Source organism: Schistocerca piceifrons, chromosome 1, assembly GCF_021461385.2.
Source record: "Schistocerca piceifrons isolate TAMUIC-IGC-003096 chromosome 1, iqSchPice1.1, whole genome shotgun sequence".
In the NCBI taxonomy this organism is placed as follows: Eukaryota; Metazoa; Arthropoda; class Insecta; order Orthoptera; family Acrididae; genus Schistocerca; species Schistocerca piceifrons.
Genome location: NC_060138.1, coordinates 997,691,658 through 997,763,746, shown reverse-complemented (window position 1 = coordinate 997,763,746; position 72,089 = coordinate 997,691,658).

Below are 72,089 nucleotides of genomic sequence, written 5' to 3'. Positions count from 1 at the left end.
CTTTTGGTCAGGTGAATACAGGGTTATAAATACAAAATAAAATAGGGGTAATGCATGAGTAGGTTTAATAATGAATAAACGAAATAGGAGTATGGGTAAGCTACTACAAACAGCATGATGAACGCATTATTGTGGCCAAGATAGACACGAAGCCCACGCCTACTACAGTAGTACAAGTTTATATGCCAACTAACTCAGAGGATCACGAAGAAATTGATGAAATGTGTGATGAGATAAAAGAAATTATTCAGGTAGTGAAGGGAGATGAAAATTTAATAGTCATGGGAGACTGGAATTCAGGAGTAGGAAAAGGGAGAGAAGGAAACATAGTAGGTGAATATGGATTGGGGCTAAGAAATGAAAGAGGAAGCCGCCTGGTAGAATTTTGCACAGAGCACAACATAATCATAGCTAACACTTGGTTTAAGAATCATGAAAGAAGGTTGTATTCATGGAAGAACCCTGGAGATACTAAAAGGTATCAGATAGATTATATAATGGTAAGATAGAGATTTAGGAACTAGGTTTTAAATTGTAAGACATTTCCAGGGGCAGATGTGGACTCTGACCGCAATCTATTGGTTATGAGCTGTAGATTAAAACTGAAGAAACTGCAAAAAGGTGGGAATTTAAGGAGATGGGACCTGGATAAACTGAAAGAACCAGTGGTTGTACAGAGTTTCAGGGAGAGCATAAGGGAACAATTGACAGGAATGGAGGAAAGAAATACAGTAGAAGAAGAATGGGTAGCTTTGAGGGATGCAATAGGGAAGGCAGCAGAGGAGTAAATAGGTAAAAAGACGAGGGCTAGTAGAAACCCTTGAGTAACAGAAGAAATATTGAATTTAATTGATGAAAGGAGAAAATATAAAAATTCAGTAAATGAAGCAGGCAAAAAGGAATACAAACGTCTCACAAATGAGACTGACAGGAAGTGCAAAATGGCTAAGCAGGCATCGCTAGAGGACAAATGTAAGGATGCAGAGGCTTCTCTCACTAGGGATAAGATAAATACTGCCTACAGGAAAATTAAAGAGACCTTTGGAGAAAAGAGAACCACTTGCATGAATATCAAGAGCTTTGATGGAAACGCAGTTCTAAGCAACGAAAGGAAAGCACGAAGGTGGAAGGAGTATATAGAGGGTCTATACAAGGGCGATGTGCTTGAGGACAATATTATGGAAATGGAAGAGGATGTTGATGAAGATGAATTGGGAGATATGATACTGCGTGAAGAGTTTAACAATGCACTGAAAGGCTTGAGTTGAAACAAGGCCCCCGCAGTAGACAACATTCCATTAGAACTACTGACAGCCTTGGAGGAGCCAGTCCTGACAAAACTCTACTATCTGGTGAGCAAGAAGTATGAGACAGGCGAAATACCCTCAGACTTCATGAAGAATATAATAATTCCAATCCCAAAGAAAGCAGGTGTTGACAGATGTGAAAATTACCGAACTACAGTTTAATAAGTCACAGCTGCAAAATACTAACGCAAATTCTTTACAGACGAATGGAAAAACTGATAGAAGCCAACCTCGGGGAAGATCAGTTTGGATTCCGTAGAAATGTTGGAACACGTGAGGCAATACTGACCCTACGACTTATCTTAGAAGAAAGATTAAGGAATGGCAAACCTATGTTTCTAGCATTTGTAGACTTAGAGAAAGCTTTTGAAAATGTTGATTGGAATACTCTCTTTCAAATTCTGAAGGTGGCAGGGGTAAAATACAGGGAGCGAAAGGCTATTCACAATTTGTACAGAAACCAGATGGCTGTCATATGGGTCGAGGGGTATGAAAGGGAAGCAGTGGTTGGGAAGGGAGTGAGACAGGGTTGTAGCCTATCCCCGATATTATTCAATCTGTTTATTGAGCAAGCAATAAAGGAAACAAAGGAAAAGTTCGGAGTTGGTGTTAAAATCCATGGAGAAGAAATAAAAACTTTGAGGTTCGCCGATGACATTGTAATTCTGTCAGAGGCAGCAAAGGACTTGAAATAGCAGTTGAACGGAATGGACAGTGTCATGAAAAGAGGGTATAAGATGAACATCAACAAAAGCAAAACGAGGATAATGGAATGTAGTCGAATTAAGTCGGGTGATGCAGAGGGAATTAGGTTAGGAAATGAGACACTTAAAGTAGTAAAGGAGTTTTGCTATTTGGGGAGCAAAATAACTGATGATGGTCGAAGTAGAGAGGATATAAAATGTAGACTGGTAATGGCAAGGAAAGCGTTTCTGAAGAAAAATTTGTTAACATCAAGTATAGATTTAAGTGTCAGGAAGTCGTTTCTGAAAGTATCTGTATGGAGTGTAGCCAGGTATGGAAGTGAAACGTGGACGATAAATAGTTTAGACAAGAAGAGAATAGAAGCTTTCGAAATATGGTGCTACAGAAGAATGCTGAAGATTAGATGGGTAGATCACATAACTAATGAGGAGGTATTGAATAGAATTGGGGAGAACAGGAGCTTGTGGCACAACTTGACTAGAAGAAGGGATCGGTCGGCAGGACATGTTCTGAGACATCGAGGGATCACCAGTTTAGTATTGGAGGGCAGCGTGGAGGGTAAAAATCGTAGAGGGAGACCAAGAGATGAATACACTAAGCAGATTCAGAAGGATGTACGCTGCAGTAGGTACTGGGAGATGAAGAAGCTTGCACAGGATAGAGTACTATGGAGAGCTGCATCAAACCAGTCTCAGGACTGAAGACCACAACAACAACAACCAGGTATGGAATCTGACAAAGTTAGTGAAGGCACAAACAGTATCAGCAAACAAGAAGTCATTGAGTAAGACAAAACAAAAAGGTAAAGACCTTCAACTAAGAAAGAATAATGAAGACAGACTTTTAATGTAGGTAGAAACAAGTGGAAAAAACATCATTTCCAAAGACTTACACTCTTGCATACTCACAGTCTGCAGATTTGGCTTTACAACCACAGTGCTAATTGAAATAATGATAACAATGAATGCACATGTCGAGTCCATAACATCTAGATGGTGACATTATCAAAGTTGTGAGAACTGGAAGGAGAATCAGCATTGGTCGTATTTTTTTGTTTTATTATCTGCAAAATCGATTTTCGGTCACTTAGTGACCATCCTCAGTGCTGTAATATACAATTAAAATTGGTAGGCTCTGGTATCAACAAGCTTAGAGCGATCACATGTGATGGCACCTCCCTGTTCATACCCCGATATCCACTGCGAGGAATGACTGGGATCACCCGCCAAAAACCAGAGACGATGCACGCCCGCATCGAGAAAGATCTTCTAGAGCAGTATGATGATCTTCTGGGGGTGGTTGGTCCACTGACATCGATTTGGGCAGCTGAGTGGGAACCAATGTTGGTGATGTCAGTGGCAATGGTGGTGGTGCATCCATCTCTGTGGGCACCACAGGGACGACACTGGCTTCAACTGGAGGAGAGATGGCTGCAACTGCAGGTGTAGGCTCCGCTGATGTGCTGGGTCTGTGGACAAACATTCTGTGGCAGAATCACTAAGATACTCAATGCATGGCATAGCTGGTTTTGGTGGTGCTGCAGTGGGCCAACAGAACTGTGGCGAACATAAGACAGAAGCCTGATTGCTTTGTTAATGACTCCACACTCCCAGTGCTGTTGCTTGCCAAAGACTTTGCAAAAGACAGCTGAAACTCTGTCCAAACTCGTAGAATGAATTGATTCTGTGATGACCGGAGAAGATTTGCCATGCCTCGGGCCATGTAACAATTCTGCCAGCATCTTCCCCTAACATGGCAAGGAGTGGTAGGAGGACAACAAAATTTTCGATGTCACGGTGTATGCCACTGGTGGCACAAAACTGCTGGAAAGCATCTAACATGAATTGTATGTCATTGTCCAAGAAAATGACCTCAGGAAGACCTTCAAGACAAAATCAGAAAACAAAGTCGATACCGTACTTGCAGTTGTGGTGGATGTCATGGGTGCAACAAGAGGAAACTTACTGTAAGTTCACATGTCCCAGGACGGACTCAGAAAACCAATATGCATGCGCCGTCACAATCTGGATGGATGTGTCCATTCAAAAAACCGTTGTGACGGCACTGACTGATTTTCTGCGCAAACTTTGGAATTTATGGTTATTTGATCATCTGAGAGTACAAGTCCTGCCAAGTACAATGATGGTGGGCAAGTTGCTTTGTGCAGACTACACCCAAATGACTGTGGTGTAATATAAACAGAACTTCTCGCTGTAGGGATTGAGAAACCACAAATCATGCATCATCATTCTGTGTGAAGACGTAATCGTACAGACAGTGTGTGGCACAGCAATAAAATAGTGTCGCGATATTGGGTGGGGAATTTCTGTCACACTGCATGACCATCTATGGAGCACATAATGTAAAACAGTCTGCAGAGCATCAGAAGCAGTTGCAGTACAACACACTGAAAGTCGAGAGGAAAATTCCGAAGACTTGCAAAATCCTGAGAACCAATTAGAAAACATGATTCCTCATATGGCACCAACCAGTAACCGAGATAATATGTCAGCATTCGAATGTTTGGCAGTGGGCCTAATCTTGCAACATTTACATTGTCCGAGGTGTGACAGATTAGCCAGGATTAAACACGGCTGTCAAAGACCAATGATCTGTCAGCAAGTAGAACTTCTGACTGTACAAATACTGGTGGAGTTTCGTAACACCACAGACGATGGCAAGCGTCTCTTTCTCAAGCAGACTGTAGTTACACTTTGCTTTGTTATGAGTTCACAAGGCAAAAGCAATAGGTCTGGCAAACAAACCAATGTTATGAGAGAGCACCACTCCAATCCTGTAAGAAGATGTATCCACAGCTAACATGTGTTCAGTATAGAGAAGCGTATTGTCGTGAGTGCCCTAGGGAAGTTCGATGGGACCGTTTTTATTCTCTACATACATAAATGACCTCAAGGACATGGTGAGCAGCAGTTTACAGGTGTTTGCTGATGATTCTGTGGTGTCGTAGTAGAGTGACTGTAGGGATATACACGATGAGTTATAAGGAGAACAAGGCAAGTGTCATAAAACGATTTCCCAGAAACTTCACTCAGTGGATAAACCTATTTCCCAGAAACTTCATTCAGTGGAAGAAGGAAGCGAACACATGTCTCGGCTTATCCGTAGATATTCGACCGTTTCTGAGAAAAGGACAGTCAAAAGTTCTCTAGGTACTGTATGAACCTCTTAGCGAACAAACAGTTCAACCGAAGCGGTGGCACAGTGACTAGCGTCCCGGATTTACAGTTTTGCATCCCATGTTGGAGACGCGATTATTACTTTTATTTTTATTTTTGTTTTTCATTTATCTGTCCATGTTCGTAGGACGCTGCTACATGAATGTTGTCCAGCGTATACTGAAATAAAGTTGTCTTTATTCGTCTACTAATTGTACGTTTGGTGAATTTACTAACAAAAATAAATGAATTGAAAAATTATTTGAAATTTTTCCGGTGAAATTTCTGTAGTGTATTTCGATCTATAATCAATTATAAGGGTCAGTTTTTGGAAAAGTGATCCGTTATGCCTGATTTGCAGTGAAATTATCGCCAATGTGTGAAATGTACAGAAATGTTAAGAAAGTTTCTCTCCCGAGTGAGATTCATACGAAAAATGTCGCTGTGGCAAACCTGCCTTTACGCGATGATCGTGGTGTTCGGAAGTTCTATGTTTCGAATGTTTCTACGACCGGTATGACCCAAGAGAATGCATCAATAACGTCCCTGTATTTCCTAACTTGATTAGACACATTCATGTAGTAACGTTCTACAGGCATGGGTGGATAATGAAAACATAAATACATAAAATAAAAAACCATCGGGTTTCGAACACGGGACGTGAAAGTAAGAGACCACAACGCTAGCCAGTACGCCAACAATTGGAATGAGCTATCGCGCACTAAAAGGCTTCTAAAGTACGACGAAAACTTTGGTCATATTCTCAGAAACGGTCGAGTGTCTACGGGTACGCCGTGACACATGTTCACTTATTTTGGCTCTTCTCCCACTGGGCGAAATTTCTGGGAAATCGGTTTATGGCACTTGCCGTGTTCTCCTCGTTTGACAAAATTTCTAATTGGTGTGATGAATGGCAGCTTGCTCTAAATTTAGAAAAATGTAAGTTAATGCGGATGAGTACGAAAAACAGTACTGTAACGTTCGATTACAGCAGTAGTAGGGTGCAACTTAACACAGTAACTTGGATGAAATATTTAAGCTAAACCTTTCAAAGCGATATGAAATGGGATGAGAATGTCAGATTGGTAGTAAGGAAGACGAATTTCGTTTTATTGGGAGAATTTTGGGAAAGTGTAGCTCATCCATGAACGGAACAGCGGTATGGAACGCTAGGGTGACCCATTCTTGGGTGCTGTTCGAGAGTTTCGGATCCCCACAGGTCTCATTACAGGAAGACGTCAAAGCAATGCAGGGGCCTGCTGCTAGATTTGTCACCGGTGAGTTCGATCAGCACGTAAGTATTAGATTATGTTTCGTGAATTGCAATGCTAGATCCCTGGAGGAATTTGAGGCCGCCTGCACAATAATTCTTCGGCCGCCAACATACAGTTCGCGTTAGGGGCCATGAAGATAAGATGCGAGAAATTAGGGCTCGTGCGGAGATTTTTAGACGGTTGTTTCTTCCGCGTTCGATTTCTGAGTGGAACAGAAAAGGAAACAGTAGTGGTACAAAGTACGCTCTGCCATGCACCGTACGCTCGTTTACGAAGTATGTATGTAGATGCAGACATGTTTCTCAGTAACGAAGTTTGTATGTTTTTTAGAATCCCCTTATGATTTACAAACCTGTCCTTCAGCTAGTTGATGAAATAGTCTATGAAAGGAAGAAAAACTGAAAGCCTGAAATACTATTCAGGTCTCTGTGTCCCGAAGTTGGGGCGCTGTGTTTGTTTCCCGGTGATTCTTGAAATTTGTAGCGTAATTCCAATAAGTTCTGCCACACTTTCTACCTCCTTATCACTCGATGGAAACGTGATCGAAAAATCTTCAATTTCCTTTTCTAGATTCTCACATCAACACATATGCACACTGACACAAAAAAGGCCCAGGATAAAGGAACTATCTTAATGGGTCAGAAATTGGTAGATGTGATTTACATGTACAGACAGACAAATCGTTACAGTTTCAGAAAAACTGATTGGTTTATTCAAGAGAAAGAGCTTCACAAATTGAATAAGTCAATAACGCATTGGTCCATATCTGGCTCTTACACAAGCAGTTAATCAGCTTGGCATTCATTGGTACAGTTGTTATATGTCCTCTGCAGGGATATCACATAAAATTCTGTCCAACTGGGGCATGGATCGCCAAAATCCCAAGATGGTTGGAGGGCCCTGTCCATAACGTTCTCAATAGGAGAGATCCAGCGACCTAGCTGGAGTAGAAACTCTCGCCGTGGTTGGTATCCTACTCCAGTCCAGGGCGTCTCCAGACACATTTTCGGTCTGGAATCTCACTGACTGGGGTAGAATTCTCTTCAGTGGTGGGTCCCGCTTCGAATTAAGTGCCAATGACCAGCGAATAAGTGTCTAGAGACGCCCCAGACAACTGTTGGACCCCAACCTAACTGTCGCCCGCAATATAGCCTGCCAACCAGGAGTGATAGTCTGGTGTGCCATTTTCTTTCATAGCAGGACGCCTTTGGTTGTCATCCGCAGCACCCTTACAGCACAGCGGTACGTCGACATTTTCAACGGCCCATTTTGTTGCGCTTCACGGTAAGCCATCCTCAGCTTACATTTCAGCAAGATAATGCCCACCCACACACGGCTAGAGTTTCTGCTACTTGTCATCGTGCTTCCCAAACCCTACCTTGCCCAGCAAGGTCGCCATATCTCTCCCCAACTGAGAACGTTTGGAGCACTATAGGCACGGCCCTCCAATTAGCTCGGGGTTACGAAGTTCTAACGCTTCAGTTGGACAGAATTTGGCACGATCTCCCTCGCGAGAACACTAACAACTCTATCAATCAACGCCAAGCCGAATATCTGCTTGCATTTTCACCTATTGATAGTTGTCAATAATCCCTGTGTCCTCTCAATGGTAATCCCTCTCGTCCGCAAAACAAAGCAATATTAACAATACGGAACATCTATGCTCTGCTTTCACTTGTCACTGTGTTCAGTTGACTGTTAATGTTCCATGATCTCGTCCGCAATTGGTCAATTTGTGAAACTCTTTCTCTTGAATAAATCATCCATTTTTTTCTGAAACTGTAATCTTTTTTTTTTTCTCCTTGGAGTGTATTAATGTCTGTCTATTTTGACTGTAGTGAACTGGCAAACGTGAACAGCTACAACCATTAACACCAAGAATGTCGGTTCCTGCATTGCTGCCTAAAATGAAAATGCCTGGCTTGAAGTTTGTGTATCTGGGAATTCTTGTATTTCGGACAAAGACTCAGTGACAAAAGGAAAAATTTCAACAAACATGGAAATTGTATCCAGCCTTTCTACCCACTGAGTCTCGCAGAATTTCATAAGCCTTGTTCTTGCTTTCGGCATGAACCTGTAATACGTCAGTATTTTCCCCTCTTAAGGGACGATCTGAATAACGCGATGATTTTGTTTATGCCACCTAAAGACTTCTTGACTGCAGAAACGGTACATGAGTGGCTAAGAGCTAAATTTAATGAATGGTTAGCACAGTGAACGTAAATTGCTTTTGGACAGGACTCTTGGAATTTTTGCAGTCATTCATTGAAAACACCGCTGATATTTTCTTGTTTTCTTTTAAAGCATCAGCCAGAGCCAGTCACGGAGATCATAAACAAGAACAAATCTGACGAAATCTTCAAGAATTATTAAAGCATTTTCGTCTTTATCATCATATCGAGCACGAAGCGCAAACTGTTCTGTCCCACAAATACAGCAATTCCATCTGTCACCACACCGAAAAAATTACATTGATAATTTTCTCAACATGTTGTTTACACAGCAAATCATCGGCAGTGCCAACAATTTCGTTCCGAATGCCTTTGCTCAGATAATGTCGCATTAGCACCAGCACTGTCGAGATGGCTTTTTAGAGTTTCATCCCCTGCCTCAATTAGGAATCTTAACAGGACTTAAATTTATCATCATTTCCACTTCCATCTTCACCTCTTGACAGCTGTCCATAATCCCTATGCCCCATCGGTGGCAATCTCTCTCATCCGCAAAACAAAACAATATTAACAATAGGGAATAGCTTTGCTCTATTTCCACTTTTCACAGTGTTCAGTTGAATTTTAACAAATTGGAACCTAACGGGTCGGAAATCCAGGTAATATCTGGATTCTGAGGAAATTTGCTACAATTTACATTTTTTTAATAAATTTACTAATCCACTTCCATCCTTCCTCTTTATCAACAGGTATGCGTTTAGCACAAATAAATTATACAGGAATTTGTAGATAATAGTCTAAATATACTGTTTTTCAGCATTTTTATTTTTCCCCGAAGTGGACAAAATTTTCATAAGTTGTAGGGAACGGTAGACTATTGATTTGAAATCACTTGTCAGCAGGAAATATTAAATGCTTTATTTATAGGTAAAGTGTTTTATCATGAAAGATAAAGTGTTTTACTGTGAAATGTTTTTATCCCATTTTTACAAATTAGAGAACTTCACTTGGGTATGAAATCTTTCAAAACACTTGGGAACACAAAGGCCTGTGTTACATGGCCTACAATAGTATCTGGTCTCTTTCCTCGATACCTTTCCTGCAGCTTTCCCTTGTTCCCAACAAACCATGCATCTTCTAGCTGGGTTTGTTTTCTTTTCTGTTGGTGGCAGTTTCTCAGGAAAATTATGTGCTATGAGTCTGTTTGCACTTGAAACTCCAGATGCTGAATGTGTGTCTTTATTTAGTTCCGCTCCTCCTTTCTGAAACAATTGCTTTGCTAATTTATAGATAAAATCTGCTAATGCGTGATGTTGTGAATAACGCTGGCATTCACAACTGCCCTCGTAAAAATATGGAAGAAAATCTTTTTCCACCATTTTACGGTCTTTCGCTGGAAGGGATACTAACTCATCATCTGCTCCCCTCTGTCAACACCTGTTTTAGACAAGTTGTAGTCCAGTAAAACGTCTGGCTTTACTATCGCAACGTATCCATTCCTGGATTTTACACTGACATGCGAAGCAGTCATCTTATGCTGTGTTGACAACATGCGTAAATCACGTCTGTCTTTCCATTTCAAGCAGAAAAGGTGTCCCTTGCGACGAAATGTCATTTCTCCTTTCTTTAGTTTTTTGATTTATTAGGTCTCTAGGCAAACCTATCCTGTTCTTCATCACAGTTCCAGCTCCCAATGTATTTCTTTCCCCATAGTTCTTCAAGGACTGCAGGACTTGTATAAAATCTGTCCATATATACCACATGTCCTTTTTCCCAAGTAAGAGGAACTTAGCCTCACCAGCAGGGACTTGACAAATTGTCAACAGTTCCTTTTCCTCCAGTATAAACTTCAGTGTTGCACATGTAAACTGTTTGAGCATCACTTACAACAAACAGTTTTATCCCATATTCTCCTTGTTTGTCTTTCATACAAACACCGACTCCAATTCTTCCTCGAAAAGGACATATTGCTTCATCCACAGTCAGATTTCGCGATGGATGAAAGACTTTTCTGCATCTTTCTGTATAAAAAAGTCCCAAACAGGTCTTATTTTGTGCAGAGGGTCATGGCCTAGCTCCTGTTGAGGTATCCATAGTGCATTATTGTTCACGTGCAGCATCCTGAATATGGCAAAAAATCTGTCTCATGACATTAGGTGAGAAGCAAATCATGAAGCAAGCACACAGTCTTCAGACCAATAATCCCTAGTTTCAGGTTTCTTTACAAAACACACATGCAAAACGATTGTAAAAAATTGATATACTTCATGTATCCTCACGGCTCTCCATTTCTTCTATAAATATTTTGGTTTGATTCTGTTCTGACGGCGAAGTTCAGAAATAGTATCAGTAACATACATATTTGTCTCTGATTTTACTTTTAGAAACATGCTGTGATCAAAAAATTGCAGCAAACAGTCTAGTTCTGTCGATAATGTATCGACGGAACCTGAATTCCACTCGTTTCTTCAAACGGAGGTAATTCAGGGAGTTCATCAAAATGACACCATTCGTTATGAAGGGCAAGCTGCTGAACTGAATGACAGACCGCAATGTCTGTTAGCCATATTCACTATTTATACGTTTTTACACACGGAAAGGATGCACACAACACGGCAGCTGACACAGAACAAAACAACCCTCAACAATATTCCGAGCCCGGGCGCACTTCACACAATTGGGGGTGTGTGGCACTGATACAATACGCGAGTTGGGGTGGCAGTCACTGAAACAAAGGCGGTTTTCTTTGCGGTGAGATCTATTTACGAAATTTCAATCACCAACTTTCTCTTCCGAATGCGAAAATATTTTGTTGACACCCACCTACGTAGGGAGAAATGATCATAATAAAATAAGAGAAATCAGAGTTCGAACGGAAAGATTTAGGTGTTCCTTTTTCCGCCATTCGAGAGTGTAATGGTAGAGAAATAGTATGAAAATGGTTCGATGAACCGTCTGCCAGGCACTTACGTGTGAATTGCAGAGTAACCATGTAGATGTAGATGAACACTGGTACCATTCAGGAGAGATGCGCGCGCTAGCAATAAACAATGCACTTACGACAAGCCAAATAATGAGTTTCGCCACTTACAAACGTAAAACACGCGTTTTAATCACAACTAAATCAGTCGGAAGTGAAGAACGTATGACACGTCCGTCGGATTTTATGGTTAAAACATAGTGAACGTATCTAGTACGTCCATCGGCTCCAATGTGTTAATGTTATCTGTCTTCTTTTCAAACGCTAATATATAATTCTGACATGAAATGTAGGCTTTCGCGTGATGTCCTCTCTTCCCATGATATCTGAATTCTTGTTTTAGATTTTTCCATTTTGTGGATTTTTTTTCACTAACCAACTCAACTGAAGATGTGCACCTTTCCCCGGATGGAATTCAGGTGGAAAAGTAACACAGAACTTACAGACAGCGAACACATTTGCTTCTGAATAAGCTTAAGACTGGAACTCTGACAACTATTGATGCTGAAATTTCAAATTCCTTTTGCCACAAGGACATCTGTAGTTTATAGGGGAACCGAAGTTTTCGCAACATAGTTATATATTTCCTGATACTGGCGTCGGCAGCTCTGTGTAAAAAAGGTACCAACGTAGTACTGGTTTTATGTTTTGTTTATGGTTTGCGTTTGAATATTAGATATGCCTAGTTGCGGTTCAGTTGCGTTGTTCCTGAATGCTGCGGGATGTCTTCGTCGGGTTCTGAAATAATGTTCGCACACTTGTAATTTCTGCTGGGTTTAAACACTTTCTTTTATACGCAGGCGCAAAAACGGTGAACAAATGTGCTTGTCTTTTCTTCTCTATTGTTGAACAACTAACAATGTAACTACATTACTGTACGTTTACACTGCCTGTGATGGGATGCGACGCGACGCGACGCGAGGCATAATGGCCAAAGCGATGCAATGCGATGGAGCGTTCACATTGCATACGATACAGCGCGCGCGCGCGCGTGCGATCTGGCCAGCAATTGAGCAGTCTCGGCACGATATCGGTTTTCCTCGACCCAGTAAATTCTTTTTTATTAGAAAACAGGGTGCATGAAATCAACAAGGAGAGGAGTGCTTTAGGAGATTTTCATCATTTGTACAGTGACTTGAGAAAAGATGAGGATAAATTTTGGAATTATTTCAGAATGAGTACAGAGACATTTGATTACAGAGTGTCGTCTGTTTCAAATAGATTACAAAAACAAAACACAAATTTCAGAATGGCTATTACCCCTGAAGAGAAAGTTATGGTCACCACAGGTAAGTACACGATATTATGTTTACAGCAATCATTTTATTATGAAAAATTTACAAATTGTGATAGATTCAAACTTTCTTTTAATAAATTTTGACGTAGTTGACAATGAGAAGTAAAATACATCACAGTTCACTCACTTAAGTATCAAAGTTTTCAGAATCTTGGTGGCTTGAAATACCAACGTCATCAGGTTGAATTTCAGAAATGACTATTTCATTTTGCGGATTTCCAGCATTTACGATTTCAACTGGATTTTCAGGTGCTTAGGGTGACATCAACGAATGTGCAGTGAAAGTGGTTGACTGTTCCAATTCTTCCAAAAGAACCTGCTGAATTTTTATCCTGGCTCTCAATTGAGCTGCTGGTGATAGTTTTCGCATTGCTGGCAGCAAACTCACTACAAAATGATAGCTGTCATCTTGCGTTTCTAATTTCGACATTTGCTGCTCAATTAGCTTCAACTTTTGCTTCTCTATATTTAGCAACTCAGAGTTTGTCGATTTCTTGGATCTCTTGTTTTGGTTTGTGTGTAGGGTGGGTGAGGTAGGAGGCATCGAAACGCTACACTCCGAACTTACAGACACTCTTGAAGAGCTGGCTTGGTTGGTTTCATCAGGTGAAACACTCTCTCTCTCTGTAAGAGCTGGTGAAAATAGTACGTCGTCGTGTGCGTCGTCGTGTTGCGATGCTGTTCCTTTACTGTGATGAACATTAGTCTTCGTCTTCCGTGGCGTCATTATGTCAGTCAGGAAGGTCATTAGCTTGTACCACGGTCAACTGGATTGGAAAGGCGGCATGCCACCTTCGTCTCCTGAACGTTCAGCACGATTTTTTTTTAGTTCAGAGCGGAAAGTGTCAAGTAGGTTCTTCCATTTATTCTTCAGTACCTCGCCTGAAAATATAGACGTGAAAACATGCGTAAATAATTAAGTACACTGTATACTTAATACATTTTTTGTCCTTAGCACATTAACTGCAAATCCTACGGAGATCCTACACATCCTTCAATTACGCTCATTTCATTCTTTTTCAGATATTTGTCGGTTGGGATGTCTTTCCATGCACTGTCACAGTCGTTTCGGATGAGTCTAACTACAGTCGCACAATGTGTGCATGAAATGTGCGCCACAATATGTGAAATTCTGAGCCCTGTACACCTGCCTTCTCTTACTATACCACTGCTTCAAACCGCTGCAGAACACATGTATGCCCAATGGAATTTTCTGAATTGTGTGGGGGCCATTGATGGTAAGCATGTTCGGGTTAAATGTCCCCCTCATTCTGGGACAATGTATTACAATTACAAAAAAATATTTTTCGCTTGATTTACTAGCTGTAGCCGATGCTAACTGCAGATTAATAGCAGTTGACATTGGAGGCTATGGCAAGCAATCAGATGGTGGAACATTTAGAGCAAGTAACTTGTACAATAATATTTTGAACGAAACTGAAAACTGGCCTCCACCGAAAAAACTACCATGTACTACTACCATGTACTTCAGTAAAAGCCCCATTAGTGTTGGTTGGAGATGAAGCCTTTCCACAACTGGAAAACTTAATGCGCCCTTTCCCTGGACTGTCACTGACTGAGGAAGATATGTTATTTAACAGGAGGCTATCGAGGGCTAGAACGGTGGTGGAACGCACTTTTGGAATTATGGCCAGCAAGTGGCGTCTTCTCCGAAAGGAAATTGAAACTTCTGTAGAACATGCAGACATTATTATTCAGTGCATCTGCGTCTTGCACAATATAATAATCGATAAATATGGGCCTGACATTTCCCTTCAATTGTCTATTGACCAGGACATAACAGAACACAGTGCTTTAGCAGCATGCTTCCAAAATAACAGAGCAAACAGTAGTGCTTCAAGAAGAGCGAGGAGTGTCAAGCGGCCTTCAACAACTATGTCAACAGTCATTAATGGAAATATATTTCATGTCGAAATTATCAAATACCGTAACTATTGTGAACGTCATTTCATTATCAAAATACTGTAATAATATCTATACACAATTAAAATTAGAAAATAAACGAAGTTGTTTGTGTTACTTATTTCTTGGAGTCTTGTAGCTAGTTATTTTACTTTTTTTGTACTTGCCGTCCGTTCCACAATCTTCAGCTATTTCATTCCATGCTTGACGAACAAAATCCCTATTGTGGTAATGTTTATTTTTCTGGTCCCACAACACGGGGCGTTCACGCACATTGTTAATTAGTCTTTCGACGTCCATCGCAAGCAAGCAATTACTCCAGACGCAAGCGCAAACAAGCAATCGCTCCAAACACGCGCGCGAAACGCAAACTCGGTTGCGACCACAGCGGAGTCATCGCATCGCACCGCATCACATCGCTCGGCCCAGCCTGCAGTCTACTGCAGGTACTATTTCGCTGCAACTGCCGGCGGTAGCGGCCGGCAGTGACTGCGGGCAGTTGACTACTGCCCTTAGGCAAAGCAACGGAACATATGTCGTCGTAACTGCTCGGCAGTCAGCGGTCGTGACGTCATCGCGACTGCCGCGTCTCGGCCGCTGCAGAAGCAGTCAAGCAGTTGGGCCGCGACTGCCAGGTGTGTGACGACTGCAGAAATCAACGACGCGCTATGTCGAAGAAAGGTTTTCACGATGACGACGACGAACAGTTGGTGGAGTATGTGAGCAGATACTCTATACTGTATGATAGTACGCATACAGATTTCAGAAATGTGATGGCAAAGGATAAGTTGTGGACGAAGATAGGAGAAGCAATGAAAAAGATGGTAAGTGTTTTGCATATACACATTCATTTATTTATGTTTTTTTCCTACTGTGACAAATTGTACAATATGAAGGCTACACAATGCTTCAATTCTTTCTGTCACCAAACGATTATAATAGTCGTTACGAGTAGTAACAATAATTTACTTCCTTTATTTGAGCCTCAGTTCTTATCCAGGTTGTAATCATTGATTTGTAGGTTCACAGAAGTAATTTTTGAATGTATCTCGTACCTGAAACCCTTCAGCTTGGTAGAATCCCCCTGTTCGGGGCAGGGGAATAATGTTGTGTGGTAAACTCACGTCATGGTCAAGTTCATAAAAAGGTCGTCCTCCTTTTTCTAAATAGGCGTCACTGATGAGATTGTGTGCACAGCAACAAGCTGTAACGAGTTTATCACATGCGTTAGGTTGCAGATTCAGATTTGTGTAGAACGCTCGAAATACCTGACACAAAAGTCCAAAAGCGTTTTCAGAAACTCGGCGCGCTCGTGTGAATTTATAGTTGAAGGTCGCTTTTGATTTATCTTGCTGGACAGACGAGCGAGTGTAAGGCTTGAGAATATGCTTTCGCAAGCGGAATGCCTCGTCGCCTACTATAACAAATGGCATCTTGATGTCAGTTAATGGAAGCTCTTCATCTGCTGGAAGCACGTCTCCTTTCATGATCATTTCCCCCATTGCCGACTTATTAAATATGCTACTGTCTCCTTCCTTCCCATATGAACCTAGGTCTATCGCAACGAATTTACAGTTCGCATCAACCAATGCCAAAAGTACTATGGAGAAGTACCCTTTTTAATTCCAGAAAAGGAAACCACTTTTTCCAGGCCACCGTATCTATGTTTCCCATCAATCGCAGCACAGCAGTTAGGGAAACCCCAAAGAGTGTAGAATTCTTTCGCACCTTTCCTGAAAGATTCTCGAGATGGAGGAGGCAGGAAGATAGGTGCCAAGTGTTGGCACATAGCTTCTACTGTTTCACGAACTATGATGCTCACGTAGCTTGGTAATATCCAGAAACCATATCCAAGGGACACAAAACTCTCCCCTGTAGCTAGAAACCTGTAACACAAACCATAATTATTATTAATACATGAAACATAAATGTCTTGTCCTAATTACACAGCTAAACAAACATCCTTCCGTTTTAGGTAACCAGTGTAAGAAGAGATGGAAAGACATCAGAGATAACTACTGGGAGACACTTCGAAAGGAACAACTGCAAACAGGTTCTGCAGCACCAAGTTCAACAACAAAATGGGCGTTGTTCAACAGACTAGGCTTTTTGAGAGATGTAGAAAGAGAGCGGTCGTCTTTTTGCAGTGTTCCGCTAAAGGAGCCAACGAGTGTTGAAGGACTGCTATCTGATGAAGACGGACAAAATGCCAATGAAACAGGGCCTGACACTCCACAAGCCATTGCTTCCTTGTCGTGTGGTGACGCACTTGCTGCCAACTCTTCCATCTCAGCTCGCAGATCGAGGAAAACACACTGGGATTCAATCAACCAAAGGGGCCAACAACGATTGGAATTGCTGCAGCGCTTGGCTAATAATCGAGATCCGGAAGATGATGTGGGGCTGTTCATGAGAAGCATCGCAGCGTCCATTAGGAAACTACCACGTCACCTCATTAATAAAGCGAAAATTGACATTTTAAGCTATGTTACGGGACTTGACAGTTCTTCAGAATCATCTCTTGTGCCACTACCTGTCAACATCAGTCCTTCCGGCTCGTCTTCCCTTTCATCCCCATTCGAACGAACTTCATCGGTTGGAGACGATACGTACACTTTCACCCCATTAATAACCGTCGATCCACAAGCAGGTGATACTACTTTTGAAAATAATTACTAATCATAATGTAAACACAGTGTAAAGATAATGTAAACATAAACAACAAACTGTACAGGCCCTGAGTCGTTTCCAAATAAATTTATTATTCTAATAGAAATTTATGTTATTTCATAGAGATATAAAATTATCCGTTTTAAACCATTGTTGATGTATACGTATGCTTTTATACAGCTACCTACCGTAAAGTCACTGCCATTTTTTCGTCGGCTTCTATTGGAGTTTGCACTGCACTGGTAGCTGTTCCTGCTATATCTTCTCTCACCAGACTTAAAACAAAGCCGGCCGGTGTGGCCGTGCGGTTAAAGGCGCTTCAGTCTGGAACCGCGTGACCGCTACGGTTGCAGGTTCGAATCCTGCCTCGGGCATGGATGTGTGTGATGTCCTTAGGTTAGTTAGGTTTAAGTAGTTCTAAGTTCTAGGGGACAGATGACCACAGCAGTTAAGTCCCATAGTGCTCAGAGCCATTTTGAACTTAAAACAAAATCGAACTGAGATGGGTTAAGTCTAAAGAAATTTCTGAACCTCTCTTCATCGTTTCGCAAGTGACCGGTTACTAGGCCGGCCGCGGTGGTCTAGCGGTTCTAGGCGCTCAGTCCGGAACTGTGCGACAGGTACGGTCGCAGGTTCGAATCCTGCCTCGGGCATGGATGTGTGTGATGTCCTTAGGTTAGTTAGGTTTAAGTAGTTCTAAGTTCTAGGGGACTGATGACCACAGATGTTAAAGTCCCATGGTGCTCAGAGCCATTTGAACCATTTTTTGACCGGTTACTAAGTTAGCATAAATTCCTTCACTTTTCCGTGTTTGGAAAATGCTGTGGGGACAAGATCTTGCAAACATTGCAATAATTTCCTCTTCTTCTTCCTCGTCCACCAAAAAACCTAGAATGGTATTAGCATCCATGTTGCGAACTCGCGTGCGTGTTCCTTTCACAGAGGTAACTCACTGAGTGGCGTGGCCGCTGCGGTCAGCAGTCTCAACGAAATACACAGCCAGTGACAGTCGCCAGTTACGGCTGGCAGTTACTGCCCGCCGCTACGGCGGACAGTCGCAGCGAAATAGTACCTTAACGGGCACCGCTCTGTTGTCACTCTTAAACCAAGCCTGCCCATTGTCACGCGATTTCAGCGCTTCATCGCTCCGCTCCGCTCGGCATCGCATCTACATCTACATCTACATTGATACTCCGCAAGCCACCCAACGGTGTGTGGCGGAGGGCACTTTACGTGCCACTGTCATTACCTCCCTTTTCTGTTCCAGTCGCGTATGGTTCGCGGGAAGAACGACTGTCTGAAAGCCTCCGTGCGCGCTCTAATCTCTCTAATTTTACATTCGTGATCTCCTCGGGAGGTATAAGTAGGGGGAAGCAATATATTCGATACCTCTTCCAGAAACGCACCCTCTCGAAACCTGGCGAGCAAGCTACACCGCGATGCAGAGCGCCTCTCTTGCAGAGTCTGCCACTTGCGTTTGTTAAACATCTCCGTAACGCTATCACGGTTACCAAATAACCCTGTGACGAAACGCGCCGCTCTTCTTTGGATCTTCTCTATCTCCTCCGTCAGACCGATCTGCATCGCAGGCAGTGTAAATTTAGCCTTAAACGCAACACACTAATCAACAATATACTTGTAGCACGTTGTTTGACTCATTCAAAACGGCCATGCTGCTACGACGGTTTGTTAATAGGTACCAGTACAGAAGAGTCTACCAAACAAGCAGAGCTAGCAGATTCCAGCAAATTCCGCAAATTCATAGCGAGAATGTTGACTCACACTGTGTCACTGTCATCCTGCTCATTGTTACCAGAAAGTACCAGGTAACAACTAAACATTCACAATATGAAACGCAGGTGGGCGAACCTGTAATAAATAGATAGGTTTGGTATTAGCAGTCAAGGCCTCGAGGGTGCTGAATTCGCACCTCTTCACCACAAAATATTCGCCAAACTGTCTACTTCACGGAAGTAGTAAATAGATTAAAAATCCAAAGCTTCCTTCATAGGACAATCGTCAGTAGAAGTGGCGTTGAAGAGCATACATGGAACAGATGGTAGTTGCATCAAACTCGTTTGACCAAATGTGCACTCATTACCTTTTGAAATTACGTTCCTTAATTATTGAAACTCAGATTATCCTTTAACTTAAAATATTTTCTAAGGGCAGTTTACGCGGGCTGAGCACAAAACAGTTTGGATCATCATTGCTTTTAAAATGTAACGTGTAAAATGGCATCTGTTATTCTCAAAGCATTGTGTTAAATGTTTGTTCCTGCTGCTGTTACAAATTTCTTTAAAAGGAGAGGTTTTTAGTTCGGCTATTTCAGGAACAGCAGCTTCTGTAAATCCATAAAATGCTTACGTTTTCGTACACTTTCCGCATAAGAGGGGAGACGGATACATTCCCCCTCGTCCCCTACCCCTTGCCTCCGCCACTGCAGTACTGAATAACGTGCAAAAGGTGAATTTCATGACGCTCCTTTGCAAATGGACTGTAAGTTGCATGAATATGCAAATTAACTAATTCTAATTTTCTTTTCATAAGCCATAATTCAATTTTAACATACAGACTGTCCTTTTCCTATCTCCTCATATATTCATCTAATATATTCACAGGATACATCGGTTGTGCTTGCGTTTTTTGGAAGTTGTTAACCTGTGAGCGATCGCGCTTGAGACAAAAATCTAAGATTAATAATTTTACCGAAATATTTCAATATATTTTGAAGGTATTGAATTGGTGATCTAGCAATGCTTTCTTTGATGTCTCTGCCTACAGTTCAGGTGTCTTTCTTCGGTCAAAAAAATAAATAAATAAATGATCGTATGGCATTTATTGGCAGCGATATTCCCTTCGGGGTTCGGCCGCAAATTACAGTTAAAGCCTGCTGGTAGCGGCTTCGTTTGAAGCAGTGCGCATTGTTAGATTTTTTTCTCACACGGGAGTTGTTAGGTAACAAAGTCTTCCTTATTCCTAAAACTCCGCCTTGCCTCTCTTTTGTAGCCCCCAACTTCTGCAAATCGTGATATGTATGATGGCAGGGATGCAAAAATTAAATGGATCAAACATAAAGTCCCCTCCAGCAAAAATAGCTGGTCAGAATATTGTGGCACAGCTTCCATGTGTCAAGGGGGAAGCAAAAAATTCGAAAATGGTTCTGGGATGCTAGAAACTGTTGTTTCCAGAAAGTTTAACTGGCCACATTGTAAGATACACAAATTGAGAGCTAGACAGAATGGCAACCATTTATTCACGGAGTGCTCGAAACTGCGGCTGCCTGGTTATCGAGTATTCTGTCATTACATGAGCACCGTAAAAGGACAGACCACGGACGATAGATTTTTATTTTAAAAATAAGTAAATCAACGATTAATTGTGAGAAGCAGAAGAAAATTTCTGTCTAGTACAAACCAGGTGATTTCAATGAAATTTTATTTTTGCTATGATGATGGTCGAAGTAGAGAGGATATAAAATGTAGACTGGCAATGGCAAGGAAAGCGTTCCTGAAGAAGAGAAATTTGTTAATATCGAGTATTGATTTAAGTGTTAGGAAGTCGTTTCTGAAAGTATTTGTATGGAGTGTAGCCATGTATGGAAGTGAAACGTGGACGATAAATAGTTTAGACAAGAAGAGAATAGAAGCTTTCGAAATGTGGTGCTACAGAAGAATGCTGAAGATTAGATGGGTAGATCACATAACTAATGAGGAGGTATTGAATAGAATTGGGGAGAAGAGGAGTTTGTGGCATAACTTGACTAGAAGAAGGGATCGGTTGGTAGGACATGTTCTGAGGCATCAAGGGATCACCAATTTAATACTGGAGGGCAGCGTGGAGGGTAAAAATCGTAGAGGGAGACCAAAAGATGAGTACACTAAGCAGATTCAGAAGGATGTAGGCTACAGTAGGTACTGGGAGATGAAGAAGCTTGCACAGGATAGAGTAGGATGGAGAGCTGCATCAAACCAGTCTCAGGACTGAAGACCACAACAACAACAACATGTTTGTTCTTGTTGCGCAGTAATGTAAGTGAAGTGTCAGCTCGAACTGCGGAACGGTGGCCGCTGTGGCCGAGCGGTTCTGGGCGCTTCAGTTCGGAACCGCGCTGCTGCTACAGTCGCAGGTTCGATCCTGCCTCGGGCATGGATGTGTGTGATGTCTTTAGGTTAGTTAGGTATAAGTAGTTCTAAGGGGACTGATGACCTCAGATGTTTAAGTCCCATAGTGCTTAGATAAATTTGAACCATTTTGAACTGCAGAACAGTTTTTTAGGTGAATGTTAAAGTAGTGTTTATTTTGTCGGTAATGGATAAACTGAAATATCGTGCCGTAATTATATTCCTCATTTTTTATTACCAATGGAAAATCACACAGAGTTAATGAAGATTTATATTAATTCAGCTCCTTCACTATAAGACTTAATGAACGTGCAGCTGAATTCAACAAGGTCAAACTTCTTTGAAGATGATGCCAGAAAAGAATGACCGAAAACTGCAATAACTTGAAAAATGTCGAGAAAGCGCAGAATATAACACTGAATGGACGACGATTACAGGTGTATGAAGCGAAGGACTCTATAGGCGTATCAGAAGAGGGAGAGTGGTACTTTTCATATGAAGAATTGATTGTGATAAAGTTTTATTCAGTATGAGATCTGTATTTGGTGATTTCAGACGAATAGCAAATACAACAAGAAATTTCATAGTCTTGTCTGGACAATATTAAAAAAGACCCCAACAGATTGTTATAACCCAACACGGAAACACACTCCTACAGTAACGGCGTCCCAGGCTCTGGCCGTGGCTGCAATATCCTAGTTATGCCACTGGTTGCTGCACACACAAAAAAAAGAGTACCATCTCCGGAAAGCTTAGACTTGCGTTCTGTGGGTTAAGAAATTAATTCTTCTTATTCTTTTCTCTTGCAGGAAGAACGGCACGAAGATGTGTGGACTGCACACGAAACGTCATCATTTAGAATATTGCACGCGTCCACAAACATCCTATAGCAATGGAAAAAAACCTGATAAATTTGAAGTACAGTGTTGGAAGATCCGCCTTAGCCGTCAAAACTGACGCCCTCTAAACCCCACCTATTTCCACATCTTGTGATAGCAAGCCGAAGTCCAACGGAGATTCAGTAGCAGCTTTGGTGAAAGCTTAGGGTCGTGTTCTGTGGGTTAAGAAATTAATTCTTCTTATTTTTTTCTCTTGCAAGATAAACGGCACGAAGAGGTGTGGACTGCACACTCGTGTGGTGTGCATTGATGACTTTTAGACACGTCTCAAAATGCCACTTCAAAAGTGGAATCCACTCGGGGAGTAGACTTGGACAAATTGCGTGGACCAATAAGGTAACTAAGTCGAAAAAATAGAGTGTATTTTTGGCTGTATGACCAATCGGTTGCTTTAATCGCTCAGAACTTCTTTGTGATAAGAGATGTCGAGAGAGAGGCGTTAGCAGATAGGATTAGTTGGGTCACATAGCGACAGCTGGCCAAGCAACGAGCCGTTTGCAACTGATTTTTCAATTGGCGGTCGCCTCCGTGGCGCAGCGGTAGCGGTACCACCTACCACGGGTTCGATTCCCGGCACAGGACTGGGTGTTGTGTATCCTTCATCATCACTGACCCGCAAGTTGCCGCAGTGGCGTCAAGTAATAACACTTTTCAATACGGCGGCCGAACCCCAAAAGGGGATATCCCGGCCAATAAATGCCATACAATCATTTCATTTCAGTTGGTTGTAAGCTCGGTAACACAATGTCGCCCAATTCAATTCCTCTGTGATTTTTATCCTATTTTTCCTCAGGATGTGGCATAAGGGTACTGTTTCCACCTGAAAAATATAGTTTTTGGCCTACTAAAAGAAGGGCTTTTGTTGTCAAGTTGAGAAATTATTACCGTGTCCGAGTACATTCAGAATACTTGAATGCCATATGTACTTCCTAACTCACGCGAGTAATGCAAGAAACCTTAGGCAACACACACTTGCGTCAATGTACGTAAATGTTTCTTTGTAGGTTTCCACAGCTGTATACCACCCTGATTACAAGACGTTTTTCAGCGAATCATGGGGGACTACAACACACACTACCAGGAAATTAGGTATCGTAAAGTGGTCTCGGAAGAAGCCCACTGGCGTCATATCTGGGAAATGAACTGTAAACGGAACAGGACCTTCACAACCATTCATCCGTTGCCCCAAGATGATGATGGTCTTTAATATCATGTGCAAAGTTTGCCGCCATTCCATTATATTGAATCAAAATAGGTCTATGAATTATCAGCGTCTCATCTTGCAGAAACATGGGAGACGTTGTTCAAAGAATGTTTTGTGCACTTTCCTTTTCAGTATCTCTGGAAAAAAGCAATTACTCGATAACGGGCCACGGCAGAGCAAGGGTTCCTTATCAGAGCACTCAAGATACATCAATAAACATACAGCCTCTGAAAGCTTATCGGTATGTTGTAGGCCTTCTTGTATCCTTCCAAAACATCGAGCAGCGATAAGGGAAACTTGTATCACAAGAAGAACCCCACGTCCACCTAAAAAATTTCGGAGATTCCTGCAGAATGTTTTTTGAGTATCTTAATGTAAGGGACCCATGGTCTCCGATGGCTCCTTACAGAGTAATAATGTATGAGGTAGTATCCAAAAGTTCCCGAAATTTGAATTTCGAGCGCAAATGGTTACCAGAACAATTAGAGAGTGTTAGACTGTTAGGTAACTTCTCAAACATCCCTCTTGAGTGATTGTGATGAGTGGCTGACCTGAGAGGGCAGTGCGGAGCGCTTATTTGCCCCCCCCCCCCCCCATTTGGGTACACTGCTGCAGAAACATATCAAATGTTGAAGCAAACTTTAGGAGACAGCTTTGGTCAGGCACATGCTTAGACTGGTATAATCGTTTCAGAAATCGATGAACGTGGACAGATGATGACGAACATCCTGGTCGACCATTAGCTGGTTTCACGCCAGAAAATGTTCAAAAAGTGAAGGATCAACTTCTCCAAGCTCATAGAGAGATCATCCTATCTCTCTGCAAAGCATTGGAAGTAAATTATGGTACACGTCAAAGTATTCTGTAAGAAGAACTGAACATAAGAGCACAGTGGTGAAGTCTGTTCCACGACTGTTTCAAGGTGACCAGAAGCAGGCAGGGAATTAAACCACTACATCATCTAAACTTTCTTTAAAACGTTGTCACAGGTGATGAAAGCTGGGTTTATGGCTATTCCTCTGCAACTAAGCAGCAATCACCGAAATGGAAGAGTCCTTCTTCAACTCAACCAAAAATATCGACAAGTCAGTGTACCATTAAGTCCATGTCAATCTGTTTTATTGATACTGACAGGCTTGTTTGCTGAATCTTCCACCACAAAAGACACTACAATGGTGCGCCTTAAATTCAGCAGAGAATGAAATGCTAAGGTCTGACATTTGCATGAAACATAATTGTGATATATGACTGGTCCAAGAAACTGACAGAGGACTAGACGAGCATTGACCGAAGGTGAATGGAATAAAACTTATCCTAGAGAGACCTAATGAGGAATGTGTGAATACAGTTTTCACAAAACTGGACACTAGCATACTGTCTACAGATATCAACTGTGTAGATGACATCTAAATCCTGACAGCTAAAATTCAATTTTGCTCTATTACACCTGTCCACAATTTACAACACAAGGAATACAGATTTACAGAAATTTGAAGTTTTGATTCTCAGCCAACAAAGGTAGTCACAGGTGACTTTACCACAGTACTTCTTGGGAATATAAGGAGTCAGACACAAATGGTAAAAACCTCGAAGGCTGGGTTGAATGCATGCGTTTAAAACTAATGCATGGCCCAAAGTTGCCCTATTCCTTTAACAGTGAGCAATGGAGGAGGATAATATTTTTCCTTGTGAATATATTGCTCACCAAACCAAGAAGCATACTGCAGAACCATTCCCAAGAACATAACATTGAGCTCTTGTATGTACTGTAGAAGCAGTTGTTAAACCAGAAAAAACTGTATTCAGAAGAACTTCAAAAAAGCTCGGTGGGGTTATTTCTCTCAGAACATGGCTGAAGAAGTCATAAAAATCAGGCCTCATCCGGAAAAATATGGAGATTTAATGGAGGTAGTAAAGAGTATTTAAATACATCCGAAGAGGTTGTAGGGCTGTATACTTACATGGACTCTGTAAAGACTCAACAGTGCTCCTTAAGAGGTATGAACAGCTCTTCGAAAATGACCCATTCTCAGAAGAGACAATACAGACAGTAGAACAATTTATACAAGCCATACCAATACCACAAACAGGAAACGACGTAATCTCTTGGTAAGTTTGGGCACAGAACGCAATACTCTACAATACTGGAAATTGTTAAGAAACCTTAATTGTGATCCTACAGATAACCTTCAGGAGTGAGCAATGTCACCCCTGACCAAATGGCACACCAACTGTTGTTGAAAGGAAAAACCACAGTAAGATCAAAACTAATGAAACTAGAACGTTGTGATGATCATCTTGGCATTCCAATCACAGGCAAGGAACTGAGAACTGCTATTAATCGGTTGAAAACTAAAAAAGCTGCAGGCTAGGATGGCAAGAGATCGGAGCAAATAAAGAACTTTGGCCATGTAACTATAAACTATACTCTGAAAATGATGAACACTTCTGTTGCTAGAATGATAATCCCAAAGATCTGGCACCACGCAAAGGCATGGCATATTTTAAACTATGCAAAGAACCAGATAACCCCAAGAGCTTCAGACTTGTATCACTTCCATGCCGTCTGTTTAAAATTCTGGACACAAGGACTTTTAATCAAAATTTTGAGTCTGTTGACAGGAAGACCAGTGAAGAATAGTCAGATTTCAGACCAGGAAAGTCATGTAGTAGCTAGATACTTAATTTAACCCAGCACATTGATGATAGGTATGAAAGAAGGAAATACAGGAGTTGCCTTTACTGATCTCACAGCTGCTTATGGTACTGTGAACCATAAAACACTAATAAGAAGCTGTACACAACAACTAAGGACTGTAAACTGGCCCAGTGTATTCAAAATGTCTGCTGCAAAACCGACCAGTGTTTGTCACTCTATATGACAAATAGAACCATGAAGACTGCACAAGAAGGGCCTTCCCCTTGAAATGTACTGGCACTTGGCATTTGAAAAAGTAGAATCCAAGCTAACATCTGCTCTGGAAGAACTTGCTATCTCCTATGGCGACAACCATTTGAAACCCAATTCAGATGAAACTCAAGTGCGATCGTTCCATCTACACATTAACGAGTCAACAAGAAAGCTGAACATCACTCGGAAAGGGTGCAATTTAAATCACTGTGCACACCCCCAATACCTAGGATTAACATGGATCATGCCTTAGTTTACAAACAGTAGTGCTTAGACACCAGACAAGAGATATGCACCACAAATAATCCCATCGGCAAACTGAGAAACACCACATGGGAAGAGCAGCCCGGTGACCACCGCACATCGTTCTAGCTGTGTGTTTCTCTGCTGCTTGGTACACCGGACCAGTCTGAAGGATCTGTGTCCATCCTAATCAAGTTGATTTGGCTCTTCTTGAGACAGGGTACATAGTCTCAGGGTGCCTAAGATCAATTCCAGTCAATGCGATCTTTCCACTCATGGGATATGCACCTCCAGGTGGTTAGTTACTTAGTGTCAAGAAGGTGTAAGAAGACAAGTAGCAGCAGTGACTGTAAAGGAAAAGCAAGAATCAGATCCAAGGCATGCACTGTTTGGAACTCAACTCCTCCATCATGACTGAATTACACAGAAATCTTCCTCCTTGCAACAACACCAATTCCAACTTTGGCAGAAGCCTGCCAAACTGAGCAGCTGAAAACTAAGTCTCTCTGAAGATAATAGAAAGTAAATGAGATGCTACCATTTAATACAGGATCTAGAGATACTCAAGAATGAGAACAAGGTTGATAAGTGTAGAGGAGTCACTGCTGGTATAGGACAGGAATTCACTGACATCAGCATCAATACTTTCTTACTATTGCATTCCAGGAAACCTGACATCACTGTGTCACCGCCCTGTGAAGGCCATCTCCAGCCTGCCTGCACTGTCCCCCCCCCCTCCCCCCTCCACTTGCCCAAGCACTCAAACCCCTACCCTCTCATCACACCGCCACATCACGAGAATAACTTAATATATATGGTATTTGCAAAACACATAACGCTGGCATAAGCATTGTCATTTCTTCACTGCCTTTACATATGTCTAGGTCTCATGTGTTCAATTGATGAAACACTTGCATTGAGAAAAGAAGAATTTACAAAGCCTATTTGTTGTAAATAGCTATCATAGAAATGTACTCACAGCTTTCTGCAACAAGAATGGAAAGACATGATAACAAAGGACTGTATGACGGTAGACAGGAGGAATATTGTTCAACAAGTTACGGCACTGCAAATGAAGGATAGAATGTGAATCTAGAATGTAGAATGACTGACACAATGTTCTGCATACGTTGGAATTATATACCATTTTTAAAACTTCTATCCAGCTTCTCTCCATGCAAGATGCGTCAGGGACAAAATAACAGCAATTACAGTAATTATTCATCCATCTATAATAATAATTCATATTATGTTTGTATGACATCAGATTTTTTTATTTTTGTTATTATTAGAGTGCTAGCAGAGCTATAACTGGACCAGGAAATGGAGGTGTTGACAACAGCAACAATAGTCTGAAAGTATGTAGTGCAACCAGAAGGGATACTGTAGAATTGTTGCTATGTAAATAAATACATCCCACAAAAAATTCAGCCTTATTTATCAACAACAAAACACACACTTGCAGTTTATAAGGCATGTTGCTGATGAACACGTTAACATAAAGTGTGTTTAGTGATGGATATGAATAATGTTAGATGCACAGCACCATGCTTGTGATTACGTAATAATAATAATACTGTTAAATATGTGGCACCAAACAGATGGCATGCTGTATGAATGCATTGCCTGTGAGGTGCTTATCAGCCACATAGTGTGATATTCAGTAATCAGCGCACATTGCTTCACAGCATATACACACTGCCTAGAATATTTTCCTGTCTTAGAAAATGTTTTAACCACTTGTACAGAAACATGGGAAATTAGCTCCAGCTGTATTCAATGATTTATAAGTTGACATCAAGCACCAGCATTCTGTATTTATAATCAAAGATAATCACCTTATTCCTTTTTATGGTGCTCAGGAACTGGCAATAGAGATCAGTGTTGGAACACAGGCAGCCACTTGATTGACTTGGAGATGTAAGGGCTGGACAAACAGTGATTGAACACCATTTGTGCCACAAAATAATTTTAAATACAATTTATTGCAACCACAGAGTTCCTTCACAAAATACAAGACTGAAAGTGAAAAATGAGTAATATCAGCTCAAATCCAAGGCCATCAGTTAATCAGAATGCTTCACGAGCCATGCTAGTCTAGGAACTCTCGTTCTAAAACATACATATAAAATAACTTCGAATACATACAATAAAAATATCTCCATGGTAAGCTCATAATAATTTTCCCAATAAACTATTTAACAATAGATCCAAGTCAGTATGCTACACACTATGAATTAATTATTCACAATAGTTTTTCTTTCAAAGGACAAGTTAATTTTACCTTTGAATGTAATAAGTAACAAAGAATTTTAATGAATCCATATGCATCCAAACGACATTCAGATTATAAATGTTAAGCTAATTAACAGCCAGCTTTAGAAGGCAAATTGGATATACGCTGGAAATTAATGGCAAAAGCCTCAAAGAATTTAGCAAATATGCTTGTGCTCAAACAGGGAATAGAATGTGTGCTTCAATTGAATCAAAAAATTTAAAAAGGTAAATTGAGTGTGTACTTGAAATTAATTGACCCACAGAATCTTTAATAAGCACATGTGCGTCCACACAGGAAATAGGGTGCATATTATGAGTTAATTTAAAACAAGGTTGTAAGAGAGTGTGGCAACTGTCGACCAAGTCACATGTAACATGTTTGTTTGGCAAGCTCTTTGTGAGCAGTTGGTGGTCGTGCGTGAAACAATGAACACGTGTACTGAGAATCAAGAGATGTGTATATCTGTATCTGTGTACTTCAGACCAATAAAATAGTGCTTATTACATGAGGTACAGTGTACATCATTGGATCCGGCAATCCTACAACACAAAACCCACACTCGTGACCCTGACGTGATTCATGTGTGCTACAACTAACTCTCGTTCCGTCGAGCAGTACACAGTGGATCGCTTGCCGCCCACTACACCGCACTTGTGCCAACTAGGTTTTCCAACGGACACTTCGGCATCATTTTCCAATTTTCCACCATGTTTTTGCAATAGTTCAATGCAGTTTCTAAACACACTGGATAGCTGTACTCAACAGGACAGTGCTTCTACATTCCCACAGCCATGTGTGCTGCCATCAGGTATGAACAATAAATTTTCATTATCATACTTGAATCAGCAGTCATGTGGCAATGTTCCATAACAACAGAACATTTTTCGTGCACAAAATTGCATGTGAAAATTTTACGTTGAATGTGAACTTTCCACGTGTTCCGAGTGCTCAACAACAGCCGACACAATGTGACTATATTTACAAGTTTCCCAAGTGACAGTGTGAATTTTTCACCCAAGTCAGTGGCAGTACAAAGTGAGCCGGATGCTCAAGACAGGAAATTTCATGTTTATCTCGGAACTCTGGATTTCGATTTTGCATCAGCCTCCACTAACCCCCCCTCCCACTATCAGCGTCCGCTTTATGAGTGTTTCCAACAGCACACGCTGTTCCTGCCACGTCTGCCATGTGTGTTCCACAAATGTTAGGTATTTTAACAATTTTAATGCACCTGTAGGGGAGGGGCCCGGAAATTGTACTCTGTCGTTTTCTGCACATCAGTCGACTACGGTCGAATCTCCTGTGCCGGTCCATTCTGCACCTGTTGGCGTTACTCCGTCGAACGCCCGACTCATTGATTTCTCCACCATGATTGAGCCAGCCGGGCCTACCATGACATGTGCCACTGGCAGTGTCATGAACTGGTACACTGCTACTGCACCCGAGCCTGTTACGCTGTAGAGCTATGGACAGGGAGTGACAGTTTCCAACAAATAGTTACCTCAAGCTCACCCATCCACTGGCATAAGCTACCACCCCCTTTCAAGGACCACCCACGCACATGGTTTGCCATGATCCACATGTCCTGCAGCTACACAGCATCGCTGATGATGACTCAAAATTCCTTTGTTTACAATGTCACCTCCATGATGAACCAAACTTGATCTGCGATATTGTGGCTTCACCTCCTGCTACGCACAAATATGTGTTTGCCTGATGCACCATCCTCGATCACCTACCCGTATCTACAGAGTAAGCTATCTGCCTCATCATCAGTCACAAGTTGCTGGGTTCCAGATTACCGTTGTAGCTCTGGCATCATCTTCGTGCTGTGACTGACACACATCAAATGCCGGGCACTACACTTTGGACCATCTGGTTGCTCAAACTTCCTCTGGAAGTTTAAGTTCACCTTCTCCATTTAACTTCGGCCCCACTGGACACTAAACTGAAGATCGCAGACCAGGTTTACAACATTCTGCCACCCCCGCATAATGCCCCAGTGGGCCCTCAGGCCTCAGGGGTTGGCACACCTGCGCAGCAGTTTCCATCATTCGGTACAGAGTGCGCATGGCAGCCACCGCTGTAACTCCTCTCCTACCAGCTCTACTGCGGTGCCGCCTTCAGAGGAATCTACAAACATGACCCCCTCAACTGCCGCTTCGGCTTCAGCCAGCTCAACGGGTGAAGCTACGCACGGTTCTGCTTCATGTTATTTCCATTCCCACTTTGGCGACGTCGCTAAGAAATGTTGGTCCCCATGTGTGTTCCTGAACTAATAGCACAACCCAACTCAGGCGCTATGGGCTGCATTGCATCACACAGATGCCTGTCCCTTAATACTTCTTCACCTCACACTCCAGGACACTTGTATGTGAAAGACACAGTGTCTTGTGTTTCATTTGTAGTCGACACGGGGGCCGAGGTCAGTGTCATACCTTTGTCTGCAGGTATTAAATTTGAGCATCAACCTTGCCCTCCAATCTCATGGCATAACTAGTTTAAACATTAAACTGCAGAACATTAACACCCCCTTACAGTGGACTTTCTTTATCGCCGATGTGTATGAACCTGTACTCCGGGTAGACTTTCTCTTAGGCCATGCTCTTTCACCTAACCTATAATGAGGTAAACTAATCTTTATGTCAGTAGACCATACCACCAGTTGCAATATTTCTTCCCTCTCATCTGAGAGCACCAGCTAGCAAGCTAACTGAAGCCACCGTTGCAGGGCTCCCTCTTAAATCACACAACGATGAGCTTTGCGACAACAACAATGCCCTCCACTTACAATTGCCACTGTACAAGCCAAGCTCACAGACACTCATAAACAGGTCACCCAGTTGTCACAAGCGGCCATGCCCTCAGCCCATGCCCCAACTCATTGCACCCGCCGCCTATGTCGAGAGACTTTTCCACTGCCAGACAGAAGCTGTGTTCGTGACATTGCCAAGTACCCCACTGAGCTCCACAACAAGGACTATCAGTGGATCACCGCCACTGCTGCTGATCTGCCGGCTGGGGACACACAAGTGTGTGCATTACAGGTCAGTCATACTTCATCGAAAGTGGGTCCATCATCCCCATTGGTGTGTGCGATCAACAACAGTACTGTCCTCAGAATCAGTACCATGGAAGGTCCATCAGTATGCGCACCAAAGTGATTATTTAGGAACTTTTAGACAGTAAGACTATTCGCCCTTCTTCTAGTAGTTGGTCTCACCCATTCATTTGGTGCCTAAGAAAGATGACACTTTGCACCTCTGTGGTGACTACTGGGCGCTTACCACCAGAACAATTTTACGGCACAAATTTTCAGTGTGACTGACTGTCACAAGGCACACCACCAACTGCAGATAGCACCAGAGAACGTTGAAAAAACTGCCATCATCTCTCTGTTTGGATTGTTCGAACTTGAACTTTGCGTTTGCATACCTGGACGATCTGTTAATTTTTTCTTCCTCACTCGAGGAACATGATCTCCACTTAAATATGGTGTTATAACTATTACATGCAAATGGTGTCACAGTGAACAATGCTACGTCACAACTCTGCCACACTAGTGTCACTTTTCTGGGCCATGCAGTTTCTGCAGATGACATCCGCCCCCTACCCAAACGGGTCGACGCTATTAGTATGGTGCCTTTGCCCAAAGACTTTCACAGGGCCTCTGCTGCTTCCTAGGAATGGAAAATTACTACTGCAAACACATTCCCAATGCCGCTGACATAGAAGCCCCAATGACAGATGCTCTCGCAGGAAAAAACACTTCACGGTCTCAGGCAGTCATGTGGACTCCAGAAATGCGAAATGCATTTGATAACCTCAAGTCAGCCTTACAGACAGCTGTTACGCTCACTCATCCCATCCCTGATGCTCTCATCTTGCTTACTACAGATGTGAGTGATACAGCTGTGGGGGCGGTACTTCAGCAATCCGTGGCTTCTGTTGTACAGCTGCTAAGATTTTTCTCCCACAAACTGTCCACTTCCCAATGTAAATGGTTGACATTCTAGTGGGAACTATTTGCTATTTACACCGCTATCAAATATTTTCAAGACGATATCGAAGGTCGCCACCTTGTGGTATTTACTGACCACGAACCACTGGTATACGCTTTCCGCAACCCAAGCAAGGACTCATCCATGAGACGGTTTCGTCATATGGACCTCTTATGTCAGTTTACAAATGACAAACAATATGTCAGAGGGGCAGACGTCGTCACCAATTTTTTATCTCGTGTGTCAGTATTATCTTCGCAACTGGACCTCAGTGAACTCCCTAAATTGCAAACAGATGATACTGAACTTGCTGCATTGCACTCAAATGCTAAAACAGGACTCAAACTAGAGTTATGGGCACTTCCTGGTTTCTTGTCACCCATCTGGTGCAACCTTTTATCAGGACTTATATGTCCAGTATTTCCTGCTCCTCTCCGCTGGGCCATTTTTAATAGTATTTACGATTTGGCACACCCTGGCATACGTGCCACCACACGTATGGTATCTGAACATTTTGTTTGGGCTGGGGTGATATAACAATGTCGCAGCTCAGCACGAGTGTGTGTGGCTTGTCAGTGTGCAAAAGTAGGATGTCATTCACAGCCCCCCATGGGTACGTTTGATGTGGCAAAATGAAGATTTCAGCACATACACATCGATATCGTTGGGCCCTTACCCCCTTCAGGCCCTTTCCGTTACATACTGTCCGCCATTTACAGGTTTACCCACTGGGTAGAGGTAATTCCCCTCACTACTATCACAGCTGATGCGGTGGCCTGAGCCCTTTTATTAATGTGGATCTCTCGCTTCGGCTGCCCAGCTTCTATCACCACTGACCAGGGCCACAAGTTTGAGTCCACCCTCTTCATGCATCTTTGTGAACTGTGTGGTGTGAAACGGTTTAGGACAACAGCATACCACCCCCAGAGCAATGGGCTTGTCGAATGCTGGCACCGAACACTTAAAGCTTCACTGCTGTGCCATGGAGGTCAGTAGGCCGATGCCTTACCAAGGGTAATGTTAGGCATTCAGGCCGTGTAGAAACAGGATCTTGACATGTCTGTGGCAGAAGTATTATATGGAAAACCCTACCAGCAGAGCTGGTCAAGCCTTCACTCCCTCTGGATCAAATCTGCAACCCAACATTCGTTGGGCATGTTAAGGAGCTAACCACTTACATTTGCATGCCCTCCTCCCCAGCTGCACTCACTTCCTCCCATATTCCTGCATAAGGACTTGATGTCGTGCACTCACGTCATGGTGCCTGATGACACCATCTGACCTGCACTCAGCCCTCCATACTTAGGGGCCGCACAGAGTCATATCATGGCGTAACAACACGTTCAAAGTGCTCATTAACAGTACACCTCAAACAGTAACTGTCTGCTGCCTCAAACCGGTGTGGTCTCTGGGAGAACTGCCTGATAACCCACCCAGTCGGTCCCCAACCCCTGCTACACCAGCCTCGCAAGAGGCATCTACTGACTGTCTGCAGGTGAGTGACGACCATTCCCGCACGTGTGATGTTACCTACTCCCAGTTGTGTGACAGTGCTACAGGTACATGTGACATCCCCCTACAGGGTGACACATGTGATGACTTCCCCTCCTACAGGCAGCCTCCACCTCTCCCCTCTTAGAATTTAGTGATGTATCAGGGGCCAGCCTCAGAACGTGTGATGTCGCCAACAATGACTCGTGTTGAGATTCTGTCAATCTCTATACGGAAGTGGTAGTCAATGTCAACAATGATTTAATTTGCAGTTCTAAAGTGTTTTTTGTTGTGCATCTGGATGATGTGTTTGTATTCTACAAACGAGCCAGCTTCCCCAATGACAACTTGACCGACATTCATCTTCTCCAGTCTGTCCCCTTACCTGCTGGTACTGACCCATCAATGGTAAAAGTCCTTCATACCATAACAAGCATTCAGGTTTGCTACCCCAGCTCCTCACAATCCACCATCCCCTAACCGGATCCCTCCACTGCTGTACAAGGATTCACCTGGTCAGGCAGGACCATCCGCCCCCCCTCGCTGGCTCGAGGACTTCATTTACTAATGTAATGTATTGTTTCTGTTTAAACACTCTCTAGCTCCCCCCTGGGTGCTTCCTTTACATGTATGCCCTCATATTTGTGTTTGTGCTACACATTCTAGGGGGTGGTAAACACTCTAGAGGGGGCTGGCTAATGTGCTGACTATCAACCAAGTCACATGTAACATCTTTGTTTGGCAAGCTCTTTGTGAGCAGTCAGTGGTTACGCACGAAATGATAAACACATGTACTGAGAATCAAGAGATGTGTACATCTGTTAATGTGTGCTTTGGACCAAAAAAACAGTGCTTATTACATGTGGCATAGTGTACATCATTGGATCCGGCAATCCTACAGCATGAAACCCATAAGAGCAATTAAATAATGAATGCACAAGTGCTCAAACCACAAATAAAATACACACTTTGAATTTAATAAAAGACAAGTTCAACAAATGAACTAAAGTATAACACACTGTGCATGGCGAGTCAGTACACAAGAAATTGGATATACACAATTTCTACAAAATTGGATATACACAATTTCTACACAGTATTAAGAACGCTTGAGTCCCACAGTACTGGGAGTTGCAACACGAGCAAGGGTGATACCTCTCACCAAGACACAAGGATAGGGAGCAGAATATGTTTGCTCAATTTTACAAGTTACGAGATTAAATACTCAATCCAGATTTTGCTATGAAGCACAAGTAAGGAGTGCATTACATAATTCTTTTATAAACCACAAGATTTAAAGGAGAACAATTCTTAAAAGCCTAACTTTAACAGAGACTGAGCTGCCCCATGTACAAGCACGACAATTCGATGTATATATCTGAGTGTTGTCTGTTCTGTCAGACATGTCCAACATAACAGACACCACTCAGTTATACACATTTCTGTAAGAGCCCAATGGCTCCTTGACCTTTGTTTCAGTGTAGATGCTTTAATATTGTCCAAACTTCTGTGGGAATCAGTAATTTGTGAGTATGGAGTTAATGGACGAAGGACACTGCATTGCAGGGTGTGATAATTTGGAATTTGAGTTGGTCAGGGACTGTTTCTGGATGGTCGAAGTGGCAAAGTAACTGCTCATGAGAAGCAGTAAATCTGGGTTCGATTTCCGGTCCAGCACAAATTGTCAATTTTCGCCACTACATTATCACAAAGCCCAATGCGCCTTGAGGTCACGAATTCCCACCCCTTCTTTTTCTTTTGCCATTGTCTATTTCATATAAATGACAATTTTAAACCCCACTTGTCTGACTCCAGGAAGCAGAATTTACGATGGGCAATAAGACGAGGAGCAGAACGCATAGCACAGTCATTAATGCCCCTGAACAGAATGGAGGAACTGATCACACACAAAATGTTCTAGCACCAAGGCTGCAATGTGCGACTTAATGAAGTTAATACCAGTGAAAATACCAAAACGTGCTCTCCTGAACAAGGGTCCAACAAGCAGCTATAGAAAGAGTTGACATCGGTGCAATGGCTAATTTCCCACAGTGGTAGCAACCCCGAACTGCTGTCCACTGTCCACAGGAACACTACCACAGCGCTAAACATCAGGCAGCTTACTCCATCCCACCAACCCTGCTCTGATCTGTCAAAGTTGTCAGGTACTAATCTCCACAGTAAGCATGCCCCATGTGCACCAGAAAAGCCTCTGGCGATGAACCCTGGACCATGAACACAAGGCCACACCAGCTAAAACTGAGTAGAATTGTAATCCATTTCTGGCTCCGCTACTCAGCTACAACCTCCTTGTCTGACCACCAAACTCTCACTGAGAGACCTCACTGATACAGCACATCAGGCCACAGACCACACCCTCTCACCAAAGATGAGTACACTTGAGAACATGAGGTGACCTATCGATTTGTGGCACCACTTTGCCTCCCTCCCTCCCTCCTCCCCTCCCACCCCCCACCCTCCCATTAATCCAAACCCCTTGGATAGGGTTTACAACACACTAGATATTTATTTAAATAGGATTGCCAGCCTTAATCTGGCTCAAGTGCCCTCAATGGTCTCATCCCATTGATTCATTTCTGACCCAGAATGGGACAGGGTGCCGGCACATTCAGGACCCAACAGTATCACACAAAACGTGGTGCCAACTTGCCTGACACCTTATTAGAACAATCTCAGGCCCCAAAATCTTTGATAAAGACCAGGTCCCTCACCCTGAAATTCCCCAGGCACCAGCTACAGCTGTATTGTGCTGCTTCTCTCTGGTGAGCCTTCCCACTATTTAATTTGGCAACAAATCCTTGAGAGACCAAATTTAAAGAACAGGAAATCATTAAGAGACTGCAGTAGCCTTAGGTGCCTTATGGTTCATGGTGTTGCAGGCTAAATTGAGCCAGCAATTAATGGTCCCACTTGGGTTGGTCATCAGCATGAAATACAATCAACAAAGCTTTTAGATCCAGCTGACCCTCTCAGTGAAGGAAGGCTGTAAGGAAAAAATTCTGGTAAGATGTCAGGTGCTGGTTTCTCTCATCAACCTTCCACTGGTCATTAACCTGGTGAATTGGAAAAAGCCATCCACAGCTACAAAGAGGTACTTGTGCCCTTCCCGAGTGCAAGGTGAAGGATCCACATAATCTGTAAACAGTTGATCCATTGGGTGGATTGTGTGGATTGGAGGGGTATTTTACATCTGTCTAAATTAGGCTTGGCCCCATTACAAGCCAGGCATTTGCTCACTGTCCTGCTAATATCCCCATATACGGATGGCCAAGTCAAGGTATCTTTGATCTTATGGGTCATCTTATAATTCCTTAAATAGTCTCCCACTATGGAATCACAATAATACTTAAACACAGCTGGCACGGACTTATGGGGGAGTCAAATCTTTACTCCCCTGTCCCACTGTGTGTGATAGCAAAGTATCCCTCACTGTAGCTCACATCCTGCTATTCCTCTCCCAATCTCAACCTTCTCCCGACCGGTCGTAGGTTCGCATCTCGCTCTTGATGTTCCCCCAGATCACTAAACAAGGCGGGCACTGCAATGAGCACAGCACAGAGCCCCCTTCTCCCCCTTAGAACCTTTGGAGTAAAGCTGCCCCCATCTTCCTCCTCAAACATCTGGCTGTGGGTATCAACCATCATGCTTTCTGGCCCTCTTACATGTTTGACATAAAAACGGAATGCAGAAATGTGTACTACCCAGTGCACATTTCGACTGGTCCTGTTGGTACACTGGTTACATATCTCAATCAAGAATTCTCCATGTTCTGGGTAGAATTTAAATTTCTCAGGATCAAAAAGTACCATGAGGGCCTCCAATACATAGATTGAATAATGTCTCTCCACAGGGAATAAAGACTTGTAATGCATATACTACTGACTCACAGTCGCTGTCCTCCTGCTTTAGTACAGCTGTGAACTCAACATTGAACACCTGTCTGCATGGTGAATGGCCATTTGAAGTCTGGCACCACCAACAGGCAAGTGTTACTCAAGGCAGTTTTTAACCCCTCGAATGCCACCTGTTGGCTGTCAGTCCAACACTGCCTGTTAGCTGTCAGTCGATCTGAATGGTTTGCCCTTCAACCACAATTTATACGGGGTGCTGCTAATTCAACAAATTTGGGGAGGAACTTTCTAAAAAAATTTGCAATCCAAACGAACTGTTTGTCTGAGACAAGGTCTTTTCAGGAAGCAGGAAATCTTGAAGCAAGTACTCAAAATGTTCGGACAGCAGACTTGGAGGAAAATGTGATTAACACTGTGGAAGGCGAATACCATGTTAGTGCAGGTAGTTGGCCCGCCAATACAGGATAAGCCAGACAACTGTGTGGAACATTCTCCATGACAATTGTTACTACCTTATCACTTACAACATGTGCAGCACTTACTACCGACAGACTTTCCACATCAGGAGCAGTTTTGTCACTGGTTTCTTCACCCGGCAACCATGATTCCAGGATTTCTGTCACCCAACCTATTCACAGATGAGGCCACCTTTATGCAGAGTGTTTATTTCAACTTTTATAACAGTCATCTGTGGGATAGTATGCAGAACCCCTATGGTATGGTGACAGAGAATCATCAGCATCGGTGTAGCCAGAATTGGTGGGCCAAGATAATTGGTGACTGTATTTTGGGACCAGTCTTCCTTCCACGTTGCCTAATAGGCTATAATTATTAACATTTCTTGCCAGTGACTTTGCCTCCCCTGATGTAAGAACTGCCATCGATGATTCGAAGGATTATGTGCTTGCTACATGATGGTGTTCCAGCCCATTTCACCGTTAACGTCTGGATGCATCTCAATCATGTCTTCCCTGGTCAGTGGATTGGACAAGGGGGGTCCAGTTGCATGGCCTGCTCATTCATTGGATCTCAACCTGTGCGATTTCTGTTTATGAAGCCATCTCAAAAGCATAGTGTTTGCAGAGTCCATTCCAGATGTGGAGACACTGGAGCAGTGTATTCACGCTGACTTTGACACTGTTCGGATGCGGCCTGGCCAATGTGAGCATGAGAGACAGAACACGCTATGGTACATATAAGCATCCTTTGAGGCACAGGGAAACCATTTTCAATACATACTGTAATTGGAGCTGCATGGTACTGCTGTTAATAGACTGCAGTCTCTGTAACAATGTACAATTGAATAAATAGTCTCTAGCACAAAAACCATGCATTTCTAGACATAAGTTCATTAGACCTTTATTTGTTCTGTATCCTCTCATCGTTCAATCCCTAGAGTCGGTACATGATGGAAAAAAAATCACCCTGTAGATGGTCCGAGTGCACAAATGATCTATCCTGATACCCACAGCTGAAAGCAGACAGCCCAGAAAAGAGATCTCTCGGTGGGTCAAACTGTTGTTAAAGTGCTTGACTATATGCTCTGCCTCTCTCAGCCTCGCCAGGATCTGCCTCAGGTGTTTGAGCAGTTCAGAAAATGACTTGCTATAAAGCAGCACCTCATAAGGTAAATTATACACAAACTTGAACTTAATATCCACAAGAAACAAGTCAAAAAGTCTGGACAACACCACAGAGCCAGTAGATAATTAATTCACAGAGATCCCAGGCAGTGTAAAAAGCTGTGACTGTCTTGGACTCCTCCATTAGCAGTATTTGACAATAGGCCTGATTGAGGTTAACCATAATGAAATACTGCACCATGGCAAACCAAGCAAAACAATGTGTAAATCAGGGAGAGGAATGGACTCCAAAATAACTTTTCGTTTTAGGGCACGGAAATCAACCACCAGCTTATAGCTTCCACCATTACCCTTGGCTACAAGAAAAATGGGAGAAGAATAAGGTGAAGCAGAAAGCCTAATATCTCTGTCACAAAACTTTCATTTTTGGAGGGGACAACCTGCAGGGTGACTGGCAGACTGGCACCTGATCCAAAAGCAAAATGCCGTGTTCTGTCTTACTAACCACACCCAAATTATCGGTTAGCACCTCAGGAAATTCCCGCAGTACCCCAAGTAGTTCTTGTGTTTTGCTAGCTGATAAGTGTTCCACATCAAAGCCCTCAGATTCAGTCGCAGTCACAAAAATGCCCAGTGACTCGCAATGCTGACATAATCTGAACTTTTGCAATGGATGGAAACCAAAACAGACTTCTCACCTGAGTAGTCCAAGATTAAAGCAATATTCTTAAAAAAAACTTATCCCAACAACAGGTTAATATTCAAATCCTTTGCCACAAATAAATTCAAAGGCCAGGAAAAATCTCGAATTCTTTTGTTAACACCCAAGATCGAACCAAAGTGAGCAGTTGACCATGAATGATACCAAAGTCCAAGTAACAGGACAGAAGCCAGAAAATTTGTGAATGTTAATACTGGCAAAAATGAAGGGCAGCAGGCTGTCAGCTAGCGACCTTACCTTGTTACAAGCAGTCAGTAAGGCATAAGTTGGAAGGCGACCATGACCATTCTGTCAAGCTTTTGGAGTGGCGCTGGTGAGGAGAGTGTTTGAACCTGCCATAAAGATGGCAGCTACCTCTGACCTTGTTATTGGATCCTGGTAAATTACCTTCATGGATGACACTACCACTCAACTGAACGGGTACCACCATATACTCTTGCTTAAGATTGGCCAGTTTAATTACCTCAATACTGGCGATTAGATGGTCTAGGTCACTGTACATAACCAGTTTCAAAGTGAACAAAACTCATGAGCAGTCTTCTGGTTTCATTTCCCGTAAGACTGTAACTACAAGCTCAGACTCTGGAAGCTGCATGTCAAGAACTAGCGGCACCGTCCTTATGTTGCCTTTATACTCGACCAAGGACTCGCCTATCTGTTGAAACCAATGGAAATACTCATTAATTAAATCACTTCTAATTCTGGCTGACAACCTCTCTCTCGGAACTGTTTCATATAATTCCCGCAGAGAACCTTGCTGTGTGAAGACAACACTCACCATCTCAGCTAATGAGCCCCAACACAAAAGGTTTAAAAGCTGGTAGATCACCTCCCATGGGACACTAAAAACATTCATCTGTCTCTTAAGGGTTATGGAAAACCACATAAAATTTATTAACTGTTGCTCCTTTTCAGTAGCCATACATTCCTTGCCACACAGGATACTTAGAAGATGGTTTGGAAATTTAGCAAAATGGCACATCACACCACCCACATTCTATCTTCCTGGACTAGGAGAGCCATGGTAGTCTCCAATGACAAAGTACGTTCTTACTCATCCCCTCATCCTCCCCTGGGTTTTTGTACCATTCTAATGCACTCAGTCTCATTTGTAGTTCTATTAATTTGGCCTGTAATTCTGTTGCAGATCCGTAATTATAAGACTCAAATCCCCAACCTGATGGGACCAGTGCATGATCTGCACCTGTATCCTCTACACTGGCATGGGAGTACACAATATACTCATACTTTCTACATCTGACTGACAAGAGGAGCAGTGCTCAACTGAGGCACTTACTCGGCCTATCTAGACCGCAGTTGCTTTCACCAGATATGCCGCTACACTGCACAGCCGTGAGTACAGCTCCATCATGTCTCCCTCTTCCTGCTGGCTGCATGTACAGTGCTCATATCTCAGATCTCAGCTGGTCCTTCTTCAAGCAGCCACCCCCCCCCCCCCCAACACCACTGAGTGCACCTGCAAGGACACCATACAAGTAGACTCTGGCAAGACACGATATTTTGAGCCCAACAAGGAAAGGCTCCAAATAAGTTTGCTTATCCTGAATAATGTTCAATAAAGATCATTTAATTAGCCTGACTCCCAAAGGCATTTGTGCTCTGTCTACCATTTGAAGTTGGACCGGCCATTGGTTGCACTGGGGATGGAACAACTAGGCAAATGGATTGAACAGCATCTGTGCTACAAAATAATTTTGCAACCTCAGAGTTCCTTGATAAAATACAAGATTAACAGTGAAAAACGAATAATGCCATCTCAAACCCAAGGCAATAAATTCAAGCTCTGACACCACTAGCAAATTGGGACGCTTCACAAGCCATGCTGATTAAGGAACTTAGACACTATCTCACTCTAAAACATACAATAAAGCAACCTTGAAATACATGCTATAGAAATATCTCAAACAGTAAGCTCACAACAATTTTCCCCATAAACTCTTTAATCACAGATCCAAGTCAATATGCTACACATTTTGAATTAATTAGTCACATGAGTTTTACTTTTAAAAGACAAACTGAATTTACACTTGAATTTAGTCTATGCTAAAGGATTTTAATGAATGTGCATACATCCAAATGGAAAGCAGGATATACACTTTTAACAACCAGGTTTAGAAGGCTGATTGGGTAAACACTGGAAATTAATGGCAAAAGTCTCAAACAATTTAGCAGATGTGCATGCATTCAGACAAGAAATAGGATCAAGATTTTAAACATGGCTGCAGCAGCAACTGTTAAAATTCTTCACAATAAAGGATGGCAGCCAAAAACAGTTGCAGGATAGAATTTTTTTATTACAATTCTTGACCAAGGTTTCGGTACATATAAACATACCTTCATCAGAAGTACATTTCCTGAATAGAAAGACACATTCATTAGAAAAGCCATATCAACGAAAGTGAGAAACAGAAGCTTAAATAACGGTGAAATTGCTAAAGTAATACAGGCACACAATCTTTAGTACTTACTGAAATTACATCATGCACTGGAGAGTAATGAAACAATTATGCCAAAAGGCGTCGTCAGTAATTAAAATATCATCTCCATTTGTACGACATGTGTAATGGGTACAGGATCAAAGCGAACAGTTTAACAATGTTACTTCGCCTATGAACTGTTGAGACACGAGTGTGAAGGCACTAAGGTAGATTGTTTCGCCGAGAGAGGGCACTTGCATGTGCCAGACTCGCGCATATTACAATCCATAAATACATACATAAGCGCATTAAATTAGTAAAGGTTGTGGTAATTCAAACTTTGTCTTACTAAATGAAGCGTATCACGCCAATTAAAGACATTTATGTAAACTAGAAATATAGAACCAAATTTAACTGTGTCCTAGTGTCAAACGGATAAAGCTTGCGCTTGAAACATCTAACGAGAGAGGGCACTACTGTAATGCGCGAGAGTCTCGCGTAACGTAGGCAGTGAAATCATACTAGCGAAACAACCAAAATGTTATAATAAAACGAAACCATCTGTCTGTATGAATAAAACATAGTAGTCATTTAACCACACATACACATTGAAATTCATAATTAACAAACATCACATTATGTAGATCCCAACAAGATAGGAAAAGCGCATTTCACCGGCATCAACAAGCAAGAAAATAACTCCTAGTCAGCCAGACTATATTACATTAAGGCAATGAGGGGTTTGAAACTGTCTAAAAAATTTTTTTTTTGTTTCGAAGCTGCACCTGTTCATTAAGAACAAAACCATCTTTTAGAGACAGATGCTTGAAAATCTCTAATTCTTCGAGCAAGTCTAGTTTGTCACCTTTATCAGCTTCATGAAGCAGCTCTACGTCGTCCAGTTCTCTTGGCGTGTGCTGTAAGAGCCATAGATGTTCAGCAAAAGTGGAATTATATACGTTTTCCCCATTTTTACCTAACTTGTGTTCTTTATACCTAACTTTAATGGGTCTACCTGTCTGCCCTATGTAATAGTTTGGGCAGTCATTACAAGAAGAAATAGGATGCCTACTTCAAATTAACTGAAAGTTTAAAAAGGTAAATTTATGATACACTTGATGTTAATTAAAAACACAAAGAATTGTAAAGAAGAAAGGGAGGAAAGAAGATTGGGTTTAATGTCCCATCACCATCAACATCTTTAGAGATGGAGCACAAGCTTGGATTGGATCAAGAATGGGGAAGGAAATCAGCCAGATCCTTTCAATGCATTTGCCTGGAGCAATTCAGGGAAGTCATGGAAAACCATAATCTTGATGGCTGGAAGTGGGTATGAACTGTCATCCTCCCAAATGTAAGTCCAGTGTGCTAACCACTGCAGCACCTCGCTCAGTGCAAAGAATTTTAAAAAGTGCACACTGGAAATAGGATGCATATTATGAGTTAACTGAAAACAAGGTTTTATAGAGAGCAATTAAATAATGAAGGGACGTATGATCAAACAACAAATACACACTTTGAATTAAATAAAACCAATGACATTAACAAGTAGACTGAATCAGAACACAATCATGCATACCAAACCAGTAAACAAGAAACTGGATATTCACACTGCTTTGTAGTATTAAGAACACTTGAGACCCTGAGTGCTGGGAGTTACTGCACCAAGTAATGGTGACAGCTCCTGCCAAGACACAAGGAACAGGAGCTTAATATGTATTTTATCCATAATGGATGCAGCTGAACTCCATGTCTGTTCTTTTAAAGGCTGTAGAATAATAACAGCAGTCAGTTACAACAGTAGTTGATTTTTTTTTTTTTTAACACATGACTGCTTTCGGGCTTGTGCCCATCTTCATGTGGTGTACATTCAGGTACATATTTTCATATTCAGAGCTGGAGATCACTTTTTAAATCAAAAACAAATAATTTGATGATAAACAAATTGACATAAAAGAAATACCTGGAAGTGGATAAGTGACATCTGTTGCAAAAGTACTTACATACTGCTCTTGTATTCATATAGTTTTCACATACAACTTTTATATTCATATCATTTTCACCTTACATTTTGTACAAAAATATTTTGCTTTTTATACATTAGCTGTATATTAGTCATCATATTAATTATTGGTGCTTCCACATTATGTCTTCGATAAAGTAGTGCCATTTTACATGTTGGTAACTTCAGACAGAAATGCACTCACAACATTCAACTTGTTTACGTTTGAGAAACAGAGCTTATGTCAAGTAAGAACAGAGGCGTCACACATACAGATGCATAACAGATTTACAAGTTATGAAAATGAAATAGTTACATTATTGTGAAACCACACTGTCATTCGTAATATCTAGAATGGTTGCTGGTAAATTATGTAAGGTTAAATGGACTCTGTACTTTTAAAAAAATGCTAGTTGTGAGAGGGCCATGAAATTACAGTTTTTGATTTTTAAAATATTTCATTAAAGATGATTGCAAGGTCTAATCGTTCATTGAGAATTAGGCATGATGTACATCCTTAGCTCCAAATCACCACACCTAACTGTCAGTGAACAGGTAGACCTTGAAAACAAGTCATTTCCAGACATCACGTAGAGATGAAAAAATCTTGTGATAGCGATATGCACATTTGCAAATGGCAGCAGTGTTGTATACACAAGTTATAAAAGAGGAGGACATTGGCAGAGTTGTCATTTGTATGCAGGTGATTCATGTAAAAAGCCTTCCGATGTGATTAGGCTGCATGATGAGAATTAACAGTCTTTGAACATGGAATAGTAGTTAGAGCTAGACATATGAGACATTCCATTTTGGAAATTGTTAGATAATTCAATATCCTGTGATCTACAGCACCAAGAGTGTGCCAAAAATACCAAATTTCAGGGCTTACCTCTCACCACAGCTAGGCAGTGGCTGACAGCCTTCACTTAACAAACTGAGAGCAGCAGCATTTGTTTAAAGTTGTCAGTGCTAAAAGACAAGCAACACTGCATGAAGTAACTGTAGAAATCAATGTGGGATGTATGACAAATGTATGCATTAGGATAATGTGGTGAAATCTGGCATTTATGGGCTATGGCAGCAAATGACTGATGAGAGTGCCTTTACTAACAGCACATCACCTGCCATACTGAGTGGACCCTAGATGACTGGAAAACCATGGCCTTGTCAGATGAGTCCAGTTTCAGATGATAAAGAGTTGATGGTGTGGTCCGAGCATGGTGCAGACCCCAAAAAGCCTTGCACCTAACTTCACAAAGCCTTGGACCCAATTTATCAACAAGCTGGTCTGACAGCTGATGGTGATTCCATAACAGTGTGGGTTCTGTTTACATTGAACGGAATGGGTCCTCCAGTCCTAATGAATCGATTACTGACTGGATATTGTTATATTTGGCTTCCTGAAGACTATTCATGTCATGTCACTGGGCCACAATTGTAGGCAACAGGTTTAAATAACATTCTGGATAATTTAAGTGAATGATCTGGCCACTCATATCGCCCAACATGAGTCCCATTGAACATTTATGGGACATAAGCAGGAGGTCAGCCCATGCACAATGTCCTGCACTGGCAACACCTTCGCAATTATGGACTGCTATAGAGGCAGCATGGCCCAATATTTCTGCAGAGGACTTCCAAAGACTTTTTGAGTCCAAGCCACATATCAAAGTAATATTATACACAGATGACAGCATCGACTATGCAATGTGTCAATGCAGAGTTCAGCCTTCTTCCACAGAAACCTTCATCTGTGATACTGCACGAACATACAAACTCTCCTGGGAACTTCCATGGAACAGTTAAGATACTATACAATGGAGAATGCATACTTCTACATGGGAAGACTTTTGAGAATTTAATGTATACCAGCAATGTAATACAGAAGGAACTAGAGTATTGATTAAGGTGGCAGCCATATTTCCACCTATTCTATAAGACATTGTGGAATAATCTGAAGGAGTTAGCTCACTCAACTCCCCACACATTGGAAGAAACCACAGCTCAACTCCACGATTCATGCTGTTCATTGATGGAGGTGGAAATGCATTAATCAACTTTGCAGATGTGAGCAAGGAACTAAAGCTTATATACATTTATTTATACACCCAGACATATGTATGTGTTTATAAATTTAAAAAAGTTTAAGAGATTTACCTGTGTTATTTATTTCCCTATAAAATCCCACACATCCTAATGTAAGTGGAAAACCAGAACGAGATCCAGAAATATTTTTGCTATAGCTCTGATATGCAAATTGATAGATTTTATTTGAGACAGACGTATTCCAGGAGACCAAAGCAGTTGATCCAGTATAATGAAAACCTTACTATCACTTTCAAACAGGACAATCTGAATTTAAGCACATTTACCAAGCTCATGTAGGAATTGGCATGTCACTCAATAAATTTGTTATCATATGTGGGGATTAATGGAATTATTCACAGTATGGCTTCTTGGTTGTAGAAAAACCATGGAAATTGAATGATGGTAGATATAAATGAAAGTTCGAGGAGTTCCTACTTAAAAGGTAGTGCACCAGTATGCAACTGTATCAATGTACTATAGACTATGGACAAATTTGCATCTATGTCACACACAAGTTACAAGGGTGCAAAGCATATGTGTACATAAGTTGACAGAAAAATTGAGACAGTGAATGCAACTGGAAGAGCTTATCAAAGAGATAGGTAGAAATGGTGAACAACATGAATGATATGCCAATAGAAAAATTGAAGATGTCAACACAAAACTAAAGATATGTGCGGGTATACCAAGGTGATAGCTGGAGCATTTGAATTCCATCACCACCAGTAGTCTCAGAGTATATGTAAGTTGCCAAAAACGATTTAGTATACAGCAACATGTCACCAACAAAGCATAAATTTATTGGACCCTAAAAATCTATTTGATAGAAATTACAATTGTTAAAATTAGGGCAGTTGCAATGAAATCAGTCTCCCTCAGAAACATTTAAACCATTAACTATAAAAGTCTGAAAAGGCTTTCACACACTATGGATGGAGGCACAAAGGATAAGAGGTTGAACTATGTGCTATTACCACTTTCATTAACTGTCACAGTGATGATGAGTTCGACAGAACATATAGGACATTATTAAGAAACCATACATCTTAGGAAAGCACTCAATACATTTAACCAAGATTACAATACAAGCTGGGAACAAGGCTTTGAAAGAACACCTTGTTTATTCTGAAAAACTTTGAACATCAAAAAGTGTTTCCTAAAAGAGATAAAAGCATATGGTGAAATACTACGTATAATGAATGCATATAGAAAAGCAACACCTCAGAAGAATGAATGAAAGCCTCAAAGAATGACAAATACAAGAATATAATTAAACTCTTGTTACTAGTTGCACATAGCACAGGCAGAGGCATTAAAGTTCAGTATAAAAGACAGAACAATCTACCCCTGGAGTATATACAGGGTGTTACAAAAAGGTATGGCCAAACTTTCAGGAAACATTCCTCACACACAAATAAAGTAAAGATGTTATGTGGACATGTGTCCAGAAATGCTTAATTTCCATGTTAGAGCTCATTTTAGTTTTGTCAGTATGTACTGTACTTCCTCGATTCACCGCCAGATGGCCCAGCTGACGAGAATCCGCACGCAATTGTACAATCACTTCATCAACACAGATTTTCTGTGAACGTTTGGGCAGGCATTGTTGGTGATGTCTTGATTGGGCCCCATGTTCTTCCACCTACGCTCAATGGAGCACGTTATCATGGTTTCATACGGGATACTCTACCTGTGCTGCTAGAACATGTGCCTTTACAAGTACGACACAACATGTGGTTCATGCACGATGGAGCTCCTGCACATTTCAGTCGAAGTGTTCATACGCTTCTCAACAACAGATTCAGTGACCGATGTATTGGTAGATGTGGACCAATTCCATGGCCTCCACACTCTCCTGACCTCAACCCTCTTGACTTTCATTTATGGGGGCATTTGAAAGCTCTTGTCTACACAACCCCGGTACCAAATGTAGAGACTCTTCGTGCTCGTATTGTGGACGGCTGTGATACAATACGCCATTCTCCAGGGCTGCATCAGCGCATCAGGGATTCCATGCGACGGATGGTGGATGCATGTATCCTCGCTAACGGAGGACATTTTGAACATTTCCTGTAACAAAGTGTTTGAAGTCACGCTGGTACGTTCTGTTGTTGTGTGTTTCCATTCCATGATTAATGTGATTTGAAGAGAAGTAATAAAATGAGCTCTAACATGGAAAGTAAGCTTTTCCGGACGCATGTCCACATAACATATTTTCTTTCTTTGTGTGTGAGGAATGTTTCCTGAAAGTTTGGCCATACCTTTTTGTAATACCCTGTATATTACAATGGCCTAAATGAAATCATACACGATTACTCACAGCATCAGCTGCTGCGCACAAACAAAACTGTATCAATCATTTCAAAGCTTTCAGAAACATGTATCATTGAGTAATTATGGAGACAGTTGTCCATAAGCTCCACAGGACAGCGCACAAAACATGCTCATGCAGGCTAGTGATAATATGACAACTGTGTGTTTTGTGGCAGGCTGACTTTGTACATATGCAAGAATATTCACGATCGAATAAAGATTTCATATACATTTTAATGGTCATATATACACTTTCCAAATTTGCATTGGCTCTATGTGGCAAAGTAAAGATCGGGAAAGAAGTTGTAGAGGCATTTTAAAAATTGCTGCAGACTGACACAGATCGCTGTCCTAACAACCTTCAAACCAACCATGGAAGCAAATTTTACAATAGGCATTTCAAAGCAGTAATGGAGTAATATAGAATAAAACACTACTCACCATTCTCCCATTTGAAAGCTAGTATTTTTGAACAGTGGAACAGGTCAACTAAAAACTGAATGTAGGTGCAATTTAATCTTCAAGCGTCATAAAAATGGCTAGACATTCTACCAAAAATTATTGATGAGTATAACCTGACTACTGATCATACAATTAAGATGAGACCTATCGATGTCCAAGATAATGGGCTTCTAAACACAGTATACATTCTTATTAAAATGGTGGATCCATACAATATAAAGTTCAACATAGGTGATTTGGTACATATTTTGGAAATATAAAACTGTGTTTGAGAAGTCTTATCTACTAAACTGGTCAACGGACATATCTACAGTATCCAAAGTGCAGTGTACAAACCAGAGAACTTACATCCTAATGGAGAGTGAGGGTGAAGAAATTGCAGTGCATTTTTACACAAAAGAATTACACGAAAATTCTGAATTGGACATGTTTCTCACACAATGCGTCATAAGATGTCAAGGGAGCAAGGTATTAGTGAAATGGTTTGGCTTCCCAACAAGACACAACAGTTGGGTGAAAGTTATGATTTGCTATACAATAGGACACACAAACCTGAAACCTTGCATTGGCACAATATGAATGCTAGGAAACGTTTCAGCACAAGTGAGGGTGATATTCTAGATAATCTACTAGCTGAATTTCATATCTCTGAATACATCTTCTGTGGATCTGGGACAAAGATGAAAAGTGCCTAGCTTGTGGTGATAATGCAATTAATATACTAGACAACAGGAGCACGAATTGCTTATGCCACAAATAAAGATCATCGTACTGTGGATATAATATTAGCTGACAGAGCCACACTGATACATCGAAGAAAGGACACTGATACAGGACAATGTATTGCTGCATTTGCAGCTGGTAAGACAATCCACATCAAACTTAAATTGAGTGCTGGAATAACTTGCGGGAAAATTATGATTGCAGCTCACCGTACACTAAAGAAGAGGAAAAAACCTACAGGATGTTTAAAAAACTGCATCCAGTCAGCAGTGGCAGCAGTGAAAGGTGCCTTGAGGCAAGAAGAAAAAGTTTTGTTAAAATGCTCTCAGATCTGCCAAACCTAATATATCAGGTGATATAATTCTGTTTCTAATCACTGCATTCTTCCAGCTGTTGGCCAATGGTTCATTTGCAGGAGGAGATGCTGCCATAACTCAAGCAGTAAAGAATGCATACAGAATGCAGTGAGCAACAACAGGAGGTTAAAAGACAAAATCTGACAATGAAGGCCACTGCTATCAGTATAGGACTATATTTAAAACCACACAGAAAAAAGAAATTATGTAAAAAAAGGTCATCGTGGCACTATAGGACAGTCTACTTATAAACATTGATAATAAGAAAAACCCCCCAATGAACCATGGATCTTGCTGTTGGTGGGGAGGCTTGCGTGCCTCAGCGATACAGATAGCCGTACCATAGGTGCAACCACAACGGAGGGGTATCTGTTGAGAGGCCAGACAAACGTGTGGTTCCTGAAGAGGGGCAGCAGCCTTTTCAGTAGTTGCAAGGGCAACAGTCTGGATGATTGACTGATCTGGCCTTTAACAATAACCAAAACGGTCTTGCTGTGCTGGTACTGCGAACGGCTGAAAGCAAGGGGAAACTACAGCCGTAATTTTTCCCGAGGGCATGCAGCTTTACTGTATGATTAAATGATGATGGCGTCCTCTTGGGTAAAATATTCCGGAGGGAAAATAGTCCCCCATTCGGATCTCCGGGTGGGGACTACTCAGGAGGATGTCGTTATCAGGAGAAAGAAAACTGGCATTCTACGGATCGGAGCGTGGAATGTCAGATCCCTTAATCGGGCAGGTAGGTTAGAAAATTTAAAAAGGGAAATGGATAGGTTGAAGTTAGATATAGTGGGAATTAGTGAAGTTCGGTGGCAGGAGGAACAAGACTTTTGGTCAGGTGACTACAGGGTTATAAACACAAAATCAAATAGGGGTAATGCAGGAGCAGGTTTAATAATGAATGGGAAAATAGGAATGCAGGTAAGCTACTACGAACAGCATAGTGAAAGCATTATTGTGGCCAAGATAGATACGAAGCCCACACCTACTACAGTAGTACAAGTTTATATGCCAACTAGCTCTGCAGATGACGAAGAAATTGAAGAAATGTATGATGAAATAAAAGAAATTATGCAGATAGTGAAGGGAGATGAAAATTTAATAGTCATGGGTGACTGGAATTCGAGTGTAGGAAAAGGGAGAGAAGGAAACATAGTCGGTGAATATGGATTGGGGCTAAGAAATGAAAGAGGAAGCCGCCTGGTAGAATTTTGCACAGAGCACAACATAATCATAGCTAACACTTGGTTTAAGAATTATGAAAGAAGGTTGTATACATGGAAGAACCCTGGAGATACTAAAAGGTATCAGATAGATTACATAATGGTAAGACAGAGATTTAGGAACCAGGTTTTAAATTGTAAGACATTTCCAGGGGCAGATGTGGATTCTGACCACAATCTATTGGTTATGAACTGCAGATTGAAACTGAAGAAACTGCAAAAAGGCGGGAATTTAAGGAGATGGGACCTGGATAAACTGAAAGAACCAGAGGTTGTACAGAGTTTCAGGGAGAGCATAAGGGAACAATTGACAGGAATGGGGGAAAGAAATACAGTAGAAGAAGAGTGGGTAGCTTTGAGGGATGAAGTAGTGAAGGCAGTAGAGGATCAAGTAGGTAAAAAGACGAGGGCTAGTAGAAATCCTTGGGTAACAGAAGAAATATTGAATATAAAAATGCAGTAAATGAAGCAAGCAAAAAGGAATACAAACGTCTCAAAAATGAGATCGACAGGAAGTGCAAAATGGCTAAGCAGGGATGGCTAGAGGACAAATGTAAGGATGTAGAGGCTTATCTCACTAGGGGTAAGATAGATACTGCCTACAGGAAAATTAAAGAGACCTTTGGAGATAAGAGAACCACTTGTATGAATATCAAGAGCTCAGATGGAAACCCAGTTCTAAGCAAAGAAGGGAAAGCAGAAAGGTGGAAGGAGTATATAGAGGGTCTATACAAGGGCGATGTGCTTGAGGACAATATTATGGAAATGGAAGAGGATGTAGATGAAGATGAAATGGGAGATACGATACTGCGTGAAGAGTTTGACAGAGCACTGAAAGACCTGAGTTGAAACAAGGCCCCCGGAGTAGACAACATTCCATTGGAACTACTGACGGCCTTGGGAGAGCCAGTCCTGACAAAACTCTACCATCTGGTGAGCAAGATGTATGAAACAGGTGAAATACCCTCAGACTTCAAGAAGAATATAATAATTCCAATCCCTAAGAAAGCAGGTGTTGACAGATGTGAAAATTAACGAACTATCAGTTTAATAAGTCACAGCTGCAAAATACTAACACGAATTCTTTACAGACGAATGGAAAAACTAGTAGAAGCCAACCTCGGGGAAGATCAGTTTGGATTCCGTAGAAATACTGGAACACGTGAGGCAATACTGACCTTACGACTTATCTTAGAAGAAAGATTAAGGAAAGGCAAACCTACGTTTCTAGCATTTGTAGACTTAGAGAAAGCTTTTGACAATCTTGACTGGAATACTCTCTTTCAAATTCTAAAGGTGGCAGGGGTAAAATACAGGGAGCAAAAGGCTATTTACAATTTGTACAGAAACCAGATGGCAGTTATAAGAGTCGAGGGACATGAAAGGGAAGCAGTGGTTGGGAAGGAAGTAAGACAGGGTTGTAGCCTCTCCCCGATGTTGTTCAATCTGTATATTGAGGAAGCAGTAAAGGAAACAAAAGAAAAATTCGGAGTAGGTATTAAAATCCATGGAGAAGAAATAAAAACTTTGAGGTTCACCGATGACATTGTAATTCTGTCAGAGACAGCAAAGGACTTGGAAGAGCAGTTGAATGGAATGGACAGTGTCTTGAAAGGCGGATATAAGATGAACATCAACAAAAGCAAAACGAGGATAATGGAATGTAGTATAATTAAGTCGGGTGATGCTGAGGGGATTAGATTAGGAAATGAGACACTTAAAGTAGTAAAGGAGTTTTGCTATTTAGGGAGTAAAATAACTGATGATGGTCGAAGTAGAGAGGATATAAAATGTAGACTGGCAATGGCAAGGAAAGCTTTTCTGAAGAAGAGAAATTTGTTAACATCGAGTATAGATTTAAGTGTCAGGAATTCATTTCTGAAAGTATTTGTATGGAGTGTAGCCATGTATGGAAGTGAAACATGTACGATAAATAGTTTGGACAAGAAGAGAATAGAAGCATTCAAAATGTGGTGCTACAGAAGAATGCTGAAGATTAGATGGGTAGATCACGTAACGAATGAGGAAGTATTGAATAGGATTGGGGAGAAGAGAAGTTTGTGGGACAACTTGACCAGAAGACGGGATCGGTTGGTAGTACATGTTCTGAGGCATCAAGGGATCTCCAATTTAGTATTGGAGGGCAGCGTGGAGCGTAAAAATCGTAGAGGGAGACCAAGAGATGAATACACTAAGCAGATTCAGAAGGATGTAGATTGCAGTAGGTACTGGGAGATGAAGAAGCTTGCACAGGATAGAGTAGCATGGAGAGCTGCATCAAACCAGTCTCAGGACTGAAGACCACAACAACAACAACAACAAATAAGAAAACTCAAAATGCCAAAATTTTGCCATTTATTTTTGTGTGATAGATTGCCAAAGGGGATGTGGAAATTGAAAGAATGTGGGATTTAAAAAAAAAGAATAATAATAAAAAAACATAATACCATCTATTACTTTGATTTGTTCAGTGATTTAAGACATCTGGAAGAATTGTGTCATTAGTACACTGGCAAGAACCAGGTGTTCTACAATTTTCGATGCTACCAAGACTTAAATTCACATCTCTGCGACCTTCTATGACTAATGTCTCTCTTGATGATCGCATAAAAACAAGCAATATACACTTCACTGTATCAGTTAAGGTTTAGATGACACATCAATCTCTCTAAAAGAATATTCATCTACATTAAATGAGAACTACTTTCCTGCAACAGATCTAGGCAAGGGGGACAGGAGTATTGGCTTGATTGGTCTTGTTACATACAACAGCATAGCTAAAGTCACTGTTAAAAATAATAAACTGAATCCAGGAAGTGGAGAAGTTGTGGTAATACCTCCTGTCTCTTACAACATTGATGATATAAATGCATATCTAAAACAACTTGTGAAAGGGTTTGAGTTACATGCAAATGTAGATACATTTCAAACGTAAGTAAAAGCAACAGACATGACAGTGGACTTTAGCCATTAAGGTTCAATAGGATCACTACTAGGTTTCTTGAGAGGTCAAGTACAGGAGCATTATACTGATAAAATTTACAAGTCGACATCTACTACCTGTCAGCATGTTCATGTTGAGTGTAATAACATGATGATTTCATACCTTAACAATAGCTTAATCCATACTATCAACAGATTCTTTCCTAAGTTATGTAGGCCCCCAACAATCCAATTTACCTCTCTGTGACTGTTCAAATGGTATGTCTTTATCTGAAGCAGCATCATGGATGTAAAGTACAAATACAATACACGGCCTTCAGAAGACCTCTTTGTACTGGAAACAGAATGTGATAACTGTGGTGTCACCGCCAGACACCACACTTGCTAGGTGGTAGCTTAAATCGGCCGCGGTCCATTTAGTACATGTCGGACCCGCGTGTCGCCACTGTGTAATCGCAGACCTAGCGCCACCACCAAGGCAGGTCTCGTGATACGAGAGAGCACTCGCCCCAGTTGTACGAGAACCTAGCTACCGCCCAGTTGTACGAGAACCTAGCTACCGACCAGATGTACGAAGCCTTTCTCTCTCATTAGCCGAGAGACAGAATAGCCATCAGCTAAGTTAATGGCTACGAACTAGCAAGGCGCCATTAGCCATACAGTGATTGAACTTAAAGTCTCCTGTGTATCGTCAAGATCGATGTACCACAATGATATTAAAGATAAGTATTAATCCTGCTCCGTACTTTTCTTCCTAACATTAATTACGTATCCTGTTCCAGTACTTCACGCCCGTCTGCGTTAGTCTAGCTTGCCTTTTCAGCCATCTCAACTTCACGGTGTCGGCCCAGCTACCGACACAACAATAACCAATGAAAATTATGGGTTTCTTACATCGATGAGGACTGAAATCTTGCCATGACATCACTGCATATAGCAACTCCAGTTCAACATGACAAGATTATCACTAGTCAAGAGTACTTTTCCCACAAACTGTTTGCTTCAGCAACATTTAATAACAAAAACTAGATATGAATTCTTATTCAACATCTAGATGGTTTAACAATTCCAAGCAACAGCTTGCTGTATTTAGAAGGGATATTGACACCTAAGAAGATGTCTCCAGCAGCAGTAGTGACAGTGCACTTTACAGGTAAGGCATTTGCCTTTCTGGTTCAAGAAATAAGGTACGAATTGATTGGCATTGAAATCGACCACACCAGGAATGTTGAAACATGTCAACTTTCAAAACACACATCTCTAAATCAACACTGGATGAGGATGTCCTGCAAAATGCTGGATTGTTCATAGAGTAGTCAAAGGGGTGCTCCTTTAATATGTGCATCCCACTCAAAATGTTCATGAGCTTCTTTGAAGACAGTAAACATGTCATTATGAATACTAAACAAGGGCTGATTTTAGTTCAAAGTGCTACTGATAGTAACTCATACATTCTAGGAGATGGAAGACAAGAATACAAAATTGTGCTGAATGAACTGGTATGGATTCTGGAGTTCATTTACCATTAACTTTCTTCTCATGGGTGTTCTCTGAATATCCCATCATTCCACAGCCATCTCACCAAGTGTGGACAATTAAGACACTTGTTCAGTTAGGAACACCTCAATTTATTATTCTAGCACTGCAAACAGGCAGGAAGGGGAATCTGAAAAAGAATTCGAGTGTATTTGAGAACTGTAAACAAATCAATGCTAGAGTTTAGGTAAACTCCCAAGTTTTTTCCAAATGATAACTTATAGCTTGACTGGGACAAAAATGTATATGGATGACATGTACACAAGGATTTACCAATCTTACTATGAGATTGGTGATGGTTTTGGGTGCACACTCAGCCCACAGAGCAAATAGCTCTCATTAGGATCCTCACATCCTGTACCTACTTCTCCTTTAACAACCACATATACAGCGCGGATCTGAAATGAATGTAGAAAATGAGAGGGCTTGTAGAGTGGTTCATTACAAGCATATTTCACATAACAACCTATGACCACATCTCTTGGCGTATGGTGCTAGGTGTCATTGAACAACGTCACAGGCCTCCAAGAGGTGGTAAGGTCTTACGGAACCAAACTACTGAGGTAATCGATCCCTACCTCCAAGAGGGTAGGCACACAGCATGCCAACTGAGCCATCATGGTAGCAGGTCTGCAGTGCAACGTTTTCAATGTATTTCTGGCATCAAGGTAAATGGCAAGTCGAGGTGAAGTTTTATATCCTTTATTTGAAATCAGTGACAAAATGTGGTTGAAATTGTGCCCTCCTGCTTGAATACACACCGTGAAATGATGTTGGAGTGACTGTCGCACTCTTTCCAACACTCCTGGCAAAGTGTAAATTGCATTGGTGGCTGCCATAATGAGCACTATCAGCTCTTCATCAGTCTCCATGGGTGTTTCATAGATGGCAGATTTCATGTGACCCCAGAAGAAAAAAATTAATGGGCATCAAGTCAGGTGAATGCGCAGGCCATGCCACCAGCCCACCGGATCCTAACCAGCTCTCACCATAGGTTTCATCCAAACATATTCACATTTCATGTGGGAAGTGCACCATTATGTTAGTACCACATTCGATATCGCACATTGACTGGAAAATGGTAGAACAATTCTGGCAGCTTTCTCATAAAAAGATTAAGTATCTCTTTGTGTTCAGTCCCTGGGTGAACATGTATGGACCAACCAGATTATCACGTACTAAGCTGGCCCAAATGTTCGCAGTGAAGGGATCTTGGTGATCACAAACACAGGTGGTGTATGGATTTCCCTGAATGAATATATTTTGACTTTGGGTGTTGAACATACCCTCTCATGTAAAGGATGCCTAATACATAAAAAGTACATGGTTTGTAAAGTCTCACTGAATGGCACACCTTTGCAAAAACCACCGGCAGAAATCAATTTGATGTTGAAAATCGTCTGGATTAAGTGCGTGAACCTTCTGAAGGCGGTGCAGGTGCAAATCATCTTCATGCCACACATGCTGAATTGTTGACTGGTTTACCCTCATTACCTGTGAAACACACTGTGATCTTGTTGAGTGTGTTTTCCAGGTGTGCTAATGCCTCCTCTCCAAGCCATGGTGTATGCATTGCATGGCATCTGTCAGACCTTTGCACCTGTAACACACAATTAATACATCAGATTTCTAAGTAGGCCTTAAATGCACATGTGCCATTATGAGAACTTGCTAGTGAAAAACGTATCTCAAGTGATCTGTCTCCCATAGGGAACTGCAGATGACAGTAAATGTTCATGGATCTGGCACTCAACCATTCGGAAATTGCCGAACATACAAACATTGGACAGCATGATCATTTCCATCCCCCGCCCTGTAGGCACAGTGTATATCTGCTATTTCCTCTCAAGAATAGTGCTCCATTTCTCCTCTGCCCCACACAGTAACAAAAGCAAGAGTGTCACCATCTGATGACAAACTGATGCAAGGCAAAACCAGACTCTGCAACATCCATGGGTGCTGCCCTCCATGTACCAAACAGGCATTTGCAAAGCCAAAAGCAATGTGTTGACATCCCAGTCAGAGGATGAAAACTCATAGTGTTGCTGTGCCTGGAATATCTGCAACTATGTTCACTATAGCATTTTCAAATAAGGTCATAAAACTTCAACCCGATGTCTCTTTTATCTTGATGTCACAAATATACTGAAATTGTTGCCCTGCAGACTTGTTACCATGATGGTTCAGATGGCATGTTGTGTGCCTAGCCTCTTGACAGCACACGATGTCGTTCAACAATGTCTAGCATTGTATGCTAAGCAATGTGGACATGGGTTGCTGTGTGAAATATGCTTGTTACGACCCACTCTTACCAGCTGTCTCACTTTCTACATTCATTTCAGACACACCCTGTATATGCAAAAAGATGGATCTGCCATGGGGAATTGTTTAGCTAGCTAGCAGACATATTCGTCAACAGTCTGGTATGCAATAATTTTAAGGAGAAGTTCCCTCCTGCAGAGAAAGTATTGTAGTAGTCTATATATGTCGATAATATTCTCATTATTTTAATGGTCTGGGTGAATATGTAAGGACGGTCACAGAGGAATTATGTGGCTTGCATCCAAAACTATCATTTATGCATGAACTGATGGCACCCAATCAACCATTAAACTATTTTGACTGAAACCTAACATTAGAAGAATAGCGCAATACATATGACATTTTTCACAAACCCAAGACAAGTGAAGCTTTTATCCAAGCATCTTCATGTTACCCTGTACCTCACAAGCATACTTTCTTTTTGTCCATGATTGATCAAGCGACTAATATTCTGCTAAGTCACGAATCTGTAAAACTTGAAATGCATAACTCTGAAATGTATCACATACTCTAATGGCTATAAGCCCAGTCCTGAAGATGGAATACACCACTTGAAATTAGCCAACATGAATAATATGCTCCAGATTCTCACAATATGTTTGAGTGTGCTTTCATCACTTTGCCATTTGTGGGTAGCATGTCATACAGGCTTGTAGGTCTCCTTAAGAAGGATGGGCTTAGAATCTCTTACTCCACCCATGACTGGATTCAATATCAGCTTATCCATAACAAATTACTAAGTAGAGATTGCTTAGCTAATTCTAAAGTCTACAAACTGACATTTGCCCAACAGCCTCATGCATAAATTAGACAGATGGGACATGAGGTTAGAAAGCGTTTTCATTAGCACTTTGTTACTCGAATGGGAGCTGTGAAAAATAGTTCTTCATTTGTGGAGCATCTACAGGTTAGTGGGAATGCCAAACCAACAACAGATTCTTTGCAAACCTTTACGTTGCAGTTAAAGGCAAAATGTTGAACTCTACTAGATGAAACTGAAATAACAAAATTTTTTAAGCATTTGGAAGATTTGAGTGTCAATGAGCAACTTGTCACTAAGAACCAAATTGTTTATGACACTAAGATGACAGCTTTACAAAAGTTTCACTAGCTGGTTCCTCTGTGGCTAAGTAATCGCAGTTAGGATTGCCACTTGTCACCAACTACCAATACCACATGTCTACTCCTTTGATTTTCAACTTTGTATTTGTTTTTACCATTTTAATGCATTATTTAATAACTATTAATTTATTTGAATTATGTATTTCTAGCATCATGTTGTACGATTGCTTTTAATTATCCTTCAATATGTAAATGATGGCAACATAACAGGAACAACTAGCGCCATCGCTTGGCACTTACAGTCAGCTGTTCATCCGTGTTAGGTCAGTAGATGGCTTACTGTCACTAAAAACATACTGCATAGTCCTGTTATTGTTTACTATTGTGCGATATGCCTGTTTTCTCCACAATTTGGTGAGTGTGACTGTTTAATAACTCACAGTTGGCTTCTTAATGCCCATAGATATGGAAAGTCAGTTCTAGTAGTTATCTGTTTTAGAAGGAGTTTTTGTAAGAATTTATTTATCTTTTCAGGCTTCTGGTTTCATATTTGATCGTTGCAGTTACACTCCATTCAAAGTTTACTTTTTGACTAGTGCGATTTACATGGTCTAAGACATGTTCTTTTTATAACTTACTAAAATCAATAGTTACTTAGCAGGGGATGGACAGGCTCATGGCCATAATTTTATGTAATACATATGTTATTCTTAATTTACAGAAATTCTTAAGATGCACCATTAGTGCAAAATGTGTCTGTTTTAAAATAAATATCTACAACACAGAATGTGTTTTTATTTTAAAACAGTGGAAGTTATTCAGCAGTGAGAAACATGCCTTTTCTCTGCTCCATCCTCTAGTATTAGGGGCTGATTTGAACGTCCATAAAGAGAATAAAGAAAAAAGCTTACCAGCTGTAGATTGCGAGACACAAGTGGTTATGGGAGTAGGGGTAGAGAATTGTGTGAAATTGTTGTAGATGTCTTGTCCAAAAATTACTCTGGGCACTTAATCGAAGAACCAACTCTTGAGGATAACCTCTTAGATCTCCTAGTTAAAAACAAACCCAAACATTTCGATTCAATTTGAGCAGAGCAGGAAATCAGCATTCTGAAGGCCATTATGGCATCACTGGCAACAGGTGCCAATAGCAATGTAAAAAAAGCAGGATGTTATTTTTGCTTAGTGATACAAGAAAGAGGTTTTAGGTTACCTGAACAGTCAACATCAAATACCTATATCTGAGGCTGAAAGGAAGACCAGCATATCAGTACTTCTGTAAATATATGGTACAAATTTCTGTTTTTCTAACTTGTCCCAAGTCCTTGTGGACATAATGAAATTTTACCAATGCCCACAGGTCACTTTAAACATAAAAAGAATAACAACAATACTTTAAGCAGGCAAATAATAACCAAGAACATCTCAGAATAGGTCAGCTACATCAATGGTAAGTGTCAAAAGGAGGAATGTGCCACTATTTTGCAGGAAAAATACTTTTGCACTTATATTCTAAATAAAAATTCAATTCAGACTTGTTATACCAGACCTGTGTTGCAAATGACGTGTGGGATTAATACAGACTTGTGGATGGTTTCTGTTGGCAGCCTCAGGGCGCACATAATGTAAGAAAAGTAAAGTACATATATAATCTAAACAACAGAATCAGATGTCAACAGGTTCCTAACCTACATAAAATTTTAACAGGGTGAGTCACTAACTGTTGCCACCTAGAATAACTCCAAAAGTGTGATAGGACCTGAAAAGTTTGTAGGACACAAGTTCCGTGGGACAACAGGGGCTACAATACGATGTTGGTTTTTTGCTGCTAGGTGGGGTCACATCAGGGATATGAAGGTCAACTTTGTCTTTTTAAATAGAATGCTACAGTTTGGTGCTTATTTTCTGATAGCAGCTATCGAGACGAATCCAATTATGTGTAACAGTAAGGTCTTTGAAGGTCAACGAAGGTCCCGAAGATGGCATGCACGTCCATTTACAGAAGGTGTTCTAAGTGATGACCATTGGAATCAATGTAGTGCAGCAATCTTCTTATCACAGATTGAGTGGTATTCTTTATCACATCGGCACTTATCGAAGCACCTGCTCTGACAATTCCCTCTCGCATATCTTCAGGTGTAGTTGGAACCCCTTTATAAACAATGTCTTTTACGAATCCCCACAAAAAAAAATCCAGAGGTGTCAAGTCTGGTGAACGAGCCGGTCACGACACATCTCCTCCGCGTCCAATGCAATAATTTGGGAATTGTCTCTGCAACTCATTTCTAGCCAATACCGAAAAATGTGATGGACATCCATTGTGTTGATACCACATTCTGTTCCTTGTTCCTAAAGGTATTTCTTCCAATAACAGACCTAATGTTTCTTGCAGGAATGTGGTGTACTTCCTACCATTGAGATTTCCTTCAATGAAATAGGGGCCTATAATTCTGTCCTCTAGAAACCCACACCATACCTTCACCGACCATGGAGTTTTGGTGTGCAACTTGCCGGAGCCAACATGGATTTTCAGTTGCCCAATAATGCATGTTACACAGATTAATATTTCCATGGTTTGTGAATGTAGCCTTGTCAGTAAATAAAATCAAATTAATAAATGTGTCATCCTTCTGAATCTGAAGTTGAGCCCATCATCAGAAATCAATGTGACACATGCAATCAGCACCAGTTACTTCCCGGTAAGGATGATATTTATGGTGATGCAGAATACTAGCAACACTACTCTGGCTCATGCCAGATTCCCTTGCGATTTGACGTGAACAAACACAAGGATCTCGAACCACAGTGGCAAGAGTACCAATTTCCATTTCCTTGTTAGTAACTTTCCTTTGCCGGATATGTTTCCGATGCATTGAAGATCTAGTTGTTCTCAATTTATCATACACATATTTAAATGTATGACATGTAGGGTGAGTATGTTGAGGATATCTTTCAGTGTATAAGACTCTAGCTGTCACTGAATTTCATAGGCATTCTCCATAAATGGAAGCATATCAACTTCTTCTTCGAAGGAATATATCATTCACATTCATTTGATTCGATGATACTAGTTTTACCATTCCTATTAGCGTTGTATTGCGAAACCATCGAATGGTGTGTACGTGTCAATGGCATCTTAGATGGATACACTGCAATCGGTGATTATTTACTATTTGCACAATATATGAGAGAGAATCATCAGAGCATGTTCTTCGATAAGTGCTGAATAGATAAGGATTATCACTCAATCCATGATAAGAAGATTGCAGCACTGCATTGATACCAATGGTCATTCACTTCAATCACCTTCTGTAAATGTACGTTCATGCCACCTTTCTGACCTTCATTCACCTTTAAAGACCTTACTGTCACACATCATTGGATAACATTTGTCCCACAAACTTTTCAGCTACTGTCATACTTTGAGAGTTATTCTAGATGGCAATAGTTAGTGACTCACCCTGTATTTCAGAAACAATGAAAGAAACAACACTCTGAATGTGCCACAACAGTGATGAAGCATGTTTGGGATTTAAACAAAACAAAAAATAGTGTTCCTGCAACAAGGTAGACCCTCTTTTCCTCTTTATTACTGTGTTCTGCCAGTCACTGATTACCGCTAGTGGCTCTCACTTCAAAAGAGAACACCAATGATAAGGGACAATCAATGAGAGACAGGGTTTTTGCATGTTAAACAAGGTACGTGATGTACTTTATTCATATCAGCTGAACGTTACAGCTGAGAAATGGCAGCTCTACCTCTAATTACAGGTTCTCACTAATGGCAAGTTGTGTGTGTGTGTGTGTGTGTGTGTGTGTGTGTGTGTGTGTGTGTGTGTGTGGCTGGCAGTAGTAGTAACGTGTGCAGTGTTCATGCCAGGAAAATGCTTTTTGGGGATGATTTATACATGAATAACTACAGCTTAGATAAAGGTCCTGAATATGACCCTGAATGAAAATGCATTTACCAGTCAGGTAAATGTGAAAAATTATTTAAACAAGTAAATATGTTGCGTTATATCCCTTACCATAGTTTACCTGAATTTATGTGACACCGTAATGGCAGAAATGTTAAAGACCACCCCTAAAAGTTTACATGCTGTGGTACAATAACATTAAAGTTTCTTTTATATTGCAAAAACTGGTAATGCAAACCTTAGTATCATAAACTGGAACTATTCCACATTAACTTTTTGTTAACTTATCCAGAAAGTAAACATGCTAAGTGCACCCTGTTTGCAAGTAAGCATTGTTAAGTACATAGCGACATATTTTTCAGAATAGAGTTCAGAATTTTAAAACTTTGTTGTTACTCTAGGAGTATCTGAAAACGAAGTTACCTGAATTAAAAAAAACTGCAATGGATGTAATTGAAATATCTTATTTATTTGATTTTGCTGAAGCTTTACATGCAGTTCCTCAAAACAAACAACTTGCTCCTTACTACAGTTTACAGACACAGTCTTCAAATCGGCATGCCACCTTGACTCAGTGGAAACAGCCTGTCGTTGCCGCTTGCCACCCTGCCATGCTCTAGTGGGAATGGCCTTTACATGTAACCAAATGATGTGGTGCATTTGTCAAGACACTGGCCTCGGATTATGGAGAATGGCGGACAATGGTCTTTCCACACATCCTGATGTAGTTTTTCCTGAAACACTTCAGACAAATACTGGAATGGTTGTTCAATAAGGCCACAGATGAACATTTGTCTTGTCTACTCATCATTAAACACATGGGTATATTCACACGTCCGTATCTATGACTTTATGTCTCCCTTTTAGTAAATTGACAAATTCTACATTATTATAAAACAATCTTGGGACAAATAAACTATTATTAGCATAATTTTAAACATGACTGTGAAACAGCAGCTGTGCAAAAATATAATACGGCCACCCAGTTGTAACAAGATTTTACTCTAAACCTGGTTTCACACCGACTATGGGTGTCTTCATCAGAAAATCCAATCACATGTAGAACAGATGAACAGGTCTACAAGCAAAATACTCTCTTCATCTAAAATACTTCACAAGAAGTTAATATTTAAACCATATAAAAATAGTAGACACTGGAACTGACTTAAAACTGGTAATTGTCGGTAAAATTTGCTGTGCAGTGTCACACACTGTACATCACTAAGGGCTATATAAGTAAAAAAGCACTGGAGCTGACATCAGACTACTATTAATAGTACTTCTGCTCATTTTGCATTGTATCTACTCTTAACAAATGACGAAAGTGTCTTCGCAGTGTCGCTCGTTCAGGTGTGGCACTTGTGCAATCCTACCACGATAACAACAAATTCATCTTTTGTACCAAATGCTTTCTTCTTACTGAACTATTTCTCCCCTAATTTGTGGAAGTGAATGTGTCACTTTTTTATCATTATATTTTGCGGCTTTCGTTGAGCAATTCTAGTCAGTTATACAAAGGTTTAGGCTATGAGTTATAATTATTCAATAATAATTCAAAGATGCAAGGGTTGTACAAAGGATTATTATAATTTATTTTTGTGCACAGGGTTTTCTACTCTTCTTCCTAATATTTCTTCACTCTTCCAGATTTTTTTTCTTTCTTCATTCAAGATCACTTTTCTAGTAATCCTTTTACTGATCCTCGCTTGTAACCTGGTTGGTGTGTCTTGTAGTAGCCTGGTTTTGTCTGTTTTGTTTCTAAATTGTATACTGTAATTTGGAGTTTTCTTTTATCTTCCTTGATTTCTGTGAGCCACTTAATGTTGACTTATTCTTACAATTTTGCTATTATTCGAATACTATTATTGTCTTCTGGTGTTCTGATCAAATCTCTGAAGAATAAGATGTGTTTCTTCCTGATTGTGCTCATTATTGTTTCTATTTTCTTGAATACTGCTTCATTTTACGCTGTTCTCCAAAGTCCATTTACTTGATGTTGTTTATTTATGCATGTCCTAATTATTATTCTTTCTTTCTTGAGTACACTGTCAATTTCTGCTGTATGAGTTGTCCTGAAGATGGTTTCAGTTGCATGTGTTACTTTTATTTGTGTAACTGTTTCATAATGTTTTAATTTTGGAGGTATTGATAGAAATTTTTACTTTTTTCAGTTTTTATTCTATTTTGCCACCTTGGTTTCTTATTTAAGTTGTTTATTATAATTTCATATAAATATTTAAATTTATCAACAATTTTTATTTCCTGTTTTTTTTATTGTATTTTAATTCTTTCAACAGTGGTGGATGAGTTATCATAATTTCAGTTTTTTCAATGAGTATTCTAAGGCTGATTCCTTGGGCTATTTAGTGTAGGGATTTAACTTGCTTTTTGGTTTCTTGAACACTGTTGGCTAGGAGAGCAAGATCATCAGTAAAACCCAAGCACTTTAAATTTATATCATTTCTGAAGCTTTCAATTCTCATCATCTTTGGTTTAGCCTTTCACAGTTCTTTCGTTTTGTATGGCAGTACCCAACTGAATAGTGATGGTGGCAGGCAGTCACCCTGTCTTAAGCCTCTTGTTATATGCCCCAACGGGTTATTAATCCTACACTACATTAGTGGGGTAGTTTACTAATCCACATGCCACTCTTTTGTTTGCAACTCCGTTCCTCTGGCAACGGTGCCACTTCTCTGTTATGTAATTTTAGTATCAGGCTGTGCTTTGTCATTGTCCTGGCACGTGCTAACCAACGACTACTATTGCCGTAGGCACGTCTAAATCTACCCCACGAAGTTAGAAACGTTACCGCAGTTGTATTATCTGCCATTGCAAATTGTTTTTTAACTGTTTTAGACAGAATGGGGCGACGTTTGAGACTGCTGACTCTCTAGACACATCAGATTCTTTTCAAGATGCAATCGAGTTTAGTGACACATAATAGAAATATGTGACAGTTATCAAGTCAAGCCACAGTATCTGACAGTCAAACTTGACAGTGAAACACAGGACGATGAAGAGGCAGAAGAAGAAGTATCTGACAATTATCAAGTCAAGCCACAATATCTGACAGTCAAACTGACAGTGAAACACAGGACAATGAAGAGACAGAAGAAGAAACGCTCGCAGAAAAAAAAGAAAAGAAGGAGAAGAAATAATACGACATTCTCCCTATTTGTATGGGGAATCAAACGTTACAAATAAGACTAGCAAATGGTGCCTCGAAAATTTATAAAACTACTCGATATGGCGTTGATCAAAGCAAATACAAAGAGATGAAAATGAGCTCCAGAAATTGTTCTGCAGATTGCAATGGGCAAAGTTCTTCGCAAAAATTTTGCCAAGGATATCAGGGTCGACGAATCTGCAATATAAGTCTAAGCGGGGACCTAGTCATCCAAAAAAACTACCAAAACATGTTCTAAACGTCCAGAAAGAATGGAAAATGTAGTCCATTGACAATGGAGGAGATTAGTGTTTAACGTCCCGTCGACAACGAGGTCATTAGAGTTAGGCAAGGATGGGGAGGGAAATCGGTCGTCCCCTTCCACAGGAACGACCGCTGCAGTCGCCTGAAGTGATTTAGGGAAATCACGGAGAACTCGAATGCGAGTCCGCGTCACCTCGCTCAGTATATTCCATTGATAAAAAGGTATGTCTCAACTGTGAAGAACGAATATAGGTGCTTTGTTCTTTCGTTCATCTACCTACTGCAATTTTTTTTTACTGAAAGTCGTTTATTTTTTTCTTTATAATTGTCTTAGGAGAAGTCAGAATGCCATACCGGTATGTCGCCAATATTAAATTTGATAGCTTTATGTACTGTTTTTTTCTGAACCTGTTATATCTAGAAGTTTGAAATTTTGACAGCGGTTTTCAGTATGTATTGTTATCTCACTGAATTAGGATCAATGTTCCAATTTTGGTTTAATATTTATGAATTACGATATTTACTCTTATGTCATTTCTAATTGGGGAAAATTTCATACAAATGTTCCTCATACAGAGAATAGATTGATTCTTATTCTAATTCTATTTCAATCGCACCTTTTCACTATTACATAGCATTTCTGAAAATCAGAGTTTCGTTGGTTGGGAGCTTTGTGAGCTGAAGGTATGTGTATAACACTGACAATGTCAAATGCTAGAAAATGTGGTTTAATTTCATGAAAAGTCACACACAGTTCTTATTTTGTCATCAACCCAGATGATCATGACTGAATGAAATAACAGCATCACTGACTCCCCATTTCGAAGTTTTTTTCCAGCAAACACAACCTTAGACATATGAATCCATATGAAAATGTTGAACGACATATTTTCATTCGGAGTGCAACCATACAGACATTTTATTACATTACCAGGATTATTTATTTATTCATTTATTTATTCCTCATAATTACAGCCTATTATCTAAAAGGCTAATCACATTTCCTAGGATAGTTACAAGTGGTAAGGATCTCCAGTAGACCATTATCATGGAGACATATTACGGTAATTGGGAAACAAATAACTATAATGCGAGGGCGATAAGAAATTCCAGCAGAAGCACTTACACAAAATGTGTCTATAAACCGTTTCCCTCACGACGTAAGCTTTTTACATAATGTTGAGCTCCTAGCCATCGTAGAAACTATGTCATTCAGCACTAAAAGTAACAAGAAGACACACAGACTCCGAACGAGACACAAACGAAACTCAGGACCCAGAACACTAACCCACAGATCAAAAGCTGAACTGTAGACACGGCTGACTGCTGTGACAATGGTACCAGAGAAAGAACAATGTTTCCACAACAGAAGGTGAAATGCATAGCCTTCTACATCTAATATTTTCGGATATTGGAATGTTTGAGTAAGAATACAAGTTCGGTAACTTTTCTGAACACACCCATTATATTGAAAAATGAAATAAAAATATTTGTAATTAGAATTTCTTAACCATTTAAGCAGAAAATTCCAAAATACTCTATACGCTTTAAAGCTGAAAATGTGATTTTTTACCACTTTTGCAGCATTCCAGCTCCTCTGAAATGATCATTACCTGAAATCAAAACATGTTTCTGAACGTTGAGGAAGTAAATTTTCATTGTTTAAGTTAATTCAAATGGCTTTGAGCAGTATGGGACTTAACTTCTGAGGTCATCAGTCCCCTAGAACTTAGAACTACTTAAACCTAACTAACCTAAGGACAGCACACACATCCAGCACACACAACCGTAGCGGTCGCGCGGTTCCAGACTGTAGCGCCTAAAACCGCTCGGCCACCCCGGCCGGCTTAAGTTAATTCCAAAACACACTGTTTTCGAAATCAATATAATGTAAATGTAATTGCTTTTTTAATAAAGATTGATTTTTCATTAACAGAAGCATTCTTTTTTTTATTCTTAGACAACAGTTTATACGAACATAGAAGAAGAATAAGTTGCAGACGGATTTTCTTCATGGATTCGAAACGTACTGCACGAAGTTCCTAAATAGCGAGTGCAGTTGAGGATTAATCAGAGAGTGAGTTTCCCTTCCTAATTTTCAACCGCTACAAACGTGACGTTTCGTGCTGTTGGGGGTGTCCTCACCCGGAGGACTTGCTTTCGCGTGTGTGATTTTTAAAAGGACGTGCTCGCCGTCACTGGAGGCCGTGGCGCGGCTAAGAACAGGGGGCGGCGGGGGCACAATTGGGCGGCATTGTTACGCGAGTCTTTGTGCAGGACCCGCGCCCAGGTGGCAGCAGCGACTACCTGCGCCTACCCGCCCCGCCGGCGGCTTGCCCTGTTTGCGCATCTGCGGGCCTGCACAATGGCCAGCGCGCTTCGCGGAACACAGCTGAGCTGCCAGGTGAGCCGCTTCCACGACAGATCCATCTTCTGAGGCTTTCCTGCAACGCAACTGCATTGTCAGTTCGTCGAGACGGCGCAGCTGACTACGATAGTCTGCTGTTATATTCTCCTCGAGGTCCGACCCGGCGCTCTTTCGTAAAGTTCGCAACAGTGACAATAGTGCAGAAAACTTTTGTACAAAACTTAAATCATTCCTTAGCACACCAAGTGTCGTGAGTTGTAACAAGGCTTCCTAAGGTGAAAAAGAGCATTAACCACCCAATGAGCTGAACCATCGAAATGTTTTTGCATTTTTTCCCGTTCCAGTCGCGTATAGAGAGCGAGAAAAAAAATACTGTTTAAATAGGAGGGGCGTTTGAAAAGTCCGTGCGAAGTCCGAGAGATGGCACCACCGGCGCGTATCGAGGTCATGTTTAGTTAGTAGCATCTTTGGAAAGAACGCACTCCAAGTTTCAGTCATATTGGTCTATTTCTTAGTGTTTGGCGTTCGTGTGAATCAAAGAAGTCGAGTGATTATCAAAAAATGGACGAAAAAGAATTTCGTGTGGTGATTAAACATTACTTTATGAAAGGCAAAACGCCTCAGGAGACTAAAGAGAAGATTGATATGTTTAGTTAGTAGCATCTTTGGAAAGAACGCACACCAAGTTTCAGCCATATTGGTCTATTTCTTAGTGTTTGGCGTTCGTGTGAATCAAAGAAGTCGAGTGATTATCAAAAAATGGACGAAAAAGAATTTCGTGTGGTGATTAAACATTACTTTATGAAAGGCAAAACGCCTCATGAGACTAAAGAGAAGCTTGATAAACATTACGGTGACTCTGCTCCTTCGATTAAAACAGTTTATAAGTGGTTTCAAAATTTTCTGAGTGGCCATATGGGCACAAGTGATGCTGAGCGTTCTGGACGCCCTGTGGAGGTTACGACTCCAGAAATCATTGATAACATCCATGATATGGTGATGGATGACGGAAGAGTTCAAGTGCGTGAGATTGCTAGAGCTGTGGGCATCTCGAGTGAACGGGTACATTATATTTTGCATAAACATTTGGACATGAGAAAGCTATCCACAACATGGGTTTCGCAATTGCTCACGCTTGACCAAAAACGGAATCGTGTGACGTGTCGCAAGGATGGTTTGCAGCTGTTCAGGAAGAATACGCATGACTTTAAGCATCGTTTCGTCACTGTGGATGAAGCACGGATACGTTACTTTACTCCTGAGACCAAATAACAATCTAAACAATTGGTTGCCAAGGGAGAATCTGCACCAAAAAATGCGAAGACCATTCCTTCGGCTGCAAAGGTTATGGCGACTGTCTTTTGGGATTCGCAAGGGACAATCCTCATCGACTATCTGGAAAAGGGTAAAACGATTACAGGTACATATTATTCATCGTTACTGAGCCGTTTGAAAACCGAGCTGCAAGAAAAACGCCGGCGATTGGACCGCAAAAAAGTCATTTTCCATCACGACAGTGCACTAGCACACACCTCAGCAGTTGCGGTCGCAAAATTATTGGAAACAGGATTCGAACTGGCTTCACATTCCCCCTATTCTCCAGACTTGGCTCCCCCGGACTACTATTTGTTCCCCAATTTAAAGAAATGGCTGGCGGGACAAAGATTTTATTCAAACGAGGAGGTGACTGCAGCAACTAATAGCTATTTTGCAGACTTGAACAATTCCTATTATTCGGAAGGGATCAACAAATTAGAACAGCGTTGGACGAAGTGCATAAATCTAAAAGGAGACTATGTCAAAAAATAAAAAAAACTTTACCCCAAACACGTAAGTAGTTATTATTTTTTCACGGACTTTTCAAACGCCCCTCGTTCCTTAGTGCGCGATGCAGTTAGTCAAATCTTGTCTTAATGATCACTACATGAGCGCTTTCCGGAAAACGAAGGTCTGAACTAAGGAACAAATTCTCAGATATGTGAGTGATTCAAAAACTTCCTACGTATGAGGGGCGTTAATAATGCAACACTTTTTTCTGAAAGAAGGTTGATCTCATTCACGATTCCCCACATTATT